The 72,089-nt window shown below is 44.7% G+C and overlaps 3 protein-coding genes across 4 annotated transcripts in view; 2 read left to right on the top strand and 1 right to left on the bottom strand.

Annotated features, from left to right (window-relative positions):
• Nucleotides 1–20,565: 20,565 nt before the first annotated feature.
• Nucleotides 20,566–21,812, top strand: LOC147217165 (somatostatin receptor type 2-like). The gene has a single exon (XM_086175391.1). The coding sequence runs from the start codon at nucleotides 20,566–20,568 to the stop codon at nucleotides 21,691–21,693; it is 1,128 nt and encodes a 375-aa protein (XP_086031517.1). The 3' UTR covers nucleotides 21,694–21,812.
• Nucleotides 21,813–24,040: 2,228 nt separating this feature from the next.
• Nucleotides 24,041–56,169, bottom strand: LOC147217164 (ubiquitin carboxyl-terminal hydrolase 22-like). Of its 2 annotated transcripts, XM_086175389.1 has the most exons (14): nucleotides 55,745–56,169; nucleotides 54,856–54,888; nucleotides 40,737–40,869; nucleotides 38,430–38,543; nucleotides 38,240–38,341; nucleotides 37,125–37,291; nucleotides 35,711–35,870; nucleotides 35,055–35,160; nucleotides 33,195–33,353; nucleotides 29,425–29,551; nucleotides 28,739–28,830; nucleotides 28,263–28,325; nucleotides 26,320–26,469; nucleotides 24,041–26,221 (listed from the first exon to the last, which is right to left on the bottom strand). In XM_086175389.1, exons 1-14 carry the CDS (start codon nucleotides 55,862–55,864, stop codon nucleotides 26,179–26,181), a joined length of 1,569 nt encoding a protein of 522 aa, XP_086031515.1. In that variant the 5' UTR covers nucleotides 55,865–56,169; the 3' UTR covers nucleotides 24,041–26,178. The 2 variants fall into 2 exon arrangements, with proteins under 2 accessions (XP_086031515.1, XP_086031516.1); XM_086175390.1 differs by lacking the exon at nucleotides 54,856–54,888.
• Nucleotides 56,170–71,522: 15,353 nt separating this feature from the next.
• The window catches only part of med9 (mediator complex subunit 9), a 3,670-nt gene continuing 3,103 nt past the window's right edge, over nucleotides 71,523–72,089 (top strand). The window contains exons 1-2 of the mRNA XM_086175755.1: nucleotides 71,523–71,637; nucleotides 71,819–72,089. The exon at nucleotides 71,819–72,089 is cut by the window's right edge and continues 3,103 nt beyond it. Of these exons, the coding sequence (XP_086031881.1) occupies nucleotides 71,546–71,637; nucleotides 71,819–72,038 (312 nt within the window). The 5' untranslated portion in view covers nucleotides 71,523–71,545 and the 3' untranslated portion in view covers nucleotides 72,039–72,089. The remainder of the gene's footprint in view (nucleotides 71,638–71,818) is intronic.

Below are 72,089 nucleotides of genomic sequence, written 5' to 3'. Positions count from 1 at the left end.
AGAAATGGAAACATCAAGGGTGTCAAACTCGAGGGCCACGTCAGCTTAATGGTTGCCCTCAAAGGGATGCGTGTAGTGCTAACAGGATAAATGTAACCGAACATATTGTAAAATAAATAAATGTAACTACTCCTTTATGTTCCTTTATCAACTTTTCTCTTCCCGGACATGTAGGGCAATAAACATGGCATTGACGTGGATTCACCGCGATCTGACGGCGGCACCTTGCGGGTAACGTGATCAGCTTGAATTGTGGGAAATGTAGTTTATGGTCAACGCACATGTTCGACTTACAGTTACGACTTTGACCGATATTCATTTCACGAAAACGCCTCAAAGTTGCGACGTCAATGTTCATGCGGGGAGTACGGTGGCAGCGCGGGTGAGAGTGTAAGTGTACCTATCTTTCATTTTGTATATGTACAAGACAATATAAAAGATAACATGAACATTGAAAAAAAAAGTTATGATACAAGAAAAGACAAAAAGATACCTGGACTAGGTATAAGGTGTAAGAAATATAAGGTATAAGGTATAAGAAAGGAAAAGGTATGCTGGATTGAATTGGAAGGTCATTAAAGATCTATAGCAATAACACCAACTCTATTGTCAATATTAGGCTGGGCTAACTTGTACATTTTCACCAACAGTAGGCCAACTTTTAGGCTACGGTAGGCCTGGCGAATTTGCTGATAGACGAGCTCGTTTGAATGGATCATCGGCGTATATATTTTAAGAAAATCAGACCTTTTAACCCTCATATTATATTAAGGGTCAAATTGACCCTTAACATAATAAGAGGGTTAAGACGTTCTCGCGGGCCGCATAAAATGACGTGGCGGGCCACATTCGGCCCGCGGGCCTTGAGTTTGACACGCGATCTAGTTGGTGTCCGATTACAGAATCGTAGGCGGACATCAATTCGGCGAACAAAAACAGCGGGTATGGCTCGGCTGCGCAAACCGCTCCGAACCCTCGCGTAATACACTTTAGGAACGCCCGGTCTCTTCACCGTTCTCATTCAAATACGTCTTTTTGAGATACGATAAGGGGAGATTGGGACGTGTGCGCGTATTCGGTACACCGAGTTCTGGACGACTTGTGCAACGCAGCGGGTCCAACCTGACACTCAGTCCTCCAATTATTTATAATGAGACATTGACGTTGAAATGGATACACCGCGGCAGCCTTTTAATGAAAAGGGCCGATCCAAACGCTTGCGAGGCAAACAGAGCCGGGCTTAAATTAAATAACGTTGGACTCAATTGTGCGGCTCGGTCGGATGGGATTCGACGATGGATCATCCGGAGCAGCTGGAGATCACGCGGGTCGAAGTGACTGCGACCCCAGACGAGCATTTTCCGACTACCGTCTCTGGTTTGCCATGTTTTCCGGCATTCGGGACGCATCCATAGAAGGAAAAAAAAAAAAATCCAAGTCAGACCGGCAGAGCTCAGACCAAACGCCTCCCTATTGAGCGGCATTTTGTGGGAGGGACAACCGGGCAGTTTGTCTCCTAATGAATTCGCTTCAAGATGGCGTCCGATACCAGGTCGTCCTACCCGTGGCGTCTGCTTTGCATAATCCGATCCCGGATCATTTGTATTTCATTACTGTTTACAAACTGACATTGGATTTACGTCGCCGGCCCGTGTCGGTTAAATATTAAAGATGCATCAAGAGGCGGCTCGTGTTTTTATCGGCATGATCGCTGCGTCCGCGAGCGACGGCGCTCGACATCTACCGGCGCCACGTCCCTCCTGGGTGTCGCGCTTTCTCGCCATATATCTGCATCTCCCCGAGCTCCCCGTTCACATTATGCAGTACTAATAAGCATTAGTTTTTAAAGACTTTACATCAAACTTGTGCAGGCCTTGTACGTCGATGCGTAACGCCGGAGGTGGAAATCACCGTGACGCCCAACAAGCTCCCCAGAGATCCCTCAGGGGGAACGAACATCGACGCCGAAAGAAAATTAGAATAGCTTTGCAACACCGAAGGCGTCTTATATCACGACGACGATCCAATTTCTTTTTTTTTGCTCACTCCAAAAAAAATCAATGTTTTCCCACAACTACAAAAATACATCACTCACAACCTGGCAGGACTTTCCAGCAACGTGTGTGTGTGTGTGTGTTCCAAATCAGCGGTTGCAGTGTCTGAGACAGGAAGTGATCCGTCCTTGCACGCAGCTGCGACGCTCGCCATCCCGCCTCCTCTTTCCGAGCCTCCGATCCTCAGCTTCGCTTTCAAAGCTGCCAATCAGGCGGTTATTCAGTTCCGGAGCTCAGCGTGGGTATTTTCCAAGAAAGGGGTTGCTTGGACACCGACCCTCGGCCACCTGTGTCCCGCAGGGTCCCGTTCCAGGTCACATGCTGTTTTCTCAGTGTTTGCCTTCTATTTTTAGCCATTTAATCTTATTTTCCTTTTTTCCTAATCATTTTGTCGAAACGAGATTTTGGATCAAATCATGACGGGCGCTGATACGTGCTTCATATCCCATTCCACTTGGGAAGTTGAAATTGTAAATGAACCCGATCAGTTAAATTTGCAGATGGATGGACGGATGGACTTTATTCATTCCAGAGGGAAATAAATTTGTATTAGAAGCCAGGTACGCTCACATATGATAAGAGGTAGCATAACCTAAAATACATAGAATAATAATATATATGTAAATATGGAGAATGAAATTAATATAAAATACAGAGAGAGCAATATGGGGGGATGAAGTGCTCGTGCTCAGATTCCAGAAATCCCAGCTTGAGTTAGCCAGCTTCCAAGCCATAAAGGACTCATGGTTATTATATGACATTTTGTCCCTGAAAAACCACTATAACTCTAATTTTGCGGACTCAAAATAATCTTCTTTGTTCCATTCAGCCACCAACCAGACACGGCGTCGCATTGTGTACTGACGTATTTATTTGTTGGCTGACGTTTTCCAAGAGAGAATTCACAGACCTTATCGTAGGATTTCCAGCCGGGGCGGAACTCGAGATCTGAACTGACAGGTGAAAGGAAAGCGAAAAGAGGGGGCTCTGTTCATCTGCGACGGCCGTTAAATCCCCGGTTATAACTCCCGGGGGCTGATTCCAGCCCAGACTCCGCCACGGTGAGTCACAAAACAATGGCGCGAGCCGCTCGGCGGCCGCTGACAGCTCATTCAGCCCGAGAACCACCAGAGAAATGTGAGCAGACGTCTGCCTGCCTTCATGAGCTATGTTATACTTCATCTCCAGGCACTGAAAGGTCCGGGGAAAAGCAATTCGGAATCGGCGAGATTGGAAGGAACGGCACACGGAAGAGCTTAAGTCTGCAGTTTTCTCCCCGGGCACTCCAAATCGATGTATATTACTGTGATAAAAATCACAAATATGATGGTAATAAGACTATCAAACACCCACCACCTCCTACACACCCAGACTGGCACGGAGTTCACCCCAACCTTTTTTTTTTATTTTGCAGCAATCATCTATTTTTATTTTACTTTTTCTATTCAAAAACTTTCTGCCTCTATTTTTGCACCATTTTTCTACTTTTTCTATTCACATTTTTTCTGCCTCTATTTTTGAACCATTTTTCTACTTGTTCTATTCACATTTTTTCTGCCTCTATTTTAGCACCATTATTTTACTTTTTCATTCAAAATTTTTCTGCCTCTATTTTTGCCCCATTATTCTACTTTTTCTATTCACATTTTTTCTGCCTCTATTTTTGCACCATTTTTCTACTTTGTCTATTCAAAAATTTTCTGCCTCTATTTTTGCATCATTTTTCTACTTTTTCTATTCAAATTTTTCTGCCTCTATTTTTGAACCATTTTTCTACTTTTTCTATTCACATTTTTTCTGCCTCTATTTTGCACCATTTTTTCTACTTTTTCTATTCAAAAATTTTCTGCCTCTATTTTTGCATCATTTTTCTACTTTTTCTATTCAAATTTTTCTGCCTCTATTCTTGAACCATTTTTCTACTTTTTCTATTCACATTTTTTCTGCCTCTATTTTTGCACCATTTTTCTACTTTTTCTATTCAAAAATTTTCTGCCTCGATTTTTGCATCATTTTTCTACTTTTTCTATTCAAATTTTTCTGCCTCTATTTTTGCACCATTATTCTACTTTTTCTATTCACATTTTTTCTGCCTCTATTTTTGCACAATTTTTCTACTTTTTCTATTCACATTTTTTCTGCCTCTATTTTTGCACCATTATTTTACTTTTTCATTCAAAATTTTTCTGCCTCTATTTTTGCACAATTTTTCTACTTTTTCTATTCAAAATTTTCTGCCTCTATTTTTGCACCATTATTCTACTTTTTCTATTCACATTTTTTCTGCCTCTATTTTTGCACCATTATTTTACTTTTTCATTCAAAACTTTTCTGCCTCTATTTTTGCACCATTTTTCTACTTTTTCTATTCAAAATTTTTCTGCCTCTGTTTTTTGCCCCATTATTCTACTTTTTCTATTCACATTTTTTCTGCCTCTATTTTTGCACCATTTTTCTACTTTTTCAATTCAAAAATTTTCTGCCTCTATTTTTGCACCACCATTTTACTTTGTCATTCAAAATTTTTCTGCCTCTATTTTTGCACCATTTTTCTACAATTTCTATTCAAAATTTTTCTGCCTCTATTTTTTTCCCCATTATTCTACTTTTTCTATTCACATTTTTTTCTGCCTCTATTTTTGCACCAGGATTCCCTACAATTTTTTTCTCAGCTTTCACAATCACAGTAAGACTCCTGAAATATAATACTCTTGTTTGCAGATGACATTGTGATGTGTAGGGAGAGCGAGGAACAAGTTGAGGAGCATCTAGAGGTGTGGAGGTATGCTCTGGAAAGGAGAGCAGAAGATTATAAGACAGATTATATTTGTGTGAGGAGCTCGGGTGGAACGGTGAGGCTACGGGGAGTGGAGATCAAGAAGTTGGAGGATTTCAAGTACGTAGGGTCAACAGTCCAGTGGAGAAGAGGTGAAGAAACGGGTTCAAGCAGGTTGGAATGGGTGGAGAAACGTGTCAGTGGTACGAAGAGATAGAAGACCATCAGCCAGAATGAAAGGAAAGGTGGACCAGCCTTGCTGTAAGGACTAGAAACAGTAACAATGACCAAAAGACAGGAAGCAGAACTAGAGGTTGCAGAGATGAAGATGTTGAGGTTCTCTTTGGGAGTGACCAGGATGGAGAGGATCAGGAATGAGTCCATCAGAGGGACAACACATGTTAGATGTTTTGGAGAGAAGGTCAGAGAAGCCAGACTGAGATGGTTGGGTCATGGACAGAATATATTGGTAGATGGATGCTGGAATTGGAGGTCTAGAGGAAGACCAGAGAGAAGATTGATCTACGTTGTGAGAGAGGATATGAAGTTAGTTGGTGTGACAGAGGAGGATCCAGGGAATAGGGTTGATCGCTGTGGTGACCCCAAAGGGAAAAGCCCAAAGGAGAAGAAGAAAACTCTTCTTTGAGAAGAACAGTTCCTATGTATTCTGGAAGACTCAAGGACAACCCTTTGAATATGGTACGTGTCAAAGGTCGACCTCGCAGGAAAACAAACCGCAACCATTCATACCTTATTGATATAGGTTGTTTTTTTGACCGATGTGAGCTCACGCCTCTCACGGGAGAATTGTATGCCAATAAAATGCTCATGTTCATAGAGCTACAGCACTTTTGGCAGGATGCTAATGTTGATAATGCGGACAACTTATGTGTTATTTTTGTGCAGAATCTAATTTCAGGCACAGACTCTTTGCTATTAACCTGAAAAATTGGGTGAATTCCACAAAACCAGCAAAAGAAGTGGAGGATTTGGTTTGTACCTTGAGATGTTCTGCGTTGTTCATCACTGCAAAGCCTCCCATGATGGGAGGTTGTCACACCGTGCAGCGAGCGCTTGTACTGGCACATCTCTTGGGCTGCTTTATGTGTCTAGCAGCTAGAATCTAATAAAAGGAGTCACCGCCGGTATTATTGTTGAATAAATCTTTACCTTTTCACATTGAATCAGGCGTCACCTGTGGAAGCTTTACGCGGTGAAAATGGGAAGCCGGGCGATTCGATTTAGAGATTGGTGAGGCGAAGCTTGAGGAGCACGTGGCTCTCGACCCCTACTGGACCCAAACCCGACCAAATATCAATTCAATAATGACCCAAGCGTGAGCAAAATTTGACCAAAACATGACCTAATTGTGGAGCGAACATGATCGAAGCATCACCCAATCATGAGCTTATGGTGAACCAAACCTTTTCTAAATGTGACCCAATCATGAACCAGTCGCAACCCAATATTGACCCAATTGTAACCCAAAAGAGCGAAAATTGACCTAAAAACCATCTTATTGAGACTCAACGATGATGGAAACATGACCGAATCATGACCCAATCACGACTAAATGCGATCTAAATGTGACCCAACCGTCACCCAATCATGACCAAATGTGACCTATCATGAACCAATCGCAACCCAATATTGAACCAATTGTAATCCAAACGTGATGGAAACGTGACCCAATCATGATCAAACATGATCTAAATGTGACCCAATCATGCCCCTGTCGTGACCCAATAATGATCCAATTGTAACCCAAATATGAGCAAAAACTGACCAAAAAAAGATCTTATTGAGACCCAAAGGTGACGAATGGGAAATCTGACCTTATAATGAACCAATCACGACTAAACGTGATCTAAATGTAACCCAATCATGAACCAATCGCGACTCAATATTGAACCAATTGTAACCCAAACATGATGGAAACGTGACCCAATCATGACCAAACACGGTCTAAATGTAACCCAATCATGGCGCAGTCGTGACCCAACCATGAACCAATAGCAACCCAATATTGATCCAATTGTAACCCAAATACAAGCAAAATTGACCTAAAAAAGGTCTTATTGAGGCCCGAAGGTGATGGAAACATGACCCAATCATGATCAAACATGATCTATATGTGACCCAATCATTAACTAGTCGCGACCCAGAAGTGATCCAATTGTAACCCAAATACAAGCAAAAATTGACCAAAAAAAGATCTTATTGAGACCCAAAGGTGATAGAAACCTGACCCAATCACGACCAAACGTGATCTAAATGTGACCCAATCATGAAACAATCGCGACCCAATATTGAACCAAATGTAACCCAAACATGATGGAAACGTGACCCAATCATGACCAAACACGGTCTAAACGTGACCCAATCATGACGCAGTCGTAACCCAATCATAAACCAGTCGCGAACCCAATATTGATCCAATTGTAACCCAAATGTGATGAAAACATGACCCAATCATGATCAAACATGATCTAAATGTGACCAAATCATTAACCAGTTGCGACCCAATATTGATCCAATTGTAACCCAAATAAGAGCAAAAATTGACCAAAAAAAGATCTTATTGAGACCCAAAGGTGATAGAAACCTGACCTAATGATGAACCAATCACGACCAAACGTGATCTAAATGTAACCCAATCATAAACCAATCGCAACTCAATATTGAACCAATTGTAACCCAAACATGATGGAAACATGACTTAAAAATAATCTTATTGAGACCCGAAGGTGATGGAAATGTGACCCATTCGTGACCAAACACGGTCTAAATGTGACCCAATCACGGCGCAGTCGTGACCCGATCATGAACCAATCGCAACCCGAACGTGGCATTTCCAAGGGAGGGAGGGACAACTCGAAAAAGTGAACTTTTAATTTTTTAGAAGATTTGGGATTTAGGGTTCTGTTTGGTGGAGGGACACTAACAAAGATGGACGACAGAAGCCTCGATAAAGACTGACATTTAAAATGGATGCGACCAACCTTATCGGAGCTTTTAGTCTGCAATAACAAATAATGAATGAGGACGTCCACAGAATCAGAGGGTGAAGATGGTCTTTACAAAGAACGTTCTGAGAATACCGAACAGAGCGGTGAAGGAACTTGAGTGTGTTATCGAGGTCGAGAGCTGTGGAGCTCAGTGGTTGCTTGGAGCTCTGAAAATAGTTCTGAATAATCCAAAAATGAATTTACATTTTAATGAAGGCATCCAAATCTGTAATTGAGCGGCTGTGAGAAGAAAAAAAAACAAACATGTAAATTCATTTTTTTCTGCAACAGCACCTTCGCCTCACAGCAAGAAGGTCTCCGATTGGATTCCGACAGAAGGTCTTTCTATGTTGGGTCTCCATGTTCTGCGTGGGGTTCTTCAGGGTTCTCCAGGTTCCTCCCGTGGTCTAAAAACATCCAGGAGGTTCATTGGAGACCCTCCATCGCCCAGACGTGTGAATGAGACAATGAATAATTGCTGGTCTCTGTGCAGCTTGTGATCGACTGGATAAGGGGTTTAAATAACGAATGAATATTCCCTGTTTGGGACGACCTATCATATATAAATACGACTATTTGATCAAGAAAATACAAAATATTGATAAACATACTGTATAGATCAGGGGTCGGCGGCTCTTTCATCTTTACGCTGCGGCTCTGAGTAGCTTGGGAAAATAAATTATAAATATTCAATTGAAGTGTATTTCATTTGTGTTAATTCCTTTTTTTACTTTTAGTTCTAAGTTGGAAGATTATTGTGATCTTGAAATATTAAATAAAATTATGTTTATTATTTTTCGCCGCTCAAAATAACGTCACACTGGCGGAAGCCGGTAAACCCGCCAGACGGTAAAGTCCCGATTTGCAGATGCTGTGCGCAGAAGTTCAGGAGCAGAAGTCCCATAAACCAGGAAAAATAAATATTTATGAAGAAATTTTGCAAATATTTTTATTTTTTTTTGTTTACTGACTCAGTGATTTTTTTCCCGATTTATTTTTAAAATTCAGGTCGAGGCTCCGCTACACGCTCTGAAAGCCCAAAACTCAAAATGAGTTCATTACATAAATAAAATTTAATTTTCCCTGTAATACTTTGTGAATTTTAGAAGCAACGCACTTGTTCAAACAAAGTGTAAAGGAAATAAAAAGCAATATATACAGTGTGTTAGTGCCATTTTCCATTTTTTGTAATTTAAAGCTCAGATTTGGATATAATATTATTGCATTATATTTTGGTGATTGTTGATTATAGCATAATTATTTATAATTATTTTATTGTATTTAATTTTGCTTTTTTGTTGAGTACATGCTTATACATGGCATATGTATTTATGTTTATGTTAACCAAATAAGGTTCGGAGCGGGCGCTGAGCTATGACGTGATCAGTTCAAATGTGTATAAAGGTAAAACTGTTGGATACCGGCTGATTCAGTAAAGGACGGAGCGAACACACTGTTTTCTACCGTCGTCAACAGTAAACACGCTATACAGTGATACCTTTATTTTAGACGTCAAAAAGTAATTGCGGTACCCGGTGTTTTCTTTTCCGAGGAAACCGGGTCCAAATGGTTCTTTGGGTGTTACGGTTTGCCGACCCCTGGTTTAGATACACGGCCCGATGCTAGTAAATTAGACAAAGCAATGCTCCAGTCTGAGCAGAAAGACAACTTTGGAAATTGAGATATGTAGTTCGGGGGCGTCAAACTCATTTTCACCACATCAGCAAAATGGTTGCCTTCAAAGGGCCACATGTAACGCGAACAGTATGCGAACGGAACCGGGAAATACGGTAGCAGAAACGATACCGGTACAAGGTCTCCACTGATAAAGCCCTTTCACACTGTGGGCTTTTAAAGAGCTTCACACCGGATAGGATTCACCCATTCACACACACACTGACACACTGATGGCAGAAGAGCTAACCAGACCAACAGGAACCACTGGGGGTCCATGGCCTTGCTTGAGGACATTTTGACATGCAAAGAAGATGAACTTCCAACCGATGAATCCTCAAATGAATGGACGTGTAATCCGTTTGAGACTTCATGGGAGCCTCAGTTCATGTGATCCGACAGGTTTCACTCCTTTTGTTTAGCTTTACCTTTTCATCCAATGCAAATAATCGCACTATGTTGCTTTTTCGTTCCGATGAATGACACCCCTGTTAGCACAACAACCCCACCTTACTCCTAGTTTCTGCAGATCAACCGAGACCCGCCCCAAAAACCTGGCAGTTATATTCGGAAACTCCCCGCGAGGATCATTGGAACTGAACAAGCCTCTCGAATGAGGGGTGAAACATCTTCCGGTGAAGAATTCAAGTCCAGTTGCCAAGACAAAAAAATTTCGCCAAGAACGGGACACATTGCATTTACTGAGTGCAGTTACCGTATTTTCCGCACCATAAGGTGCACGGGATTATCAGGCGCACATTCAATGAATGGCCCATTTTACAAAAAATTCATATATAAGGCGCACTGCATTATAAGGCGCATAGAATAGAAGCTACAGTAGTGGCAGGGGTTGTGTTATGTATCCACTAAATGGAGCTGCGCTAAAGGGAATGTCAACAAAACAGTCAGATAAGTCAGTCAAACTTTATAAATAGAATACAAACCAACGTTCTGACAACTCCGTTCATTCCCAAAACAAGTTAGTGCATTCACAATACGGTACCATACGTACCGGAATTAGCTCTTACTGGCGCCGCCTTCATTGAAAACAATACATCACCAACTCCATTTGTCACAGTTCAAAGCATTTCATAAAACAAAAGCACAAAGAAGGGCCGCTTCTAGATTAATTGATCTTCATGTCGCTAGCTAGCGCTGTTAGCTTCATTCGAATAGCGACGCTTCTACGTGCCGCTCCCTGTTCAACAACCCACTGTTCAAGTTTGTCCTTTAACTGTAGCCATCTCACTCAGTTTCCTCAGGAACTCTGTTTGGTCTTCTTTACTTAGCGCAGGTCATCTTCTTGCCTCCTCCACTTCGGCAATCGTTGATTTGTTAATATTAAATTCTCTGGCTGCTGCTCTATTCCCGTGTTCTCCTGCGTGACCGATTGCTTTGAGTTTAAACTCTGCGTCGTAAGCGAGTCTCTTGAAAGGTGCCATTATGGGGTCTTTATCCACACACAAGTGGTGTGGGACCGGAATCCCCCTTTACCGTTTTTACCGCTGCTACTTTGGCAACGCACACACACACACACACACACAAATGGAAATGAAAGTGCACGCTTCGCACAGTCATATATCCCAGCATGCACCGCGCTGCTTCTTTTACGGGAGAAAATCGAGTCGGCGGCTGCTTCCCGTAGTTGCGGGACCTCTTGCGGCTCAATATGAATCCATATATAAGGCGCACCAGATTATAAGGCGCACTGTCGATTTTTGAGACGATTAGAGGCTTTTAGATGCGCCTTATAATGCAGAAAATACCGTAATGCTAAAAGAATAGGACATGAGAGATACGGACAAATAAAGGAGTTTCGGATTTGCAGTCTGCAGCCGTTAGCCGCAGCCAAGAGGTCCACGGACGGCAGTGAAAAGTGAGCATTTGGACGCGATGCAAGCCAGATGACGGGTCGTGACAAGCCCCCGGTGCACGGCGAGCGCCATGCCGATAACTGAGCAGATGTCAGCTTTCATAGTCAGCCAGAAGATGTGAGGTGGAGCAGAGCCTTTGCCACAATACACTCGCACAATACAATACAAATATCTTCTACGACTACGACCCGGACGCTCGGGGGACAGGATCAACTCTCCGATGCATCGGCCCGCCGATCGCCTAAACCACGTCGACTCAACTGCGATATTTTTCCATTGTTGTCCCGTATATCCAGGAAGTCACCAGTGTCTGACGGCGCTGCATGATTTCATTTTCCAAACATCTGGTCAGAATCTTGGAGCGCAATTCCACGGCAATGCGGACGTTTATTAGTCTAAACCATAGTGGAAAGGTGGATATATGTTTGTACTCCCAAGAACATTATTATTGACGTATTATCCCATCACACCCCGATTAAATTGCAAATCCGTTCCTTAATCCGGTTTTGAATTACACGGCACAGCCGCAAAGATTAGCGTGTAATTAATGATACCCTGGATATGACATTCTAATAGGTCGGATGTCATCGGTACAGCAAAACCCATTTCGTGTCGTCTTTGAAAAACTGTAATTAAATCTAAATATATTGTACAAATGTAGAAATCGGCGTGGAATTGGTTCATATTTTCGACTCCTGGAAACTTTACGGCAAAACAGAGTTATAATCGAGCGCCTCCAGGAGACCCCAGGTTATTTAGTTCTGCTCTGAAGGTGCAGAATAACCCCCATCCACTTTTAGAGATGAGATGAGAACAACTTTATTAATCCCGAAGGAAATTGTTGTGCCAGAATTTCAAGTAAAAAACATGACAGTAACAGATAATAGTAGAAAGGAGGAAGAATAAGAAATATAATGAAATATGAATTGTCTTAACTGTTAGCTGTAACTACAAAGATTGAAGATTCCCTGCGGCAGAGGGAAGAGGAATTAAAAAGTCTGATAGCCTCAGGTAGGAAAGACCTCCTGTGGCGTTCAGTGGAGCTCCTTGGTGGTATCAGTCTACGACTGAAAGAGCTCCGACAGGGCATCAACGTGGCATGCAGGGGGTGATGGATGTTGTCCATGATGCTGTGGAGCTTCCTCATCATCCTCCTCTCTGAAACCTGCACAACAGACTCCAGCTCCACTCCCAGGACAGATCCAGCTCTCCTGATGAGCTTGTTGAGTCTGTTGGTGTCAGCCGTCTTGATCCTGCTGCGCAGCACACAACAGCGTAGAAGATGACGCTGGACACCTCCTGAGGAAGAACAGGCGGCTCTGACCCTTCTTGATGATGGCATTGGTGTTAAAGGTCCAGTCCAGTTTATTGTCCAAGTGGACACCCAGGTATTTATAGGTGTCCACAATGTCCACATCAGTACCCCTGATGGTGACCGGCTTCAGGTGGGTCCTTTGTTTCCTGAAATCCACCATCAGCTCCTTTGTCTTGGACACATTGAGCTGCAGGTGGTTCAGTCCACACCACTCCACAAACCTGTCCACCACGCTGCTGTACTCCTCCTCCTGGCTTCCGTTGATGCAGCCCACGATGGCAGAGTCATCTGAGAATTTCTGCAGGTTTCTGCAGAATTTTTAACAGTAAATTGTTCCAATTCTAAGTTGCATCCACAAATCTTTCCATCGATTTTGAGTCGCTTTCATACAGAAAAGCTCTGAGGGACTTCCCTCCTCCAGGAGGAGCACCGGGATGCCACAGCGCTCTTCTTTTAGCATCAACGTAGCTTTGGTTGGTCCGTTGGCTGATGTCACCTGCCCCTATTGTGACTGGTCTACCTCTTCCTTGCCGAGCCTCAATCGTCCATCGATCGAGTTTTTCTGATCTCTTTCTTGATTCGGGTGATCTTAAAGAGGCGTTGTGGTCGATTCTTCTGGGGACTCCCTGGCTGGTACTTCTTATAATTCTTCTAAAACTCCAGAACGTCGACCAGACGTAACATTCTCCTTCTTGTTTGCAGAGCTATTTGGCACCTGGCGGCAATGGCAATTATTCCCCGTCAAATCTGTCGTCTTGGGTGTTTTCACGACCCGAGCGATCGAATCCGTGAGCTTTCGATTTCCGTTCCGTCTATTTTGATCTTGATTTGCCAAGATACGGAAACAAATTACGATTCTAAAGAAACACAGGGGCGCAGGAAGGAGCGCGCTCGCTTCACCACAAACAGGAAGATTTATGGAAAACGGATGTCCTCGGAGAGCCGTGTCGTAAAAACGAGGGACGGTCGAGAATCGCGCCGGCGTCGGACGGATCAACACCCTCCGCCATCGCAAGGTCAGCAGACTGCGTCTCCTAGGAAGCGGGGCTTTTATCGCAGCGGCCAGACTGTGTTTCTGTAAATAAACGACAATGTGTGCAAAGAGTCGACGCGTGGCGGACGCCGCTGCCCGGCGGAGGCAGCTTGTTGCCACTTCCTCTTCTCCCCGATAAGAACCGCTATCGAAAAGTTGCAGAAATGCGGATTATTCTGAGGCGGGGCGACAACACCTTTGATTTTAGCTGGCGGACCAGCTAGTGTGCTTCAAGCTTCAACCAGTTCCATGATACATCCCATAATGCTACAAATGCAATAACTGATGATGACTATATCTGCCTCGCGAGAGCAATCAAACAGCCTCCTGGAAAGATAGTAATATAAAAATGGTGTCAGCAGGAGGTCCGTTAGCCGACGCCGCGATGATATTATTGAATTCATTTTAGCTTCCGAGTGCGTCGACCTGACGGGAGAAGTGAAAGGAAGACGTGAGGCCGTCGTGTTTGGGATTTGATTAACATTCGCGCGGCGGGAGTTTCCCCTCCGAGGCCACGTCGAATGACGCGAGAGGGAAGACCGGCGGACTCTGAAGGATTTAAAGCGACGCTTTGAACGGACGATGAAACGCGACAAATGGTTCATTGTGTCGCACATTAGCGGCGATTACCGTCACAATTCAAAACATCTTCCTTTTTATCTACAAATGGGGAAGTGGTCTCCCGAGGCCGGACAGGAAATCATTTCAAAAATAAGAAAAACCATCAGCGGGGGTCCGACGGGGATTTTGCAGCTCCTCGCTGTTCGACCGCCTTCCGATCCAGGGCTGGAATCGGCGGGGTGCTTGAGCGCGGCTCATTAGGGATCCGATAAAAACATCAGCTTTAAGTTTTCTGCGGCGTTCTTTACCCCGCCGGACGACGGCTCTTCGCCCGTGGTGACCATCGAGAGTCTGGTTTCACACAGGATGTAGTCTGGTAAACAAACGTGTTCTGCACTCCGAGCAGCGCCGGCATTACAGTAAACCCTTGTTTTTTACGGGGGTTACGTTCCAAAAAGAACCTGTGAAAGGCAAAATCCGTGAAGTAGAAACCTTTATTTTTTTTTACAATTATTATACAATTAAATACTCTATTATACATTGCTGCTGTCATCCTTATGTTTTTTTCTTCCTTCTTTATGGAACGAAAGGAAAATTTATTAATTCCGTAATGCCGACCTACAGCCGCTTAGCTTTTACCCTCCCTTAGCATGTCCAGAAGTTTAACTTTATCTGCGAAAGATAGCATCTTCCGCTGCCTTTTGGGCCCTTTCGTCGGAGAAACTCCAAATTGCAAGAGAATTTGCAGGTACGTAATGTAAATTTGGCAAGCTGTTTTATGTACGCGTACATTACATTACATTGCATTTGGCAGACGCTTTTATCCAAAGCGACTTACAATAGAGGACAAAGGGACTGCAAATACACTTGCAAATACATATTAAACTGTACATATTAAACTGCAACGTTATTGACGCACAGGTAGAGAAGAAGCTGAGTGAGTTTTAAGCCAATCAGAATGCAGAGCACAACGCACGATGCAAATCCGTGAAGTAGCGAAACCGTGAAAAGTAAACTGCGTTATAGCGAGGGATCACTGTACGTCACATAAACTGCTTTTGGACGGAGGACTCAGTTTCAAGATCTTTCTAGCTCGACTTTGGTTCCAAGAACTCCAGGCCTTCCTTCTCCTCCCGGGGAACCTTTTTGGTCTATTTTCCCACAAGCAAGCCTCTTTGACGTGCACCTAAAGCACCAACGCTCAAACAGAAGCCACCAAAGAGGAAGAGGAAGGGGAACACGACACGGTCACATGGAGGTGGAAGCTGCCACGGCGTTCATGGAATAATAACAATGGACTATTTTTATGTTCTCCCTGCTTCACCGTGAGAAGAACCCTGTTAGCTTGTAGCTAACTCCGGACCTCCATCCATCGTCTATCATTTATCCGGCACTCAAGGTTGAACTCAGGGGACGCTGGAGCCCAGAAAGAGGCGGGGTACACCCTGGACTCAGTCACAGGGTCATGTTTACGGACAATTTACTCGCTTATTTTGGACAATTTTACCAATCAACCTGTGGGAGGAAACCAACGCAGACACGGGGAGAACGTGCAGAAAGACCGTCTCGTCGGAATCAAACCAGGGCCCTTCGTGCTGCGAAGCGCTAGCCAGTGCCCAACCGTGCCGCCCCCCGACTCCTGGCTTATCTTGGGCAAATGTCAATGTTCTTGTACGAGCCCTGGAAACCAGACGTGGAAGCAGTCCAGAAGAGCTCAGATCTCTTCCTCGCTCCTTCTGCCCAAGAAAAAACGTTGACCGGTGACCGCAATATTTATTAAAAATGGTGAACCACAAGAAGTGACTGGTAGCAGCCGTTGCTTTTGACTTCCACCAATCTCCTACATCATACGAGTTCCTACGGAACCAGAAAAAGACCCTGCGTCGGAGTAGGAGCTGAAAAGGTTCACGGAACCGATGCTCCCTGGTTCCTGTGCTGTCCAAATGAATAGAGAAATGGCCCAGTTCCTGAAAAAGGTTTAGGAACTATAAACACTTCCTACATTGCAGAGTGGAGTGGACACACTAGTATGAAAATACATCTTTGAATTGACTCCCCGGAGCCACCGGCTTGTACGGAGAAAACTTCGGACTGCGAGCAGATCGGCGTGATGGCAACGGGCGCTGAAGCAGCTCCACCCGTGGCCTTAATACTCGCGAAGCCACCGGGAGAGTCAAAGAAATTAGCGAGAACCTCAACTCCGAAAAACTTTTTCCATCCTGTTTTCCCCTGGAGAGTAGAAAGTTGTACTCTCCACCTGCATGATGCCACAAAGCATTAACAACATTATACATCACGGAAAAAACAAGGTAGCTTCAGTACATTACTGAAAACACAATGGTGATATTGGAGCTGACAAGCATGGCATTTGTTTTTTTGTTTTTTTTTTTGTTGAAAAAATATCAACTGAAAAAAAAACAGAACATCCTCTAGGCACCAGATGGACGCAGATACCAGTTAGCGCTGAAAAACAAGCAAGCAAACACTGACGCTAAATACGCGAGACACAATTTTTTTTTCTTGCAACTGCACCTCAGCATTCCTGTCACTTTAAAAATCATACCGAACCGTATCGACCTCAGCATAATTCGTCGCTATGACAAATTATTTATAATTTGTTGTATTTTTTCACCGTGGGATTTAGAGTAACGCTACTTCAATGCTCTGTTGGTGTGAACGTATGGTAGCGCTGACAAATAAAGTTGACTTTGACTACATTCACCCGTAGAAATGCATCTCTGCAGGAACTCCGTCCAGATCCCAAGCCGTGACCAGGTAATGCTAAATGGATACTCATCAGCTGAGGATCATTTTTACATGATTAAACCAGTGGTGGGCTACCAGGGCCTCCAAGGCCTTCTCTGCTGGCCTAAAAAATATCATAATCACAAACTAATTTTAATTGTAATTTGTCCATGATTAGCTTTTTCCCTGGCTGTGGTGCTTCTAGACATGTATTTTCATATGAAAGCATTTAACCAATCACATTTCAGCCATTACTTGTTGCCAGGCAGGGTCAAAGTCAAAGAAATCTGCCTGGAGGCCTGCAGAATCAGATTTGCAGGCGCTTAAGCTAAAAAACAAGTGTCTATGAAACTGTTGCTTCAACCAATCTGATTTTGAGTTGTGACACCAAGGCCTTCTAGAAGGCTACGCTAACGTCAGCGAGCCACACACCTTTTGATTGGACAGTCAGAGGGCTAGCAGGCTGCAGGCTCTGTAGAGCACAAATACAGTTGTGTTGATGTAATAGCTAATTTGTCAACCCATGACGGCTGAAGGAGCCATTTTCAAGATGGACTTTTCAACAAAAAAAATCTTAAGAAAGGTCATTTTTATAGCCATAAAAGAGTTATTGAGGAGTGGATAGACAAATGGAGCCCTACTGAAGGCCTCGGTGTGATATGCACAGCCCGCCCTTGGATTAAACAAACGGCGAAATCACCTGAAGAAGGGGAGTGAAGGTCTTTCCCCGCCTCCGTCGAGGCCGCAAGCTGCTTCCGGTGGCCGGAGGACAAGTAGCAGGGTGGTCGTGGAGGGATATTTGATGCTTGAAAATGTGGTGTTGGTACCCGTGAAGCAGAGGTGCCGCTCCCCCACAGCTTTGGACTTCACATTCGTGAGCATACATCCGTTTAAAAATGTCATAAAAGCGTGCGCTCCACCTCGCCGGGTTGTCTTGTATAAATTGTGAACATTATTTGCGGTGCAAGGTCCACTACCAGATAACGGGAAGAGACCCAAACAGAGACAGCCATTTAACATATGGCAACAAGTCTTTGCCGTCTTCTTCTTCTTCTTCTTCTTCTTCTTCTTCTTCTTCTTCTTCTTCTTCTTCTTCTTCTTCTTCTTCTGCGCTCCTTTTGCTGGTTGCAATCGAGTATTCTGGGCAACACTGCCCCTCCGGGACTCCCAGCCGCACTGCACTGATGCCTTTCCCTGCGCAGGAAATGAACAAAAGGGGACGGACGGGAGGCTCCGGCCATATTTGACGTTGAACACAAACGAGCCCCGAGGCGTCAGGATATTAATACTGTAGCTTTTGTAACGCTGGTGAGACGGAAAGACGTCTGTTGCGTGAGCATTAGCTGTCGTTGACCACATCAACGCTACACGAACCTGCAATACAGTATACCCTTGTTTTTTGCTGGGGGTTACGTTCCAAAAAGAACCCGTGATAGGCAAAATCTGTGAAGTAGAAACTTTTTTTTTTTTACAATTATTTTACAATTAAATACCCTATTATACATTGAAAAGAAAGAACAAACCATTTACCACAAATAAAAGTACTGTACTTTGGAAATGTTTTTTTCAACAAATAACTTCTGTACTGTACTGTCAAATAATAATTCTAATCATCAATGTGAACGGAAGGCTTCAAATTGCGGAGATTAGCACCGCCCACCGCGACCAGAGCGTTTTGTCAACATTATGGGTTGTAGAGAAATTCGAAATTGCAAGAGAATTTGCACGTACGTCATGTAAATCTGGCAAGCTGTTTTACGTACGTGTACATATTAAACTGCAATGTTATTGACGCACAGGTAGAGAGGAAGCGGAGTGACTTTTCAGCCAATCAGAATGCAGAACACGATGCACGATGCAAATCCGTGAAGTAGCGAAACCGTGAAAAGTAAACCGCGTTATAGCGAGGGATCACTGTATACTATTTGTTCAAGCTCCAGACCTCCAGAATTACTTGCACCCCGAACCACACACATAATTATTCCCAACAAACATTTAAACATTATTCCCAATAAAATTTGTGACTCTTTGCATGTGGATATTTTTAAATTATTTTTGATGTAACATTAATGAACCCTCTTTAGCATGGGGGGGCCCCTCCCTGTCATTTTTGCCCAGCGGCCCCAGAAAACCTTAGGAACGCCCCTGCTTGTAAAAAAAAAAAGGTTAGTGGGAGGGAAATAACACGGCTAAGACAAATAAGTTAAGCTGTTCGTGGATTTGTAACGTCGTGGGCGGCTTTTAAAAGAAACCTCATGGCCATTTTACAAATTAAATATCAAACAAAAGCCAATGATAATTCATTTGTAGGAAAATGGAAAAAAATCCACGCAGAAACTTTAAACCCCCGTTGGTGCGGGTTGATGGAGAAGAGATAGACGATCCTGATAGGATCTGAGAAGACCACCCTCCTCCTTCTCCTCCTCCTTCTCATCCTCCCCCTCCAGAGGTGAGTCTCTTCTGCACCTCCTCCAACATCCGACCACCGAGCTCCAGCCCGCTGCGGCGACAGGAGCCCCGGAGGACGAGCTCCGGGAAAGTTAGAAATTCAAAATTAAAAAAAAAAAAATTGAAAAAAAAGCTGCAAAGACAAGAATTTTTTTGGAAGTGAGAAAAAAAAAAACTTGAAGATGATGCACACGTCGTGAAGAAGAAACGTGGATCCTGCAGTGCATCATCCCAGTCACAGGTAAGAGGCTTCTTCTGTGTGCAGGCACTCATTCACCTTCCTTAGTGTGTGTGTGTGTGTGTGTGTGTGTTTGTTTGTGTGTGTGTGTGTGTGTGTGTGTGCGTGTGGTGTCATGACTCTTCATTTGAAATCCCAAACCCCCATCCACCCGCTCCCAGACAAGTCTTTGCCTAAGTTGTTTTCCAGCTGAATTTCCCTTTTTAATTTAATTTCATTATTTTTCACTTGCCAGATGAGCTGAGTAGGATTGGGCAAAAAAAAAAAAAAAAAAAAAAAAAAAATATCGAGCCAAAGAGGTGAATTACTGAGCAGGGAATTGAAAAATAACTCCAAGGGAGCACTTAGGAGGAAGGGAAAGGACAGGCGTACCTGTTGCACGCTATATTTCGTAGCGCCGTTTGTAACCCAGCATCTGCAAACATGAAGCATCTTCAACGTTTTTTACGGATCTCCCTGACGTTTCAGCCCGGCGGGGATGGAACTTCTTGCGTTTATTTGCAGCGGCCGTCCAATAATAACACCCTCCGCTCGATGACTCGGGCCGGGATTCATTTAGACGGACGCCCGCCCCCTTAATAAACCTGTCACAGCTGATCATTTAGCAGGATATGAAGGGTGAACCCACCCCCGTTCTCCGCGCGCGTGCTTTGGAAAACTGATTTCCCCTGGTAGCCGCGGCTCCAGAGCGAAAAAACACGCGTCCGGGGGTTCCGGACTTGCAGATCCGCATGAGATCATCGTAGGCAGGTGGGAAGCGGCGCCGGAATCAGCCTGTGTCTCGTCGTCAACAGGTGGGACCTTCTCATCTGGATGAGACGGAGCCGGACGGAGGCGCCATGGACGCTTGGATCTTCCCGTCGTCGCCGCCGAATCTGTCCGAGCCCTTCCCGTACGACGGTTTCCCGCCGGGTAATGACTCGGCGGCGGCGGCGGCGGTCGCGGGCCGGAACCGCACGGACCGCGGCTTCAGCGGAACCAGCACGGTGGTCATCACCTGCATGTACTTCCTGGTGTGCTTGGTGGGGCTCTGCGGGAACGCGCTGGTCATCTACGTCATCCTGCGCTACGCCAAGATGAAGACGGTCACCAACATCTACATCCTCAACCTGGCGGTGGCCGACGTGCTCTTCATGCTGGGCCTGCCGTTCATCGCCATCCAGCTGGCGTTGGTCCACTGGCCGTTCGGCCCGGCGCTGTGCCGGGTGGTGATGACCGTCGACTCGCTCAACCAGTTCACCTCCATCTTCTGCCTGATGGTGATGAGCATCGACCGCTACCTGGCCGTGGTGCATCCCATCAAGTCCACCAAGTGGCGCAAGCCGCGCGTGGCCAAGACCGTCAACCTGGCGGTTTGGGGCGTGTCGCTGATCGTCAACCTGCCGATCGTGATCTACAGCGGCGTGATCACCAAGCACGACGACTGCTTCTGCACCATCGTGTGGCCGGAACCCCAAGAGGCCTACTACACCGCCTTCATGTTCTACACCTTCGTCCTGGGCTTCTTCCTGCCCCTCATGGTCATCTGCCTGTGCTACTTGTTCATCATCGTCAAGGTGAAGTCGTCGGGCATCCGCGTGAGCGCCTCCAAGAAGAGGCGCTCCGAGAGGAAGGTGACCCGGATGGTGTCCATCGTGGTGGTGGTGTTCGTCTTCTGCTGGCTGCCTTTCTACGTCTTCAACGTCACCTCGGTGACGGGCACCATCAGCACCACGCCCGTCCTCAGGAGCACCTTCGCCTTCGTGGTGGTCCTGGGCTACGCCAACAGCTGCGCCAACCCCATCCTCTACGCCTTCCTGTCGGAGAACTTCAGGAAGAGCTTCCAGAACGTCCTGTGTCTCAAGCGGGAGGGCGGTTTGGACGAGGCGGAGCGCAGCGACAGCCGCCAGGACAAATCCCGCATGATGACAGATCCCATGGAGACCCAAAGCTCTCTGCTCAACGGGGACCTGCAGACCAGCATCTGACGCCGGCGAGGAAGACGGTCCGGTGACACGAGAAGATACGCGATGGATGCAACATTAGCCTCTTTCCCGCTGCTGGATGTGATTACAATTTCAATATCCAGAGAAATTCCCGGAGCGGCGCGAGAAGCTCCACCGGCGGAGCTTTCGGCGTGGAGTCTGGATGTTCTCCACCCGGTTCCTCCTCCTCCTCCGAGGTTCTTCGGTGACCGTAAATGACCGAGACCGGTGAACGAATGAACGTCTCAACATGACGCGCGAATAAACGACCGAACGCTTCGTCTTTATGTGACGCAGAAATGAGAGGCGTTGAAGGCGTTTCGTTACATTTTTATCCAAAGCGACTTACAAAATGCATGTCCTTGGTGTTCTGGAGTTTTGGGGTGACGTAGTTTACAGCGAACAAACAACGTAAATGGAACGAAATGTTTATAAAACTTACCTTAAATATCTTAGATCTTGTCCCTCTTTCGATGAGAGACGAGGAAATGGATAAGGAGCGAAAATATCGAGCCGTTTCACGTCATTTGTAAATACGTTAATGGACTTTATCGTTGCCGTCACTCCTCTATGTATATACGCTACGCCAAAAAATAAAGGGAACGCTTAAACAACACAACGTAACTCCGAGTCAATCACACGTCTGTGAAATCAAAACGTTTTAAGGACATTAAATCACCTGTCGCGTGATTTTAACTTTCATTTTGAGTGCGACTCCAAATCCAGACCTCCATGTGTTCATACATTTGATTTCCATTCCTCATTTTTGTGTGATTTTTGCTGTCAACACGTTCCACTATGTAAAGAACAATGTATTTCATTAGAAGATTACTTTCGTGTTCCCTTTATTTTTGTTTAATCGGTATTTTGAAAAGGAATACAAATGGGATCCACGTTTCTTCTGGACTCTTTTTGCGCTCTGCTGATTCCTCGGCGTCCTTGCGTCTGGACGACAGACGTGGATTTGAAAAGGGCTATGTGACTTTTCCTCGCCTCCGATTTTGAATTTTTCCACTGTGTTCAGTTCCGCAAGTGTAAATGAACGTATTAAGATGAACTATTGAGTTGGTTTTTCTGTCATATTGGAATTCATACATAACCATACATCATTCTGTCGAGGCCGACCGGGGACACCGTGAGGCTCGGCAGTAATCGGATTACAAATACGAGCCTCGTCTCCGCCGGCGAGCCCAGACCGACGACGTCCTGTCGCCGCCGAAAGACACAAGAGTGCCGTCGAGTGTCCCGTATTTCCATGGCAACAGTGAACCCAGAGGGCCGGGTACCTTCGCGCATTTCATTAGCATTAACGACAGCGAGACGACCCCCGGGCTCTGGGCGGACGACGGCCGGCTGGAAGTATCGTATTCGACCGAACCAAATGTCACTCTATTACGGCTTATTTGTTGAGATTTCGCCCGGCGTGTCAGGAGTCGCAGTTTCACGGCAGCGAAAACGAAAGCAGGACGTTGCACGTGATACTTATTCTCGCGAGGATCGTGTGTGTTCGTGGGATTTAATTCACTTTTCGGTGGCTGTACGTGCTGTTTTTAGTTGTTTGCTTCTTTTTTTTTTTTTTTTTCAATGGACTGAATATGCTGGATGTTTTTTTTTTTTTTTTTTTTTTTTTTTCTTTTCCCCAAGAAGCTTCAGTCGTCGTGTTAAACGTTAAAACAGAAGCGATGTAAAATAAATAAGTGGCTTTTACTTTTGGTGCAGCATTACAGCGTCCGTGTTTTGAGAAGAACCGCCTTTTAAACAGTTAATTCGTTCATTTGAGAGATGCACAAGCGTTCACCCCTCATTTGAACATCATTTAGAGATACAACTATTCACACACACGTCCGGGACATTTAGCGTCACCACCGACTGTGGGAGGAAACCCAGAATCCCCCCACGGACAGAACCGCTAACCACCTTTGACATCAAATAATTGATGCTGAAATGTGCTACGACGCAAACCTGCAGCTGTTTTCAGCACACGTTTGAAGAAAGGTGCAGCAAACAGGTACATAAATGTGTATTTAGAGAATATTTCACATTTCAATTCCTGTATAATAATGCACAATGTCAAGCGGGGGCGTTCTGCAATCTTTTTTTTTTTAAAAAAGGTCTCTGTGCTTCTAGTTTTGACCAGAGAGTGGCACCAGAGCCCAAAGAATAACCAGCTGCACGGCAGAGAAAACCCCCCCAAAAAAAAAAAAAAAAAATCAATAAAATAATAAATAAAAGACAGGGTAAAAGTTTGCAGATTATCAACTGAATCTTCAACACGGCCGATAGCTGGATTTAATCGCAGCTAGTTAAATGTCGATGGGTGTGGAAATGAAGACGGCACATACACATTCCAGTTTTGTTCTGAGTTTAATCGCTGAAACAGACAATGAAGCTCTTCCCCCCCCCTTCCTTTTTGTTTCAGCAGCATCCCTGAATGTCCCCGGGCGACATTTTACTCGCTTCCGCGACACAAGCGGAGAGCGCAGTGCGTCTCTGCAAAATTCATATACCGTTGGCCCTCTGAACCGAGGCTCGGCGGCGGGCCGGAGGACGTGCGCGGTTGTTTCCAACGACAGAGCAGCTAAAGAACCTGGGGTCGTGGTTTGTACGTGACATGAGATCGTGACGGGTTTGGGCCTCGTTTTATACACAAGTGGATATTTTTTCTTTATTTTCTCTTTTTTTTTTTTGCCTCTCGGTTTTGTACATACACAATCAGTGATATTCAAAAAAAAAAAAAAAAAAAAACAAACAAAAAAAAAAAAAAAAAACAGACCACAACGCCCCGGTGTGTGTGTGTGTGTGTGTGAATTATCTGACTCGATTGAATAGAGCGCTGGGTTTACTGCACTGCAGAGGCGAGACACACTCCGAGCCACATCAGTCTACAGCGGCCGGTTGCCATGGAGAGGATAACACTGATGGGAGTCGGGCCGTTGGTCGCGGTGCACATATATGTGCGTTTGCCTCCTCTAGATATGATGGATTTGCTTTTCCCTGCCCGAACCAGGGGGATAAAACACCACCACGGGCTGCAGGCCTTGTGTGTTTACACTTTCTTCACCATAATTAAACTGTGAGAGCCCGGCTGTGTGCAGTGTCTCTGTTTTTTATACATTTTTTTTTTTTTTGCAGAGGGTTCCAGAGCAACGCCTCCCACCCCCCTGCAAACACACACACGCACACACACACACAGACCGGACCCTCCACTAGAGTTGACGCACGTCGCCGTACGAAACCCAAAGCTCGCATTTGACATATAATTAAAAAAAAAAAAAAAAGGGGTGAGCCCATTTAATCAGCACCATCATTATACCAACGATTCCACAAGAATGAAAGTATAATACGCCAAAAAAAAAAAAAAAAATTCCAGTACCAGGACAGCGAGGGACAAACGACTGGACTGAAAATGTGTTTTTCTTTTTTTTTTTTAAAAAAAAAAAAAAGGACACTGACAACAGTAAACAAAAAAAAAAAAAAAAAAACAACTCAAGACTCAACGTGTTGCTAAAAAAATAGATATTCCCTGCCCTCAACCAGACTTAGACACAAAAATAAAAAAACACAGTAAATAATGGAACATGAGCACACTCAGGTCCAATTTAGTTTCCATGGCAGCGCTTCCCCATCAGCTGGCAAAGGCGGCGTCTCTAAGCCACCCCCCCCCCCCTTTTTGCTCTTTTAAAAAATAGACGTGTACGAGATCCATACCATACTCTATAACAAAATTCACAAATGATAAGAATCATAACCATACCTTAGAGATGTCGCCGCAAATGTTTCAAATACATTGATTTAATTCATGTTTTTTTTTTTTTTTTTTTTTTTGCTTTCCCCGTATGCGTGACGACAAAAAAAAACGCTCTTCCATCATGACTTGAGTTAAATGCTTGGTCAGTTTAAACGAGAGCACCATGGGAGAGAAGAGGTGTGTGTGTGTGTGTGTGTGTGTGTGTGTGTGTGTGCGCGGCGGCGGCGGTGGCGGTGGGGATTTCGGAAACAATGTAATGAGAATCCAGATGTGCCCGATCGAACTGACAGTCGGTCACGCTGAGACTCGGCCCCTGCAGCAGGAAGGGGGGAAGAGAGCCAGAGTGACGGGGAGGGAGGAGGTCGGGCCTCCTTCCTCTGCCAAGCCTTTAACCGACGACGCCTGACTCTTCCTCCTTCTCTCCTCTTCATTCAGTAATGTCAAGTAGATGCCAAGAAGTAGCTCAGTGCTTGTTTTGATTTTTTTTTTTTTTTTCTAAAGGTTGCATGATTTCACACGTCTTTCTTTCTTTCTTTTTTTTTTTTTTTTTTTTCTTCTTCTTCTTCTTCTCTCTTACTTTTTTGTCCTCCGCACGTGGAGGAGCAGACTGGTAGTCAAAAAAAAAAAAAAAAAAAAAAAGAGTTTCAGGTAGGTTTGTGTGTTTGTGTTTTGCGACCGTCTCCGGTCCCTCGATCCTCGCGTCAGAAGAAGTGGTTCTTCGTGGCCGGTGGTGGCCGAGACTACTCGTACTCGAGGAACTGTTTATGGTAGAATAAGAGATACCTGGAGAGGCGGGGAGGGAGGACGGGGGGGGAAACACCGAATTCAGGTTCCTTGCAGCGCACACGTTTATGATTTTTGCCACATCTTTCGCTTCTTACCCTTCACTGTCAAGTACATCTTTAATGCTGGCCTTAGTGATTATGGCATCATCACATTTGAACCACTGGTCCTTGTGCTGGCGGATGAAGCTGGTGTAGTGGCCGCTCTCTAACGTCCCTTGATGGTTGACTACTGCAAACAAGGAATACCTGAAAAATAAGACATCGCCGCGTGGGACGAGTTAAGAGACGTCCCGGAAGTCGCTTGCGAGCGCGCTGGTAAATAGCGGACGCTGGAGGAACAGTGGCGGTTAAAAAGCGTGTCTTTGACAGAATCTGAATGAAACTGTTTTTTGATGAATATCAGTTATTCACACAACATCGCTGTTTTGTCGCTGTTGTCTATTTTATCCTTGTTATTCTCAACAGCCCATTTGCATACTGCTTATTTCTGTCATGTTTGTTCATGTTGATTAGAGTTGGTTGTCAATTTTTCTTTCTTTTTCCTCCATTCTTTTTCCTCCTTGTCGTTGTTGTTTTGCTTGTCTTTTGCTATTTTCTGTCTTCTAATTGTGTTTATATTTATATTCATATTCATTGACACAAGACTGTTATGCCGTTGTGAGAAAAAAAAAACCCCTATGGGGATCAATAAAGTTTATCTTATCTTGGTTTGATCCACGTGCAACCAGCGCCTGCACGTGTCCAGCGGCAGAATATTGCACAACGGAGACACAAACCAAAGGACAAATGCTAACATTATGCTAACATGACCCCTTTTTTAAACAGCCGTTCTGTTTCCAGCGTGCTCACCAGAATTCCAGTGAACAAACCTGAATATGAAAAATATGAAATATGAAAAACCGCACATCAACCACTAGGGTTGAAGAAATCCAGATTATTTTCTAATAAGTGAGAAGACTAGTAGACATACATATGCTTTACTGTTTGTCTCATACTGAAATGTGTTGTTAAAAATGGCAATTTATAACAGATTTTAACCCGGAGGCGCCGCCATTGTTTAACTAGCGCAAAACATGCTGTGTTGATGACGTCCGGAGGTTGCTCGTGTTAACTTTTGTTAACTTTGGCTTTCCGCTAGTGCGGTATATACGCTAACAATGCCACATTGTGCTCCTTTCGGGTGCAATTCCCAGTCCAAGGGAAACAGAGGGACTGGTGCTAGCTTAGCATCAGTCCTAGCACAGCTTTGCAAAGGACAAAGAGGAGAAAGGAGAGGGAAACTGCTTGTGGACGCACGCAACTTCTCTCCAAATCCTTCTCTCCAGATGCTTTGGCGCATTTAGCCGAGCTAAGCTAAGCTGCTGACGGAGCTCACGGGTGCTGCTGGTTTTAAATGAACGTTAAAGCCAAACGCGCGCCTGCAGTTTTATTGAAGGTCCTCGGGAAACGAGTCAAGCTCGCTCGAAGAAACGCCACAGGCAGGAGATGCTGGACGTACGAGCCGCTCCCGCAGAAGTAGCATCTGATGACGCAGGACCAGCACAAATCACCCGGCTTTAAATTTACAGCAAACAGCCGATGACAAAAAGTGCAGCTCCTAACAACAGACGCTCTCTCTGTTAGCATAGCAACGCAGTTGCTGCAGATACACCGACAACTTTGACCGACTCTCGCCTCTTCACGTCTTCATTTCGAATCTCATTTGGACTTCGGTCTTCAGCCTCCTCCTCCTCGCTCACGTCTCTCTCGGGTTCAAACGGGAAGGGTTGCACAGACGACGGTAAAAATGAACGGGGCCGAGCTCACGGCAACCTCGTGACGTCACTACCCGCAACAATGGCGGCCTGCGAGCATACAAGTTTTTTTTTTTTTGACCATTTTACACAAACTAAGCCGAGAGATTTTATCATTGTTTTTATGTCGCCGGTGCAAATATCGATCAAACAGGACAATAACAAAACCCGGGATCCTTTTAAGCGATAGGTTTTTTTTTTTTTTTTTGGGGGGGGGGGGGGGGGGGTGTGTGTGGATGTACTCACTTATTGTCGTTGTTTAACACGTCAACCGTCTGTTGATACTGCCCGTTCATTCTGCTCTCTTTACTGTGGGACACACAAACGAAACACACCCCTCTTTAATACTGCATACCAATGAAAACGGCCCACAGTGACACACACGTCCTCTGGGTGGCAGCGTTACGCTATTTATGAAAGCGGACATCTTTGTGCCGTGTAGCTTTATTTCTCACGTCCTCTCTCTCTCAATTGGAGCTGAATGGATGCTACATCCAGGGGTGGGGCACAACCGCCGCTACATGCTCCGCTGACGCCAGCCTGTATTTATGTGGGACACCTAATAAACCCGCCGGGCGCCGTTTCAAGGCATACAAACACTGTCAGTAGGAATAAACATAACGCGGAGATGCCCCGCTTGGATTTTCCTGCTCATCGGGATGAATGGAGGAGCTGTTTTTTTTTTTTGTTTTTTTTTTTTGTGAGAGCCAGACGTGTTTCACCTGGATGCCATGAAGGGTGTCATGTCCAACTCTAGAGGAAAGGAAACATATGTAGTGATCTTCCTCCGCAGCTTAGCAGAGTGCTCAAACCGCTGGAGATGGCCGTAGAGGGAGGATGGGAGAAGAGGGGGGGGGGGGGGAAGGGGGCAGAAAAATGGCAAGCCGGAGAGGGAGAGCGAGGGGGAGGGGAGGGGAGAGAGGAAAAAACATATTTAGAAAAAAAACAAGCGTCATCATTACTGTGTAAAAATACAACAAGGCTAGCGGGGGGCGGGGGGGGACGACTGGAAATGCTCCTTTTGTGAAACGGCAACATACATTTTTACACGTTCGCTGCTACGGAAAGTAATATGAAAAACACAAAAAACAAAAACGAATTGATCCGAGAGCACCGGAGTGCAGCTTCTTCCCCGGAATACCATAAATAAATGATAAGCGTCCAATACTGTAAATAAAACATGGACGAAGGAGGACTGTTTGAGACGGTGAAATCGCGGCTGTCCTGGGAGACCGGCAGAGAGGGTCACACCGGGGGAGGCGATGCGCCAACGCCGAAACACGATTTTGGCACCGAACATTCATATATTGCATTATGGGGTGGATAAACGCCCACGACGGCAGAATCCTTCCATCCGTGTCAAGACGGGAGGAAGTGACGAGTGGCGGCGCGCCGTCGACCGACTCACTTTGAGATGGAAACACGCTACGATGGGGAGCTTCTTCATTGTCAGCTGTTTAGTGGACTCCTGGTAACTATGGCAACCGCCGCACTTGATTTTGGCACTGCTTCCTAGATGCTCGGGCCGCGTAAACCTGCAGGGGGGAGGAGGGAAAAAATAAAAAATAAAGAAAGAAAGTTGGACGATGCGCTTGAGCTGCGATCATGTGGGCAAAATAAAAAAAAATAAAGGAGGAAAGAAAAACCTGTTTGATATGCCTGCTTTGGTTATGTCACACACATTTCTAATATTATGGGATCGTCGGCGCTCTGACAGACGCGTCGGGTCGACAACTCGGGAATAAAGCAGATCTGATGAAATCTGACAGGCTTGTGCGTCAATTCCCTTCTCCGGATAGAGCGGCGTGCGCGCGTTCTATCGCAATCCGCCCGACTCGGGAGCCCTGCTGGTGTTGCCAACGCCTCGATCGCCACGGCAACAGTACCGACCGCCTCTGTACCTTTAAGAGACTTGCTGCAGCAACTAGGGGTGTGTGAGGAGCTGCAGTAGGAAAAAAAAAAAAAAAGAAAAAAAAAAAAGTCAGAGGGAGAAGAGGCGAGAGAAGGGGGGGGGGGATGACATGAATATGAGGTAGAGGGTGAGGGCACGGGGGAACGGGAATTAGGTGGACGGGGGAGGGAACGAAATAAGATAAGGAGAGGAGGAATAGAAATTGAAAGAATGAAGAGGCGGGAGAGGAGATATGAGAGGTCGCGCCTACTCCGCCAATCTGGTGGCGATGGAAGATGAGATCCTGGTCTAACAGGGTCGCCGTGCCTGAGCACACATCCACGCGTGACCTCGCTTACAAGGGGAGGTGGGGGGATGAATCACGTCCATCCCGGCGCCAATGGAGGTGTTTGGTATACAAGAAACCGAGTGGAAGGAAGGACACGGGAATGTTGGCCCGCTGAAAATGGCAGGAAATCGGCGGCGATGCTTCGGTTCCTCTCGAGACCGAGTCCACAAAACCCCCCCCCGGCGCGGTTCACGGTCAACAATAAACAGCTTGAGGAAGCGGATGACGATGAGCAGAGACCGGCAACGCCACAATGGCTTTTCAAAGCTATTTTGAAAATCTGGGGTGTTGCAAAGAGAGGCAACCCGGCGGAGGAGGATCTGTCGGATCACCGCTGAAAACCAAACGCCACTGCGTCGCCCCAGAGGTCAGGAGAGGTCGCACATTCAAGTGATGGCGGATGACGGGACGGGGGGGTTGGAGCACCGTCGCAGCCTCGTGTCCGACCCGAGTCCACACAGCCCATAATACTTTAGATCAGGGTCATTTTCACCATCAGCAGAATGGTTACCCTCAAAGGCCCACATGTAACGGTAACAGTATAGATGGAACGAAATGGAATGTAAAATAAAAATAACTACTCCTTAATGTGAAACAACTCTGAATGAATTACTCAAAATGTTGCATATGCATTCCCGTCTTTCTTGAAACGGCCTTCCATCTGCATCAAGTTTTCTATCCCTGGACATTTAGGGATCATTTGTATTTGTCAATTCCACTTGTTGAAAACGGCATAGGCGTGGATTCACAGCGATCTAATGGCGGGACGCCGTCGCTTCGCGGGTCACATGATCGGCATGAATTGTGGGTAATGACCTTCAAACACTTGATAGCCTTAACCTTGACAATTTATATTTCATTGTATTTCTTATTCTCCCTCTTTCCTACTATTATCTATTACTGTTATGTTTTTGCTTGAAACTTTGGCACAACAATTTCCTTCGGGATAAATAAAGTTGTTCTCATCTCATTCTCATCTCATCTAATGTAGTTTATGGTCAATGCACGCGTTTGGCTTCATTATCTTCAGACAACCAGACCTTTTTAGATATTGTCGCGGGCCACATTAAATGACGTGGCGGCCCACATTTGGCCCGCGGGCCTTGAGTTTGACACGTGCGCTTTGGATGATTCCACCGGTGATGTTGCGGAAGCGCCGAGAGGCGTAGCTGTGTGCCAAACCGACTCGAGGCAAGGAGATGCGACTCGCTGTGACTTTAGCGATGAACTCCTGGTGATAATATCAATATCAATATCAATATCTCATTTCTATGCAATATTCAGAAACTGTGCAATATTTCATCTCATAACAGCTACACTACAACGTTCCCTTCTATCATACTATTGTGCACTCCTTACCTCACTTGTTACTAAGACACTTATAGTTTTATCACTGCTTACTAAGACACTTTATAGTTTCACTGTGACACTTTATAGTTTATAGTTTATTTTATTTCTAATTCTGCCTTTCTTTCATTATTTATTAATGTTATATTTTTCTGTAACTCTGGCACAGCAATTTCCTTCGGGATTAATAAAGTTGTTCTTATTCTTATTCTTATTCTTATAAACATCTCCAAGGCTTACAAGGGTGATTCAACTTCAGTCTTCAAAGATCTGCTGAATCTTTTAAAAAGAGCACCGGAGCCATTTCAAACCCAATCGGATATTAGAGAAAGGTTCTGCCACCGGCACGATCTGCTAAAATACCTCAGCGGCCGTTACCGTACGGCGTGGACTTCCTTTGGTTACACAATGCAGGAGCCTCCGATTGACTAGAACGAGGTGTCATTCTGAAGGTTCGAGAGCGACTGACGTTTTTTGGTTCGCGAGCAAATCAATTATAACGAGCAGAGACTAAAAAACACCTGGCAGAACACGGAAGGAGGCGAAAGAGGGGCGACCCGGGCTCGGCTGACCAGGTCTGCCGACTCCATCGATCTTCTCGACCAGAACGACAGACCTCGAGGAGCAAACGCGGAGGTCTCCGGGGTCGAGACCTCCGGGACCGTCCCCGCTTTCCTCCCTCTGCCAGTAAAAAAACATCGGTTTCTGTTGTGCTCTGGGTTGATTTTATTGGGTCAATTTACAAAAGAAGCCCCGAACCGCCTCATCAGCCGGCGGCAGCGTCGCGAATCACTCGTGTGAAGGACTCGTCGTTTATTCTGGATTCTCAAAATTCAGGAGAGAATCCGGTGCAAGCGCGAGGACTGAATTGTGGTAAATGAGCTCAAATCGTGCATCGCGGCCACGGCGCTGCAGACAGAGGGAACTAAGAGACCGACCGTCGGGTGACATCCACAAAAGCAAATACAGGAATAGAGCCTCCCGCGTCACGAGGGGACCCCGTCTCACACCGGAGGTGGGCGCCTTGAACCCCCGCCCCTCGCGCTGGATGCTAATCCAAAGGCGAGGAGGAGGTGCCTCTGCCTCCATGCTGCAAGACTGACAAACCCCAGGACCTTGAAGAATAACTGTTGACATTAGCACATCGCCTCACGCCGCAGTGATGCAGGCTAAACTGAAATACTACCTGACACACAACAAATAATTATTTCTGGCAATCGTAAAAAATCATCACCTTAAAATCATATTTATAAAATCATTGTTTTCCAGAAAACACTAAAAAAAAAAAAAAAAAAAAAAACGAGCCACACGTTGCATTAAGATTTTTCAATTTTTTTTTTTTCTCCCAAAAAAATAAGGTAACATTTTTTAAGAAGGTGTATTCTACATTTGTCTGTGTGTGTGTGTGACGTGTGTGTAAGGCCTGCCATATTTTTGCCTTTACATGAAAAATATTTTCCAGTGATGATACACCCCTGAGTTGTATTCCACCTTTGAACGCTTGAATTGTTCCGCATCAGAAAAATAAAAAAAAAAATCAAGAAAGACGCAGGAAAAAGGCCGACCGTTTAGGTTCGGCGTGGAACGGTACCTGCGAAGGCAGTCTGTGAGCGTGGTGGAGCCTGACAGGTGACTCTCGCCGTTGACGGTGCCGCCGTCCCCTCCAGGACTGAGGGGCCAGAAGGGGGTCGACGAGCCGGGAAGGTCCAGACTGATATCCCAAAACGGATCTATCGTCGTGGAAACCCCACTGCAGAGACGGAGATGGGAGGAGGCCATCTTTATATGTGAACATTACATGCGATAAATAATGCATATGTGTGTGTGTGTGTGTTTGCGCGCAGGGCTGTGTCACACATTACGAGTCATGATGAAAGGATGATGACATGGTTGGTAACGCCTGAGGTTGAACTCACGCCGGCTCTGTACGTTCTGATCATGTTTTGGTTAAAGCCTGCCAGGAAGCTGAGCACCGTGTGTGCGGCCGTAATATGCACGGCCTTTTTTCAAGCAACATTTGCAATTCAATGAAGTGTTCACACCGGCTTCATGTAAGGGACGCGTGTTATTACAGACCGGCCGCTGTGACGGGCCGCAGCCGGGGAGGAGAACCACGCTCCGGCGTAAATGTAAGGGAAGCTGCTCCTGCGAGTTATCACTCAAAGAGATGAGTCATGTGGCTGCAGTGTGCGGAGGTGCCAGCAGGTGGCTGAGAAATAACCTTCACACCTGCAAGTGTCCGCTGGACGCTGTGCTCTGGGCGCCCGCGTCCGTGCGTTGAACTTTGAAAAGCAAATTTTCATTGAGGGCTGAGGGCGGGGGGGGGGGGGGGAGGAGTGGAGAAAATAAACCACTGAAAATATCCAGTGGGGGTCGGGTTTCCGGGAGGTGGACGCCGGGCAGGTAAGGTTTGCCTGCCCCGCGAGTCCGAGGCGAGGCGGTTCAGGGTTCGGCGCAGCGTGCCGGCGTTAATGTGACGGCTCAAGAGAGGCGGGCGGACAACGCTTGCGTTGGGCTGCCGTCTAGACCAGCGGTTCTTAACCTGGGTTCGATCGAACCCCAGGGGTTCGGTGGGTCAGTCTCAGGGGTTCGGCGGAGGTCAAGACACACATTGGTGACGACATCACTGGCCGCAGGTGATCACGCTACATAGCTCGGCCTATCCGTGCTGCGGGGATTTTGGCGCGCTCAGTCGTAGTAACTTGTGACTGTCGTGGTGGTACGTCATGTGATTTCTTTCTTAATATTTTAATCCCTTCATACTGATTATGTCGGGCAAAAAAAAGAAAGCGGTCGGAAGAATACGTACAATACGGATTCACATGTATGACGGAACGCGATTGGAATCGATGTCCTAACTGCATGATTTGGAATGACAATTGAGCAATTCTAGTCCAGCACCGGCAAAACTAAGGGAAGGCTTCCTTCAGCTGCATGGAGATGGGAACTACAAGAACATAGCGCTTGCTGAATTCAAGGTGAAGGGAACCAGATTCCATGAAAAGGCTACTCCGCCTGTTCTTTGTACCCATCGACGAAACGATCCTCGATCCAATAAAGAAGGGTTCGGTGAATGCGCATGTAAAACAGGTGGGGTTCAGTACCTCCGACAAGGTTAAGAATCACTGGTCTGGACAAACCTCTTACAGTAGCTCTGCGGGGACAAGGCCTTTAGATAAGTGCAACGGAAAGGACACGGGCGGCCCTTCATCCGGTCCGTGGGAACGTTGTTGTGATTGATCGGCCCCGGTGATAAGAAGCGACTCTGACATTTGACGGACGACGGGGACAAAGCGACCGTGACGAATGAATTCACGTGGCGGCCATGAGACGGACGCCGTGTCGCGGCGAACGAGCACAAACGGCATCGGGGCGAGGCTCTCTTCAGGCGAATTCCTCCGCCGCCGGGTCATTTACGAATCGTCCCCGACATGTGAGCGCACGCACTTACTGGCAAACCTGACAGGTGACGTCCGACTGCAAGCCCCCGGTGAAGATTTGGTCGATGATGCAGTTACAGTGGTTTGGATTGTTGGCCTTCTTTCCGTTGTCGTCTCCTGCAGACACACACACACACACACACGTACACACACTGTGAAATACAACCGGCTCTCGGGCAACCGAGACGGACCATACTTCCATTTGTCACTCCTCTGCATCCTAACCTTTCTGGCGCTTCAAAACTGGATTGTCTACAGCAAATCGCGGCGGCTTCACTGTGTCATCCGAGGGTAAAGTCAGCCCGCCGTTGCACTGCAGCGGGGCCTATTGACATTCCTCACACTGCTCGCCTCGCTGTCCTCTTGGTACACACATCATTGTCAGTCTCCGCCGGTATATTTCTGGAGAAGTAAGCGACCGCACACTGCGGGTAGATCTAAGGTGGAACTCAAAATGCCGGATCAGAGCAAGAACCGACGCGGATCCAGACGCCCTTTTCTAAAGCTTTCCGCTACGTCTGCTGGTTTTACGCGTTTTCCTCGAGCCGGGCGAACGGCGGTCCGAACCCGGCCAAAGAAATTCAATACCGGGCGAGCGCGGATAAACACTCAAACCGACAAAGTGTTTAAGGGCGACATAGAAGACAAGGAGTCGAGTCGGGCTTACTGATGGTGTCCCCTTTGCAGTGCCTATGTAGCACATCCAAGGCTGCGATTAGGAACTCGTGGGCATCCTGCTGCTCGTAGCCTGCGAGGTGACGTGCATGAGTCCACACCAAGTGCAGTAGCCGGAAGGGAATGTGAGGCGAGCGGTGGCCCGAGTAGAACTGGCATCAGGGGGGAAGAAACATGGGGGTAAAGTTATTGTTTTTGTTTCCTTTTAAATCACCGTCCTTCAATCGAGAAGACATCTCCCACGGTTACGTGCACCGAGGCGACCGTCGGACCCCGAACGCGTCCCTTCGATGGGGAGCATTTTCACCGGAGGCCGGCGGACAGGGTATCTGGAGATGAAAGGTGTCGAGCGCGAGGCAGGGGAAGATTAAGTGGCTAAAGCAAAAACATCCACTCGCGCGGCGCAGGGCCAAGTCTCTCCGTTGCCATGGGAATTACAGTGAGTCACAATCCAGGTCAGGGACGGAGGACGTGCACGGCAGAGCTGAGCGAAGCACGAGGGTTCAGACTTGGCCAAAGTTCCGACCGGAGCTCATTAATGCCAGAGATGACTCGTTTTTTCGCGGCGCATAGATTTTGCGCGCGCCCACTCTATTATCCGCCGCCTTTCTCGGAGGCCCGTTTGAGCTGCGGACGGGGAGGGAAAAAAAAATCTTGTCCAGAAGTATAGAAAGGATGTGGAGCGGCAAAAAGATGTGACAAGAGGGGGACGGGAGCGCTGAGTACTGGAAGGCTGAGTAAACCTGCCAGCACCTCTCACCTTGATAGCCGGACGGCTCTGCACTGTCTATGTGCTTATCTGCGCAGTCTTTTTTTTTTTTTTTTTGTCGGGAGGAAATCGATGTCGGGGAAAGAATGTGCGAGCGGGAACTTGGGAGAGATGTGCGGGGCGTTCAAAGACCTCCATTTCTATGGGCGGCAGTGACCCGCTCCGTCACAGACGACGTATATTAGCGCACACAGCATCCTCAGTCAATGTCTGCCTCCCCGGGTGATGATGGAGGTGAGTGATTACCTCCCTCCGGGTTATATGTTCAGCCAATTGAGGCGGCGGGGAAGGGAGGAGGATGGGGGGGGCCGTGTGTGGTTGGATTTTGCAGGATGTGACTCAAATCGTAGCAACGCTTGCCATCTGTGAGCCCGTATATACTAGGAAGTGAGAGGGTGTAAGAGAGAGAAGAAAAAAAAAAAGAGAGAAAGTGAGATGTGTAGGAGAGAACCGAGCGGTATTACATAACATCCGGGGCCGGTGGGTTCGTCAGATGTAAAGCGGTAAACTTTTGCGTTCGGCAAACTGGGATCGGGGGTTTTATCAACAACTGCGCGACTGAATTCTGTACGTCGATCTCGAGCACCTGCAGATGTACAGATACGCAAACAAGACAATCGCTTAAAATACACGGTACCTCCTGAAAGAGCTGCGACATCTCACACACCAGACAGGAGTTTGATTGCATCTCGCACTTGTGTCGGTCAGAGAGGAAGAAGTCTCGCAGCAGAGGTGTGTGTGTTAGGGCCTGGACAATGCAGTTCATGAAACACGTGTTGCCCAGATTGATTAACCCTCGTAAACCTGCGGACAGAGAGGAGGGAGGGGAAAAGGAGAAGGGTGAGGACGACGTCACGCCCTCCGCGGGGTTTGACATCCAGTACATTCGGACTTGTTTCTGTTGCCTGGAACAACGTCGGGGTGTTTATTCGCCTCAAAAATTGCGAGGGTAAAAGCCACTGACCGAAGCTGAAGCCGAGAACGGGTTTATTTAAGGGGGAGAAAGCCGGGCTACAGCCTTCCAGGGACGGCCGGGACAACAGGTGAGAAAACAGCATGGTCTCGGGTCTAATCCAATTGAGCGAGGTTCGGTTCCGGGAGGGAGCGCGCCATGGGGTATTTAACACCCTAGATTGGCCGTGGTGTGCGCACACTGCACTGCCAGATAAACGCTAGCAAGTCAACCTCTTTAGATTTGCAAGATACCACAGGCTGTTGGAGGAAGATATTAAAAAAAAAAAAAAAAAAAAAATCTACAAAAAATAAATGCATTTAAAGAAAAAAAAAAAACACGAAAACAAATAAGAGACAAATCAAAGCAACAGATCACATCGGCGGCAGAACACAGAGAAAAGCGAGGCTAGCAAGTCAACCTCTTTAGATTTGCAAGATACCGTGTGCTGTTGGAGGATTAAAAAAAAAAAAAAAAATCTACAAAAAATAAATGCATTATAAAAATTAAAAATAAAAAAAAAAAAAACACGAAAACAAATAAGAGACAAATCAAAGCAACAGAACACAGAGAAAAGCGAGGTCTGGAGAAACGCCGGCCTTGGAGAAGGAACACGGTGTCCTGCCTCTCCCGGTCCCGCTGACCTTGGGGATCACACTTAAATGCATGAATGACCCAAAGTACACTCCACACCGAGGGCGCGTACAGATGCGCGCGCTCACACACACACACACACACACACACAACAAAACTGCGCTGATTTAGACGTCGGACCGGTGCGTGCGCATTCCCCTCCCCACCTATAGTACAGTTCGTAGTGATTTTCCTCCGCTTTGGATTGTGTCGTAATAACTCCAGCTCCCTCTTGGTAGGCTCCCATGTTGTGTATTTCTCCCCGATGCCTGTGGATGCGGAGACGCACAAAGTGTTTTATTGCGGCGGTGGCAGACGGTCTTGGAAAGACTTCACAGAAAACACACAACGCCGTACCTTGCAATTTCCAAGCTTTTCTCTGTTCCTCTTTGGCAATCTGTTCCATGTCTTTGTCGTATATGTAGTCTTGACACACGAAACAATATATTCCACCGTATAATAAGTCTATTGCTGGAAGCAGAGAGGGAGGCAGATATCAAAATTAGATTTCTCCAGCGCAGAATCGGGCGCTGCGAGATTTTATACCGTTCAAAGAAGACATAAGCACTTCCTCTGACCTGGATTTCCCACCCCGCCTAATAAGTGTTTCCATTTCACTGCACACACTGAGGAGATGTGAGGGGAGCGCTGATGGCATAGGTGTTTCAGACTTCAACCCCACCTGTGTGCGAGACTAACGCGCCATTCTCAAACTCCACGGCAACGGTACCTCGGCTCTGTTGCCGTGACAACCTATTTTTAGCTCGATAGGACTTTTTTTTTTTTTTTTTTTATGTTTTCGGTGTTACCTACGCCGAGACAGTGAGCTAACGCAATATGTGGAAAAAAAAGCCTGAATGGGCTTATGTTGCCGTGCTCCTGTCTGGACGACTTCGAGATGGAAGGGAAAAAGGGAAAAAAAAAAAAAAAAAAAAAACGCTGCAGGCGGTAGAAGAAAGAAGGTATAGACCGCGAGCTCTGCACTGAGAGCAGCCGGTAATTAATACATCGCTCACTTGAGTGAAGGACAACAAACGGAGGATGTGAAAGGGGCGGAGCTAACAATGTTGTCAGGAAACAAGGGAACTGGAATATGAATGGAGAGCGCCTTGTTTAACCGCCTCGCAGACTGGGGACTTCAGATTAATTTTGTCGAGGTGGAGACGAACAGACTAAAGTGCCAATGTCAGAGAGGCTCCGGTGGGGAAGCACCAAATTAATTAACACTGTATCCCTGCACCTCGGGTGTGTGTGTGCAAGCGATCTGCTCAAACGCATTAAATCAATTGAAGCTATTCAGACATGTACAGAATCCCCCCCCTCGCGTTTTCCAAATTTAGCATTTCCTTGTCAAGCTAAGAAATCATCAAAATCTGGCTTATAAGTTGAATTGCATTCATAGTATGCAAGGTCAAAAGCCCGGTTGTGACGGCTGCGTGTAGGACTTAAAGAGTACTGCGCTTTTCAAAGTTTGGACCAACTTGCCGCAGAATAAATGGTACTGGAGCGAGGACTGGTGTGCGGTTGCTCGCATCCTTCCATTTACCATAAAGCATCAGTAAGAATTAGATCTACGCAAAACAACGTTTGTGGTTTTAGTAAAACTTGAAATTCAGTTTCAGTGAATCAAATGCAAAGAAAAGCATAAAACAGAGGCAACCCTTCCCGTCGTATGACGGTACAGTGATCCCTCGCTATAACGCGGTTTACTTTTCACGGTTTCGCTACTTCACGGATTTGCATCGCGCATTGTGTTCTGCATTCTGATTGGCTAAAAAAGTCACTCCGCTTCTTCTCTACCTGTGCGTCAATAACGTTGCAGTTTAATATGTACACGTACGTAAAACGGCTTGCCAAATTTACATGACGTACGTGCAAATCCTCTCGCAATTTCGAGTTTCTCTAAAACCCATAATGTTGACCGCTCTGGACCCACAAAAGGGCCAAAAGGCAGCGGAAGATGCTATCTATCGCAGATAAAGTTAAACTTCTGAACATGCTAAGGGAAGGTAAAAGCTATGCGGCTGTAGGTCGGCATTACGGAATTAATTAATCTTCCGTTCGTTCCATAACTCGCAGGAAAAAAACATAAGGACGACAGCAGCAATGTATAATAGAGTATTTAATTGTATAATAATTGTAAAAAAAATTAAAATAAAGGTTTCTACTTCACGGATTTTACCTATCACGGGTTCTTTTTGGAACGTAACCCCCGCGAAAAACAAGGGTATACTGTATTTGGATAAGTGCTAAGTGATTGGCTTGTTTTGTCCATGTGAGATTTTAAGAAAGCACCGCAGTGAACCCAGAGGCTAACTCCCAGTGGGGCTTTTACACTCCAAATACCAAACTGAGAACTAGCTAATACCACTAATTTCAAATATTTGAATGAATATCAACAGTTAAACCCTTGGCGGCCGTAGCGCGCGGGGGTTCGGCGGCGTCTCAGCTCCTGGGTTTCCTCAGAGGAGAACATCGCCCCTGGTAACGCTGTAATCCCTCACCGACAGCGGCTGAGGCTGCAGTGCACCACGAGGACGCATCCGAAATGCGAAAAGAAACGGAGCTCACTCCACCTGAGCCGTGTAGAACTACATTCAACTAGCGTTCCATCGCTTTTGAGAAGCGGTAGAGCGACCGGCGGGGGGTCGGGAGCGAGCTTACCTAGATTGTGTCGTTTGTTCTTCGCGTGCTCGTGAATGTGTTTCTTCGTAAAGCAGCCGAAAAAGACGCAGTACAGACAAGAGTGGAGTCGGTTCAGGTGGGCGCCACACATGTGACAGATACACGACTTGGCCTGGAGGGGAGAGACACAGGGGACACACACACAGAAAAAGCCGTTGAGCGGCGGGATGATGAGAGCGGGCGGGGAAAAAAAAAAAACAAATCCACAGCAAATGTACTTTGAGGCTGAAACGCAAGGCGGTGTTGGCAGAGTGGAACATCCTGCCCGGTTGAATTTTTTTTCTCCCCCCCCCCATATTCCATTCAGTCGCGTAAAACACTGAGGAGCACAATGTGTATGAATGAGCCTGCTATGAACACAAACTTAATAATCACTTGTGGGGTTGAATGCAGTTGAATTACATCATAGGATGTGGACGATCCCAAACGTGACTGCATTGAGAACGGCAATGGGAGGGGCTGACATGGTAGATCTTCAAAAGGGAGCGTAATCCAATCACGCGTGATGTTCAGTGTTGCACTGCGTATCACCGGCGAGTACGCTTCCGTAGCCGCGATGCAGATCTCCAGACCAACAAATCCAGTGCTTTGAGAACAGCGAGCAGGTCGACAAACGCGCCGGCGGTCAGTTTTCCGTCGGGGTCGAACTGCTCCGACTCGGTAACGTAAAGGCGGGGCAAAGATTCATCTGCAGCCCCTGTTTCGGGAGGGGCAAACGGAATAAAACCCCTGCTGCGGGGAGGAGAGAGTGATCTAATCTGAGCTGCTTTACACTGCGGATCTGCTGCGATGAGTTGCCCACTAGAGAGAACACAGAGAATAGAAAGCAGACAGATGAAAAAAAAGAAAAGAAAAAAAAAAAAGGGGGGGTGGGGTTCCAGCAAAGGTGACACATTGGCAGGGGACTTTCACAGGCTTTCAGTTTCTGATACTCTGCCTGAGAGCAGGCCACACAACCGCTTGGAATTCTCCTTCCAATAAGACGGCGACGTTCACCGGCCAATTTTTAAGCTCGGTCTGAAGAGGCCGTTTGAAAAGAAAAACAAAGTTTCGCTCCCTGATGACCTGTTGCGACGAATTGGCCGCGCGGTGCAATTAAAACGCGGCCGATATGTCGATGGATGTATTGGACGGCGACGTTGACAAACCCCAGCTGGCCGGTCCATATCACCGGCAGACCGACGGTAGGATGTAGCAAACCGAAGTGCGGTAAATGTAAGCGAAGGTGGGACAATTTGGTCGGATTGCTGCAGCAGCTTTAGCCCATAATTTCCCAACTGAAGAGAAAGACCAAGATTTGAGACACAGCAGAAGCAAAGTCTCCATATCTCCAGATAGGTTTTTATGGTAGCCGCCAGCAACCATAAAAACCTATCTTTAACCTAAAAAACAAAAAAAAAACAAAAACTGTGCAATATTTCATTTCACTGTGCAATATTTCATTTCATAACAGCTACACTACAATTTTTCCTTTTATCATACTATTGTGCGCTCCTTACCTCACTTGTTACTAAGACACTTGTAGTTTTATCACTTGTTTACTAAGACACTTTATAGTTTCACTGAGACACATTATAGTTCATAGTTTATTTTTATTTCTAATTCTGCCTTTTTCTTTTTATTATTTATTACTGTTATATTTTCTGTAACTGGCACAACAATTTCCTTCGGGATTAATAAAGTTGTTCTTATCTTATCTTATCTTATGCAACTATTGCATAGACAGGCTTAGGAACTGAATTTTGGGCTGAAGCACGAGAACTTAACCTAATAAACATGGAGGTGTTGTGTTTAGTAATGAGTAAAATAAATACCAAACAAGATGTCAGTTACGGGAGTATCTCCACCATTGAAATGGTTTATCCGCGGGAGTGAACTTCTGCACGTGTATGATTGAAAAAACAACGGCATGTAAGATTACGGCTTCAGCTTCCTGACGGCTGCTCGGGGTGAAAACACCAGAAACATGGCCACCAGCTAACCAGCTGAGATGTTCAGAGAAGACACTCTGGTCAGTCAAAGGGGTCTGTTGGGATAAACTGAAATACAGCGGACGAAACTGGAGCAGGCAAATATGACGAGATGTTCGCCACGCCACTGGTAGATAAGATCAGAACAACTTTATCAATCCCGAAGGAAATGTTGTGCCAGAGTTACAGAAAATATAACAGTAATAAATAATAAAAAGAAAAAGGCAGAATTAGAAATAAAAATAAACTATAAACTATAAAGTGTCTCAGTGAAACTATAAAGTGTCTTAGTAAACAAGTGATAAAACTATAAGTGTCTTAGTAACAAGTGAGGTAAGGAGTGCACAATAGTATGATAAAAGGAAAAATTGTAGTGTAGCTGTTATGAAATGAAATATTGCACAGTTCTGGATATTGCACAGTGAAATGAAATATTGCACAGTTTTTATTTTTTTTAGATTAAAGATAGTCGTCATCCTGTGTCAGCCGGGAGCCAAAGGAGTTCAGACTTCCTCACGCATGGTGAAGGTTGGAAGGTATAGCTATCTTGCCTGACAAAGAATCTTGAATTTCAATCACTCCTATATGTCTTACCGTCCAAAACTAATCACATATTTGTAATGGGACTTTCAACGATTAAATATTTTAGTCCGATTAATTACATAGATTAATTTAGATTAATTTCAGATTATTTGCATTAATTAACCACCCATGCATTTTATGCTGTGCGTCACTTTGTGCAGGCAAAAAGCCCCCTGATTAATTTAAACAGTAGAACAAATGTGGCGGCGTCTGCAAAATGAAAATAAAAAAATAAAAAAAGATAAATAAATAAATGTAACAATCAGTTTTTTTTTTTTTTTTTTTTTTTTACTTTCTTTTTAAATCAAACAAATGATTAATGCTCAGGTGGCCCTCTTTTAGCCAGCTGCTGAGACAGACCCGTCTGCGGTATCTGATGTTTGGCCCGAAACGGGCGTGGCGGCAGCCAAAGTCCTTGCAGAGGAATCCCCTGCTAATCTCTGCTCGGCGTGGATGTGGTGGGTAAAACCCCTCCTGCGGGGAGCGACGGCTACTTTACGTCGCTCGACTGTTCCGTCTTGAGCATGTTTGGACTCAAACGTCCCGAAGAGAGTCCAATTTGTACCGAGTGCTGAGTGGAATTGTGGGATTTTCTAGTCCTTGTGTTAAATGCACGATCAAACCCAATACCCAAATTAATAATCTGGATTAACGCATTTATTTTGACAGCCCTAATTTTGAGTTAATAGGATGTTAGGACTTTCACGTCTCATGTGGACCACATGCTTTACTCTGATTTTACATTTTTTAAGAGACGGGGGATTGAGCCAAAAAAAAAAAAAAAAAGGAATATTTATTGCAAAAGACAAATAAGTGAATAAGTACTCCCAGGTAAGGATTTGCATCTTACAGATCCTTTAAACCTGAATGACTTGCAAAGGCAAATGAAGGGCAGAGTACATAAAGGGATATGTAGTATTAAAAGAGGACTTGAGTTTTAAAGTATGTCCGGAAGAGCCAAATATGTTCGGGAGGAAATTCGCGCATACGCTCATCCCAGCAACGCTGTCAATCTGCACGTCTCCTGCGTTGCACCAAAAAGCCAAGTCAAAAAAACAAGAAACCATGCCAACGCCACGCCTTGCCCTCCTCCTCCCCCCCCCAGCCTCCACTCTCCTCAGAACATCTATCCGTGCCCCGGCTCACCACGGTTCACGGGCTGCGTATTCCTCACTGTCAGCAGTCCTCTATCTCTCTGCACCGAGGGCTTTTAATGTTCTATTAGAGCAGCTATTGATCAGCCACCGGCTCAGATGACTGGAACAACTGTTGGGCGGATAGCGTAGCGAGCTCATGTTTGCGCCGCTGCTGCACGACGTCTCCCATATGGGACGCATTCTCCGGGGCGAGCCGGGCCGGTGCCGAGGTCAAAGACCCGCTCCTCTACTGAGCTGATGAATGACAGGAGAAAAGAGCAAAGATATTCGCTGGATAAACAGACGCCTGATACATCTTTGGTTACCCGCTGGTATTTCTTGTTGCTCACATTTGATCGGTGCAAATCTTCTTAATGATCGTTATTTTAATAGGCAGACCTACAAGCGGTAATATGCAGTATCTGAACTTATTTTGCGATTAAAAACTGAAATTGATGAATTGTATAATTACTCATAAGAATTATTGTCATTTATTATTTATGACATTTATTTTATTTTATTTACAGTGATTCCTTGCTATAACGCAGTTTACTTTTCACGGTTTCGCGACTTGTTGGATTTGCATCGTGCATTGTGTTCTGCATTCTGATTGGCTAAAAAGTCACTCCGCTTCTTCTCTACCTGTGCGTCAATAACGTTGCAGTTTAATATGTGCACGTACGTGAAACAGCTTGCCAAATTTACATGACATACGTGCAAATTCTCTTGCAATTTGGAGTTTCTCTAAAACCCATAATGTTGAGAAAACGCTCTGGACCGACAAAAGGGCCCAAAAGGCAGCGGAAGATGCTATCTATCGCAGATAAAGTTAAACTTCTGGACATGCTAAGGGAAGGTAAAAGCTATGCGGCTGTAGGCCGGCATTACGGAATTAATGAATCTTCCATTCGTTCCATAAAGAAGGAAGAAAAAAACATAAAGACGACGGCAGCAATAAGTTTCGCAGCAGCAATAAGGTCGCGGTGGGCGGTGCTAATCTCCGCAATTTGAAGCCTTCTGTTCACACTGATTATTAAAATTATTATTTGACAGTACAGAAGTTATTTGTTGAAAAAAACGTTTCTAAAGTACAGTACTTTTATTTGTGACACAAATGATTGAGCCTGTAAAATGGTTTGTTCTTTCTTTTCAATGTATAATAGAGTATTTTATTGTATAATAATTGTAAAAAAAAAAAATAAAGGTTTCTACTTTACGGATTTTGCCTGTCATGGGTTCTTTTTGGAACGTAACCCCCGCAAAAAACAAGGGTATACTGTATTATTTATTTATTAGTTTATTGATTTAATTACATCATTTATTTATTTATTAAAATAAAGAATTGATTTGAAATCGCTGCCTGTGTTACCTACAGTTTGGTTTACAGTTTCAGTTTTGGCAAATTTTGGCCCCAGATGTTTGGGGAAGGTCCCATCGATGTGGTCACATCTGCACGTGCGCGCTGTGCGTCAGCGGCTTGACGAGAAGCCACCTTCCAGACACACCTGGTTCTTCTGCTGATCCGTATATTTTGTGTAAACGACAGGCAAACGTCTGACGTTCAAAAAAAAAAAAAAAAAAAGATCTTTTTTTTTGAGATGGAATATCCGAATGCCATTTCGTCCCGGCAGATTTCGTATCGAATCCGATAACCTTGCCTGCCTAACGCGTTCCCTCTCCTTCAACGTGCACTCCAGCTGACTGCATTACTCCTCCCTCAGCATTTAGGTTAATGCATTCATTTTGCCAAGCAGAGGCAGTAACATGATGAGCCAAAACTGAGGAGGAGAGAGGATGACGGGGACAATTATGATGTGGACAAAAGGTCTGGCTCTACAAAGCCTGCTCCGACTGCTGCAAGGAACAGACTGGGAAGGAGGGGGAGAGTCAATACTGAGTGGAGCGCTGCTATATGAGCGCAGTGACTCACCATGCTGCTTCACACTCTATTAGCCAGGACATACTTCTTAACACACACACACACACACATATCTGTGTGACTCACAATAAATATTCACATTATCTTTACAGTTAATATATTTATGCAAACTGGGAACGGGACGTGATTTTCAAAGAACTGATAAGTCATCCAATTTTATGCGTGACTACCGTCTTGTCTTTGAAATACACTTCGCTCCGGTTGTAACTCGCCAGAGGGTCAAGATTAACTCCCCAAATCCACCAGTATTTATACTCCAAATGCACTCCCCTAATATTGACACGGGTATACATTTGCAGAGTGCTCAAAACACAAATACACGTTTTTAATACGAACAATCCCCAGTAAAAATGAAGAGGGCGGCACACACACACACACTCGTCATTATACAATCCAAAAGACACAAAGTATGACTTTTACACTGTTCTCTTGACTTACAGTATATCCCTCGTAACGTACACTGACACCCCGCGTGGTCTTGTGCGCAAATTTATTTCCAATTCAGCCCCGTGAATCCGAGTGGTGGAGGACGGGAAGCACTGCTGGGGAGTGCGATTTGGCCTCATACTGTCACACGTTGCTATAAGGACGTTAAAGCTAAACCCTGAGCTGCAGACTATGAAGTTTAGTGTCACACCAGCTCCAGAAACGAGCCGGTATGAAATGTAGAAATGTGGGGAAACAAGCGGACGTGCCCCAGGCGGGACGGCTCGGATGTCCTTCAGGGTTCGGGCCGGTTCGGTGTGTTTGCACGAATAAAGTCGTGTCCACGGCAACCGTGTGAATCGCTGCGTTTTGGTGTGAATCAGACTGAGATCATGCAATAAAGTTCCGCTTTTGGAAATCTCAGCTTCTTTAAAAGGGAGTACACGAGTTTCCATTTTGAGCGACTTTGGACCCGAGGCACGGAAAAGGCTCTTTAAAAAGTACAAACGCCACACCGAGCACCTTCAGAGAGGTTTCGATAGTAAATAATCATGACAAAAAAAGCCCCAGAGCCACATATAGGGGGAAGAATCCCATTTACACAGAAGGCCTTGTTCACAATCATGTTATTGAGCATGACTAATGATGCACAAAAAAAAAAGAAACGCATCAACAAGAAGCCCCAGACTGACATGTATAATAAGAGCATTTCACGTCGAAGGGAGTGTGTTTACGTTCATCTGCACAGATGGTTTAGTCAAGTTCCAGCTCAACAAAAGGCTGTGCAATCATTTGTTAGCCCCTGCAGCTACCAGATGCCCACAGCTCAGGCTTCAGCGCTGGAAGAACACAACACCCACACTCATGGCCATTCAAGAGGGGCTGTTCATGTGACTGGTACCCTCAGGTCACAGCGTCTGAATAATCGTGTTGGACTCAAGTCTGCTCGCATCAAAAGCTGGCTTTGACTTTTTTTTTTTTTCTCCCCCCCCCCGCCACCAACAGCACCGAGCGCAGGCACGGTTGATCGACCGGTCCGTCGAGGAGCTTCCAAAAGTGAAAATACGGACAAAACGAAAAGATTGAATACATCTAGGGAGGATGGGGAATCAAATGCAGAATTTATTTAACCCCCCAACCTGCGTGTCAGTGACGGGAGATTGATTACCTCTTGGCTTCTGGTTTGGTCAGTCTCCAGAGGAAGACTGACAGCTCATTAGCCAGATGGTAGTACTAGGAAAGGTCTGCAACAGCAGCCTCGACGGCTGGCTGGGGCCACGAGCGGCGGGCTCGGCTGCGGCGATGCCTTTCAGAGCTTGTTGGGCGGCCAAATGAGAGCCGCCGGCTTCAGATGGAGGAACAATGAAATGTGGGAGGGGAGAGTGAGCGGGAAGCGGTCATGGGGAACTGGCGAGAGGAGGCTTAGGGTGGACCTCCATCAAAATTCTAAAACAACGCTCTTGTTGAGCCACGTGAACATCCATATTTACACGGTCAACGCAACATATTAGACCTCGTTATCCCGAAAACAAACAGTATGTTTATTGTAAAACAGACGCCTCTTTTTGCTGCTATAAATATTTAATGCGGGGCCAATTAAAGCAGAATTAGTTAGTTTCTCCAAGCGGTGGCAGCAGATAGAACATACAGAGTGGTGGTACATTCAAATGAATCAATTTGAAACCAGGCCGGAGAGGAACAGAAACATGGTTAAACATCAGCTTTGAAAAAACAATCCAAATAGAAAAATCTTCCTCTCGGCCACAGAAAGAAAAAACGACACGTTCTGCGCGGGAAAATATCACAGAATCATTTTACTAAGCGACATTTGAATGAGGTGACCAGGTAGATACGGGTAGAATTCGGTTTCTCGGTGCAGAAACGACACAGTATCGGCATACGGTTCGAAAGAAGAAACAACCGCCACGGCACAAACAACAATGTCCGATTGGTGAAAAGGCACGGGAGGTAATCAGTCCGTAAACCAAAACTGTAATTGGTCTAATTCTAGAAAAACAATGGAGCGCGCTACAACGGGCGACCACTGTTAGTCCAGGATTGCCTGAAGCGGCAATAAATTGTGTGGAAGTTGTTTTCTTTATGGCGTGCGTATCGGAAACAAACGCACGGCACACATCTACGTATTCTTTGTCCGGTTCCGCAGAAAACACCGGCAACCCAATCCATCACCGCGGCCCGGGCGTGTACCCAGCAAGAAATGTGTTTTGGGCTCTACAACCAGAGGAGAAAGAAAAAACAAAACAAAACTGCATTCCCAGATTTTTAAACTTGACCAAACTGATTTTTTCCAAATGCTTCTTTTTGATCATCGGTGCAGACCTAATCCAAGTGAGGCTGACAGCTTAATATTTCTCTACACCTGCAAATGTATTGGACGGGCATCTTGTGACTGCTGTATAAAATGCTCAGAATCGAGCGGCCTATCTCTGACTCGCGAAAAGCGCGTGGAAAACACATCACGGTGACACATCGGGCCCCGGATTTCTCCGGGTCGGGTCGGGTGTGGCCGTTTGCTAGTTTCGTTAATCGGTCCGAGTCTCCGCCGTTCCACCCGGTTCACACATCGTGTTCGGAGTGATCCGCTCAAAAGATACAGGCGTAAACACTCCCCCGCCCTGAGACCGCAACGTCTGCGTTTCCTTTATTCACACGACTGGGAAATATTAAACACGTTAATGACCGGATCCGGTCTCTTTTATCCCGACCTCGTCTCCTTTGAATTACTCAAGGAGGGAAAGAGCGACCGGGCATTTGTCTGGGGTGATGTGTGTTATTTAGAAATTAACAGGAGGGATGCTATAACCCTCCTTAAAATTAATTCTACCTCAACCGCCAACTAATCTCTCTCTCTCTCATTAGTGCAGGCCATCATCTTTTGCTTCCTCTGTTCCTCGCTGGTCCGCTGCTTAGCAGTTATTCTTTAGCGCTATCTATCTCCGTCTCTCTTAGCGCCCCCACGTCCCTCCCCTCTCTTCACGACAGCATCCATAACAAGGTGGTCAAAATTAAAACATTGAGAAAAATCAATCATAGGGCAGAAAATAAAGAATGATGCTACTTTTATACCCGATATGAACAACATATGCGCAGGGGTTGCTTGTTAAAACAGATACACGGCGTGGTACAAAAAAGTAGAATCGGATCCCACGTGATGACGGAGGAGTGCGTGGAGACGCCGTGGCAGAAGTGAAAGTCACACATTTAAAGGTCGGCCACTTTTTGGTTGGATCACGGAGCGGCCTTTTAACGCCCCGTGTAAAACGGGGGCCGGGGCCTGACCGACTGAACGCCGCGCCGGATGCGGAACGGGAGTGACATCGAGGGGGGCAAAGACAAGATAAGGGATAAAAAGTCAGGGTGAAGGCCGGAAAATGAAGTGTGACATCACGTCTCATGTGTGAAGAGGCATGAACAATGAATGCAAAGCGGAATTTTAGTATAACAATTACGATGAATGCAATTTGAAAATGAGACCAAGTGGAGCAAGTCTGAAAACACAACTTTTGCTCGGCTGTGACGGCGTAGTCTGGAGGTAGTGAGGTTTCGGGTCTGAAATAATATTTCATTTGATAGATGAAGGCGAGGACAGACAAAGACAGGCACAGGGCGGGAGTAGGCAAAACAGAAACTAAATTAACCTGCGAAAAGAAAGACATTCCATGTGGTTGCTGAGTGTCTGAGCGACGTGTGCAATGCCGTGAAAATCCTGCAAGCAAAGTCGGGTCGTCCGAACAAAGCCCGCGCGTCCCTGCTCTCCCGTCACACACAGGACGACCGTATTCCTTCGTACGCTCCTAGGTGACCGTCAAACAGCCCGTCTTTTCACAGACGTACGTTTCGGTTGCACCATCAGCAGCTGAGATGACAACACACACACACACACACACATCGCGCAGTGAGCGCATTAGTGCCGACTGCCGGGAATCTGTTGAGCGCGTTTTTAAAGTTTTGCCGGCTAAACCTATTTGGTATCGACGACCCAGCGTTTCACCACAAGGAATTATTTAGCGATATCGCCCTGGCTTATGTGGGAGGAAGAAGAGAAGGGGAGAGGAAGAAAAAAAAAAAAAAAAAAAATCTTGTGAGGAAGTCGGTGGAATGGATCCCGATGCTAAAAACGTATGCTGATGAGTCAAGGAGCCGGCGATGACAAAGACCCGCTCAAAGCGCAGGAGCCGAGCCGGCCCCTCTCTGAGACAGGCAGCGCCTCGCTGAATGTTTATTTTTTGTGGGGAGGGAAAGAACAAAAAGGAGAAAGGAGTGATGTGGGGGGTGGGGGGGGGGGAAGCAAATGAGTCATCTGTGGATTTTTCTCCCTTTCCCTACATTTCAGATTCCCCTCAACATCTAGAAAATGATTTCTCTCTCTCATCCTCCCTCATCTCATGCGGAATGGAGTGGGAGTGAGTGTGTGGGGTGGGGGGGTGGGGGGAGGGGGGGTCACACGTGGGCGAGGCGGAGCCGGGATTCTTCTGATCATTTATGATTAATCCGAAAAAAAAAAAAAAAAAAAAAAAAGAGAGAAAAGTCGAGTTCAGTTGGCCCTCTGATCACAACCCGTGCCTCTTTAATCAGACACGCAGCTGGGTCTTCAAAGCACTTAAGAATTTAACATTCTGCGAACCCCGCCCAGCTCGCCGACATCCACCCGGGCTGCAGGTTAACGCCACGCGACGGCTGCCGATCAAACGCCGGGCGGGTTCCTTCGCGTATTGTTCTTCCCGTGGTATCAAGTCCATTTTTACAGCCACCAAACTGCTGGATGGCGGAGCGCGAGCAAGCTAAATGATCCCGCCCCGCATGAATATTCAAAGTATCTCTCCTCCAGCACCACCTAAGTCATTCACAAACTATAAATTATAAATATCACCGGGGTTTGGGGGGAAGTTTATTCAGCTGTTAAAAGCGGAGGCGGGTTTGTGTTCATAAGCTGCGCCGACATCTTTCTGTGCAAGCTACGCATCCGTGGCCCACAACCCGGAGGACCGTGGACCGCAAGGAACGGAGCAAACACGAACCGAATCCAAAGCGAGGAAGGCCTTTGCGTGAGGTTAACGCCTAAAGATCATGCTTAAGACATAGAAATAAAGAGCAGAACGTTGGAAAAAAAATGATGCTAGCATGTTATGCTAGTAGCGTGTGACGCACATTAACACTGCGGACACGACACGTGTGATAACTTGTGTATCTTAATTTGCTTTCGACCATGTTTTTTCCATACTTCTGTGATATCGTGTGCTGATCCGAGTGCAACTGTAGGACATCGTCATCGGTTTTGGCTCAAATACAACAATTGTGTCACGTTTATGTGAAATCCAAAACACCTGAGGGAATGATAGAACACCCGCGATAATATCACATTTACCATTGAGTACAGTTGACACATTTGCGCGATCGCTCCGAGAGGTAAAATGACGCAAAGTGTAGACGAACATTCTCAGTAATGAATACACCCCCACCCCCCACCCCCCTGACTCCCGATACAGCCAAAACTAATTATTGAACAAGGTCACCTGATCAAAAACGAATCCAAAGTCACATTTGGCTCGGGTGTCATTACTGAAAACTCCGCACTGATATTCACTGTGACATTTGTTACCCTTCAGGCTTCGAGACTGTGGCTGCATTGCAGGTGAGGGATTTTCTACCGGCGCTCCTGCACATCGTCTCGGAATCAATTGTAGCTTTAGGTAACCGCGCGTAGGTTACTGATGACTGACTACAGAGGGGGGAAAAAAAAAACATTCACGGAACAGAGAAATGAAATACAGCATTTCAGTGCAAAGGCTCTGCCGAGGGAGACTCGGTCTCGACACAACATCAACATTCAAAAGGCTTCGGCCCCTAAAGGAGGAGGAAGTATATCTTATCCGACACCGCTTAGAGTGTATCTGCTGTTACGTAGCTCCATAAAGGACAGTACGGAGGAAGGCCACATCACGGGTGTTTGATGGACTATGCTAACATCTTTTCATTCTGAGATAGCAAGGACAGATAGAGGACTTGTGTGTGTTATTACACAAACGTCACACACTAGGATATATCAGAGTTCCTCGGTCAGCCTGCTCACAGTCCATTGTTGACCTAGAAGGGCTATCAACGCTTTAACCCTTTGTTTCAATGTGAGAAAAAGGACACTTTCTCTTCATTAAACAGACCCGCCCCAAATGTAAACAATCTGGTCCGCTGTTTAATCTTGTCATTGCAACAGGATCTGTTAGAGTTTTTTTTTTTTTTTTTAAAAGACATCTCACCCCTCCACTAACAGGCTTCCGACTGCGGGGAGTTTTTTTTTTGTATGCGAGCCCGGGAGGAGCGGCCCCGATCTGTCCTGAGCGCTCAGTGAAAACGGGGGCTATCAGGAACAAAAGGAACTGGTTGAGTCACCTGGGCCGGTGTTTGAATTCAACTCCTCACCCAAGTTTCGATTCAAACCCCCAGCTCGCCTTCTTTTGTTCCCGGCGACTCACACTTGATGCTAACAAAACCCAACTCGGGTTACCCGACAAGTGTCTTTTGTCCCTCCAGACCCCCTGTTCACACTGAGCACAAGGCAAAACAGATCAGCGCCCACCCCCAGTCCCACGCAGAGATCCCTACAACTCCCAGCAGCCAGTTAGAACTCAAGGGGCTCCTCGCACGACGGGCGGAACGTCTTAAAAATAAAATAAAATGAGCAAGACCAGTTGCTAAGACAAGATTAAATAACAAGTATCATGATCTGGAAGACAGGGGAACCTCTGCGAACGACCTTCCTTCGCCTTAGTCCTCCAGGGAGATTCGCGGCAATCGGATTTTTAGTAAAATCCTGCTGACAGGTGGCCATTAAAAGCACCGACGGATTTTTTTTTTTTTTTTTTGCAAGCTGTGTTGAAGGATCTGGTTGAAATACCGCAGTAAGTGACAGATCCAGACATTGGCTTTGTATAAAGGGGAGCCACAAGGATGTTAAATCACAAAATTACCCCCAAAGTAAAAGCGTGTCAGCCATTTGCGACTAATGTGTCCTTTACTCAAACTCCAAGTGTATTAGAATTTTGAACCGAGGCCAGTGGTGGATTTTGTTGGGGTGGCACGTGGAGAGAATTACGTGGTGTTCATTTAAAAGCAAAACGGACGGCAGCGATCAGTGACCTAGGACGCTGGTGCTTTGCACACGCCAAGAATATAGAAACATATTCATCGCAGCACAATATAAAGGGATACGATACAGTCCGTATGAATGCAATCTAGCGATGAGATCTACAAAAGCTAGCATGCTTAGCGTGTCATTATTACCATGTGCAAAGACATCTGGAAAAACAGTACGGAAGACAAACCTCACCGTGCGCTGACATCGATAGGGTTTCTCTCAGTGAAATGTCGGTCGTTAAGAAGAAAAATGGAGGTAAAGCATGAAATAACGGGTGGGAAAGACACTGGAAGCAGGAGATTATTGTGGAAGGCAGGTTTAGTGCTGAGACAGAGCGGCCGTCAGACCTGGCTTGGGAAAATGCTGCTTCTCAAAATAATGTGCAATGTTGACAAAAGTATGATCCCGTAAGGAGGGTAATTAAGTATACATGTCAAGACAGCAAGATGGAAAACAGACAGATACAAGTGGTGGCCATCGGATCAAACTGTTGCAGGATCAGCTGCTACACTGCCCGATAACCCTCTCTCTGCGATACGCTTACAACCTTAACAAAGACGAGGTGTGTGTCGCTCTAAAAGAAAAAGCATGTCGGATGTCGTCGATGCACTAAGGGCATGCACTGACTGCTCGTGCCCCCCCTCCCGCCCAGCCCTCACCGAAATATTACTGACGGCGGCAAAGCATCTTCTGAGATGCACGACAGATTGATTCTTTCGGGGGGACAGGGGGGCACAGAGAGATGCTTTGCTCTTGAGCGATCACTGGGTGAAAGGGCTCTGAGGCACACAGGTATAGGAGGAGTGTGAGAGAGAAAGCAAGCCAACTCTTATTCATTTCAACTAGCTACAGGATGTCAATGCAAGATGAGGAGGGATAATTATCAACTCACCAGATCTGGCCATCCTGCATCACTCTGAAGCACCTATTTTATCACAACAAAATAAAAAATGTATGACAAGAGATGCATATGGATATCTGACGACAGCAGTCAAGCAAACTGTAAAACGTTTTGTAACGAAGTAGCTGTTTCTTGTTAAATAGGATGAACATTGCAGCACATAACACAAGTAAGTTAACATAGACATGGAGGGGGACGTAAGTGAATACGGCATAGTCCAGTGGTGACATCATGTTTCTGAGAACTACCCGGAGCTACAAGGAACGTGTGGATATTGAACGGGCTGCAAAAATAACAGAAAAAAAAATAAATATAATGTGCACATCTCGCTAAGGTCCCGGCATCCGGAGGGAGACCGAGCACTGCGATCTGAGGGGAGCCGCTCAGTATTAGCTACCGTGCGGGACGACACAATGGCTTGATTGGGTGTTGGAAACGATCGCCCCGCAGCCCCGCTCTACTCGAACCCCCAAGTTTTAGCCATCACCCGGTGCTAACCGCATCTGCATCTACCGTTACAACACAAGACCCCTCAGCCAACGGACACGCCGGGGATGCACATAAAAAATAATAATAATAACTAATCGTTGCTTAAGTTTTGCGTGCTTGCAGGGAAGCCGCTCTCCGCGGATCCGGTTAGCTAACTTACCGGTGAAAAGCGTTACTTGCTAACCTCGATTAAGTTACTAGCGGTAATACTGCTGCAAGAGAGCAGTTGGTTCAAAAAAAAAAGAGAGAAAAAGTCCCGATTTTCTCTGTAGTCGATTAGGCGAGTGTGCTTCGAGTGAGACAGAATTTGCACTCGGGATAAAGACAAGGAAGAGGCACATTAACAGTAACTTTAGTTTAAGAGGCTGCCGTGCAGTTCCTGTGTTTTTACCTTGCGTCTTCTGGTCTCAGCAGTACCACTCCAAACAAAGCATTGGTATATGACTCGAAGATTTTGTTTCCAATTATCCACTTTATAACCGTTCACATGGGAGCACCCGGCCGGACTCATGACAAACAAAACATTCGGTTCTGTTTTGTTTTGTTTTTTTCTTTAAGTGTCAATGAAAAGTGTCCCGAATGATTCACTCGGCTAGCTAGCTAGCGAGCTAGCTAGCACGAACTATCTGTTCCAGAAATGGTTTCCGTTTAGAAATGGGACAATCGGTGTAGTCTCCAGAATGCTCCCCGGGCATCTGACAACCGCGAACTATAATCAACCCTATAAAAAATGTGTTGATGTAGACATTCGAGAAAGTTATCACTTCGCTAAAATTTCTCTTCCTGCTATTTTGACAGTTGCCGCTTCCATTAACGTTAGCCCCCACTTCCACTCTCACGATTAGTTAGCTTTCTTTCTCTAGTTAGCCAGCTAACACTCAACTACTGCTTCACAATGCCCGCACAGCGTACACCATGATTTGCCAATACAAAAACGTTACGTCATTACGTCGCTGCCGAGGCACGTCGGATGCGCTCGTTTTATAGCCCACGCCGCGCCGGGAGGGGTTTAACCGCCGATGTGCCTCGCTGAGCGCCGGGTCCCCACAAGCACCGCCCACTCGGGACGTCACGGAGTATACAATGCAGCAAACACCGTTAAAAACTTTACAACGGTGTTTTAGTGAATGGTGTCGAGCTGTCCCCGATGAGGAATATAACTATTTAATCACAAAGAGACACTTAATTGTAATTAATAAAACCCTGGAGCCGTTAATAGCCGATGAGTGCAGTCATAAGCGCAATTATCCAATGATCAATCATCTTGCCATTTCTATCAATATCATCTTGTCATATACCTGCAGTGACAGATAAACTGTGCAAAGGAAGTATTTCAATAAAACAACACAGAGATCTAAGAGGATTTAGTTCAGGCATGCCTTCTGTAACATTAGTTAAAGCCTGCCACCTAGTGGTCTAATGGTGTTCAGTGACAATGTGGGGAAAGAGGAGGCTGACATGAAACGGTGCAAATCTCAATTTGATAGAATTTGCTTGCAGGTTGACGTGTTGGTACGGATGGGGATGAAGAAGGGAATCTGATTTCAGGTCTTACATGAGGTTCTTTGACCACCGAGGACTCAATATAACGGCTGGAGGTCTCTATGCATCGGAGGGTGCGTAAAACACACAGGCGTAACACATGCAAACTGAGTTCCCTGTCTGAGAAGAATAAACATATTTCAAACGGCAATGGGATGATAATTCAGCGAGATACTGATTTCCACTTTAATTTTAACTGCCAGCACAAACGGATTTTGTATTTAATAAAGGTAAGTGATACTTGAGAGCATACAGTTTTGCACTGGTGAACAGTGCTTACATCTCAAACATAATCCAATTGTATTTGTTCAGACCATTTTCGCCAGTAGCTGTGTTTTGTTTTGGATGCTTTGAGCTTTAGATGCATATCACGTGAAAGGAGGATTATCGTGATCATTCGGTTACAGGACTAAGACTTCGGGGTGAAAAGTAAAAAGCAGCTTTCCTATTTTCCCCTCAAGCTTAGTTCCCCTGGTGTATGACAAAACCGTTAAATGAAAGCATCGTAACACTCGCAATATGGGCAATGCTTTTTCTAGAGGGGATGAGAAAGACCAAGAGACACAGAGAGAGAAGATAGACAGCATGGAGGATATCGTGTGTGTGATAGCACGGTTTATTGCATGGTCTTCGGTTTGGCCCTTTAGTGGAGTTAATCAATAACGGCCTGTTCCTGGAGTTCCCACATAGTGGCAGCACAGGCCTTTATATAAATAGTTCAAGCTCCAATTTTGAGTCCAAAGTCATGCAGCCCGAGCACAATCTGAGATCTTTGTCCAGAAGAGCGCCATCTAGGGAACAGCTCGGATCCTAGCGCAGAACCCTCAAGGGTTCGAGGAGCAACAAGACAATAAGATAACTATACAATATATAAACAGGTAATAAAATAAGTATTTTGCAAGTTGAAAGTGCAATGTATAATGTGATGTAATGTAATGTAATGTTGTGACATTATTAGTTTAGTCTTCTTGAGGCCATCAGATGATACTCAGAAGGGAAACATCTAATGGCAAAACACCCGTCTGGTATTGTTAGTGTGAGCATGTTTGGCGCTCCAGAATCCAATTTTTGACGGCCCGTGTAAAGGTGTAAAAATCAGTAATGTTATTTAGATTGTCTGGAAGCCCATTCCATTCTTTGATGGCTTTATAGGAAAAGGCATTGTAAACACTGCAAACACTGTCATTAGTATGATTATACCTATGAATGTGAATATTGCAATAGAACCGGCAGCGCGATAGTCCAAACAAAGCATTGGTATATGACTCGATGATTTTGTTTCCAATTATCCACTTTATAACCGTTCACATGGGAGCACCCGGCCGGACTCATGACAAACAAAACATTCGGTTCTGTTTTGTTTTGTTTTTTTCTTTAAGTGTCAATGAAAAGTGTCCCGAATGATTCACTCGGCAACGCTTGAGTGCAGCTCGGTGTGCAACTCACAAAGCGCGGGTGCGAGGATAAATGCAATTTAAGTGGCAGTGGACTTTACATGTGAAGCTGTTTAAGTGTCTGGGTTGTTCTTTAATCGTGTCGTTCTACATTTCACACTCCTGTCCATCCGGCCAGTTGATGTTGGTGGTCCCTGGCGATGGAGGCGGCTCTCCTGTGGTCTCTGTGGTGGTAGATGCTCTGCAGAGAAGGCAGCGGGGTTCTAGGGATTCTCTCTGCAATTAACAATAAGTTATATACAAATTATATACACTCTGTGACATGTTGTTTGTTTGAATTATAAAGGCAGTAAGTAAAGTATCCAGTGCAACTTTGCATCCTGACACCTTAAACCAAACACAAGTGCACTTTTTGGACAAAATGGGCCAGAAAACAACAAGAGATTATCAAAACTACACATAAAAAGACAGAAAAGTTGGAGTCCAAGGAAATCTAAGCTACCAAAACGACAGAAGTGAATAATGAAGATAAAGGAAAGCAATTCTTGGTTAATAAAAAAACAACAACATCTCTGTTTTACATGCATTTTGGAAAAAGATAAGATAAGATAAGATAAGATAAGATAAGATAAGATAAGATAAGATAAGATAAGATAAGATAAATTCTCTTGTCTTGAACAAGAGTTCAAGTGTCAATAAATATGAGTATAAATATAATAGCATATGACATCCACTAATAAATATACAACAGAGAACAACAACAACATCAAGGATAAAAAAGAAAAAAAAAAGTAAAGGTGAAAATAGACAACAAAAATTGGTAAACAACAATAAGCAGGATGCGAATCGGGCTGAGACCAACGCGGATAAAATAGACAACAGAGTTACAGCATGACGTTGGTTTGAAAACTGGGGAACTTGGAGAGCCGGGAGGTCACCTTGATCCGGTTGTTCAGCAACACACACCGAAGTCATGTAATCCAAGATGCCGTTTAGCACCCCAGACCGCCTTCCTCCAATGCTCCACGGTCCAGATAGGATCCCTGATCGAGGTGCGTTTAGCACAATCTGGAACCCGTCTGCAGCTGTGCAGCCCCATAAGCGACAAATCGGAATAATCTGTGTATTTTGACACTCCTGAGGCCTCTTTCATTGCCTTCTTCAGGAATGAACCGGCCCCACAAGGAGCTGCATTCTGAAAATATAAATATAAATAACTCTTCCTACTTGCTGCCTGGTATTTGCTTTCCGACGACAGATTCTCCGCAGTGATTCCCGATGCCTTATCCCAGTGTTTCCCACATATGAGTGTGCCGTGGAAAAATGCCCACTTTCACCGGATTGGTCCGAAAATTATTGATTCAACGCAAATAATGTGTCTAGGTATCTTGAACCAAGTAGGCAGCAAGCAGTGACAGGCAGAGCAATGAAATGCTCCTCCACTAGATGGCAACAGGTAGTGAATGAACCTGTGGATCTACCTGCTGCTTCTCAAACAGCAGAGAAGTTAGTGATTTTTTTTAATTATGTTTTGGGTAACACACTTTTTTTCATTCATATTTTTGTGTGTTATTAATTATTATTTATGTATGTTTATATTAATATTTATATTTATGTAATATATATGTATATATATATAGATATAGATATATAGATATATCTATATATATATATATAGAGAGAGAGAGAGAGAGTGAGAGAGAGAGATATATTATATATTATATCTATTATTCTTTATATATGTATATTATATCTATTATATATATCTATTATTTTTATTTATTTATTTTTCTTTTACTATATTTTATTTACATTTTGGCTGAATTATTTTCATTGCCAGTTGCCATATACATACATACATATATATATATATATATATGTATATGTATATCAGTGACATCATCACCACATGTCTCTTCCTCATTTGAACGGTAATTGTAAATTCCTTTTAGTGATTTTGAAAAAAAAACAACTAAAAATGGTGCAGCTACATGGAAAATAACTCTATAGTATAAATCACTGAATAGATATAACCATTGATTTATTTTTTCATTTTGCATTTCTTTCTTTTGGTGATGACAGGTGAGGCCTAGCCTCCCCTGCCTCTAAGAATAATGTGAATAAGAATAAGAACAACTTTATTTATCCTGAAGGAAATTGTTGTGCCAGAGTTTCAAGTAAAACATAACAATAATAAATAATAGTAGGAAATTGTATAAACAGTATAAAAAAGGTTCTACTGACAGCACGTCACTGATATATACATATATATATATATATACACTGCTCAAAAAAATAAAGGGAACACTTAAAAAACACATCCTAGATCTAAATGAATGAAATATTCTTATGAAATACTTTGCTCTTTACACCGTTGAATGTGCTGACAACAAAATCACACAAAAATGATCAATGGAAATCAATTGTATCTGGATTAGGAGGTCTGGATTAGGAATCACACTCAAAATTAAAGTGTAAAAACAAACTCCAGGCTGCTCCAACTTTGATGTAATGTCCTTAAAACAAGTCAAAATGAATCTGTGCTGCTTCCTGAGTGGACACTATGATTTCACAGAAGTGTGATTGACTTGGAGTTACATTGTGTTGTTCAAGTGTTCCCTTTATTTTTTTGAGCAGTATATATATATGTGTGTGTGTGTGTATATGTGTATATAAATATATGTGTGCATGCATATATATATATATATATAACTAACACTGTGCGTAAACAGACTTTGAAACAGGCAGCGTTGTTGAAGAAAAAAAACCCAAGGCGAGTGAGATAGCTGTGAAAGCTCGCTACAAAATTACTGAACCCATGGCTAAAGCCAAACAGCAGAAACATGAATACTGCCTGCCTGCAAAATCAGCTTGGAAGAAATGCTCAGCCCTTGCGCTGTTAAAGAAATAGCTCAAGTCCCGCTCTCAAATAATACCATTTCCAGACTTATTGATGACACGCCTGCAGACACTGAAAACAGTGGGAGATTTGCATTGCAACTCGACGAATCTACGGATATCAGATATATTAGATTTCACACTGAGCAAGTAAATTGAGATTACGGTTTCATTCTATTTCGTTGAAACCATTTTTGATATATTTATTTGTCGGAATGCCATGTGATTTTTCTAACGTAAATTGTGTGCCGTGGCTTAAAAAAAAGTTGTGCGACACTGCCTTATGCTTTCAAATAAACCCAAATACGAACGCATTCTTGTCGAAATATTTTCGTCTTGGCAACCGGATTTGAATTTCTTCACTCTTTTGTACCAACAAACAACACCGCCATTCGCATAACAACCCTCTTACACCTAGTTTCTGCAGATTAACTCTTCCATTAACGCGCAACGAGCCACCTTGACCCACCCAAAAACCTGGCAGTTACTCCCCACAGGTCATTAGAACTGGAGACGCCTCTGAATGAGGTTCATAAGAAGGGACTGACCGTCACATGAAGTTTCTGCAAGGCGACGCTTTACAATGCAAAGCGTGTGCCCAACATGCCCAATAGGTTCGCCCAATACGTCGATCGGGATCTGCCGGTCGATCGCAAAGGTAGTGTGGGTGGATGGCATGGCATTAAAACCTAGACGTCAGCCTATCATCCTCACTTGACTGACAGTCTGTCTGTCCGATCTGACCTTTTCTGACACCGGCGGCGCTGCGCTTGTGCACATAACGGCGCGTTCTTGCAAGCTAGCGCGTTAGCCTCCGATTTATGTCGTCTAAACTTTTGGGTATAAAAATGAGTGGGAGCCGGACCAAGTAAAAAGACTAAAACGTATCACTTCCATACGGAATGGGAGTTGGACTTTCTTTTTACTACGTCATTTTCAAAGTGGCTCATCTGCCGGTCTGCCATTGCTATACCGAAAAAGGGAAATATGGAGCGGCATTTTCAGGCCGTTCGTAAAAACTAAGTGAGCCGAGAAGGAGAAAGGTGAAGGAACTAAAATTTGTCTCACGACTAACTTCAACTATGCTGCGACTCCTGAATAAGATATTTACCAAAAAAGTACTCTGTTGGAATGTGCCATAAGGGTTCATGCAGTTATGCAAGATCAAGAAACATTTATTGTGTTAAGTATACTCAGTAGATATACAAATAAATATATATCCAGCATTTTTAGTGGAGGTAGATCATTTTCACATGGTCATTTGTAAAGTAGCTCACAAGGGGAAAAAGTGGGGGCGCCATCGCTTTACATATTTGACACAAATATAGAAAACTGTCAGACGACGTTTAATTTGCAAGGATGGGAAAGCGGTCCATCGCGATTTCTCGAAGCCACGTTTGCATCGAAAGATTTTGCAAGCTTGTGGGATAAATTCAAACACAATGAATCAGATGGATGAATAAATGCATTTGAAGCGTTTCTGTTGATGAATGAACGAATGGATGAAAATGCAGAATAACCTTTTATGCACAGACAGAATGGAGGTAAAGAGAACCTTTTTTTAAGTTTGTAATATCTAATATATATATATATATATATATATATATATATAACTTGGCCCAGCTCCCCCACTCAATTTTATATATTACATATATATGATATATATAATATATAATGATGATATATTACATATATCATTTATATATATATATATATTATATATATGCATATATACATATATATATATATATAGAGAGAGAGAGAGAGATGTATATATGTATGAATGTATGTATGTATGTATGTATGTATAGATAGATAGATAGATAGATAGATAGATAGATAGATAGATAGATAGATAGATAGATAGATGGATATGTAATATATCATCATTTCCGGACTATTTAGCACACCTGAAAATAAGCCACACCAGCTAAGATGAACAAAATAAAGATATTGTACATATATAGGCTGCACATGTCTGAAAGGCGCAGGTGTCCACATTGTAACCTGAGATATTTACACAGACCCTTTTTTTTTTTTACTTTTGATTAAATACTTACTTTTAATTAGCCCACAAAAATCCATAAATTAGCATGTGAAAAAAGTAGCAGCTCATAGTCCAGAAATTACGGTATTTTTTAAAACGTAAACATAGGTTGGCCTTTTTTTTTTTTCAAAGAAAATAATAAATATTCTTTGACAAGGCCTTACTGAAATCATGCAAATGTAAACAGAGATGTAATAAAATGTTCATATTCATGATACCAACCCTGCAATGGTGCGGAGATTGCAATTATAGTTACTCGCTAGACGTCAGCGGATGCGTTGATGCTTGAATGCGACGGCCTTTGGAGTTCACGCCGTGCAGCAGAAACAGGTGGTTGCATGGTGTGATTGGTCCGACCCGGAGCACGCAGGCAGACGTAAAAGAAAAAAAAACAATTTACCGCAGAGACGAGCTAAATGTAGAAGCGCGGAGCCAGGAAGTGTGCGTGGGAGTGCGTATTACCTGAATAATATGTATTAATAGAAGACTGATAGAGCTCTGTGATGGAAACTACGTAGATGTAAGCCTAATGTACGGGGTTACAGACTATAACTGTCTGGGCTTGTTGAGGAAATTTAACATCCTAATACACTGACTGATTAACAGCGCCTTGATGCAATATTCAGATTGTCTTTCTTGAAAGCTCAGTTCTTGTAATTTCCTTCGCCGTACCGCTTTTATCAGCACCATTAGCATTTAATAATCAGTTATTTCTAACGCGGCGTGAGCAGTTGTCAAGGTCTTCTGAGGAAATGGACGGTCGCCGATGCCATCCAGCAGGCGATTCTTCGTGTGGATGGTGTCCTCGACGCAGAAAGAAGACGAGTACGTTGTTTTCTCGTTTCCGAGAAGCGGCTGCAAAATGAATCGGTGAAAGAAAGAGGAGATCTGTTGTGCGTGAATGCGAATGTCTTCGATCGGTTGACGGTGTTTACCTGCTTCCACGGCGTCCATTACTGGTTGTAGGACCAATAATGTGCGCCTGCCCGTCGTTTCACATATAAAGCAATGCTCGGATTACTTTTTCACCTACATTTGTAACTTCATCGTAAAGAGAAGGCGTGTTCTTTGCCGTCTCCCTTCGTTACATCGTGTCATGTTTTCTGCGCAACGTGCCCTGATTGAGCTGAGAGAAAGGGCTTTTGTACATTCTGCATCTTCTGAGCTGAATATGCAGCACGAAGATGAGAAAGTGACCGAGTTTGAATCTAAACCGAGAGCTCTTCAGGTCAATTTTGCAACGTGCAGTCTTTCCTCTTAACCCAATTATAAAATCATACTTTTCTTTAGCTGCCATTGCTTGAGCAGCGTCATTGTGAATGTGTTTTTTCTCCTTGAAAAACAGCCTGGCAAAAATGTTTAAGCAGCCCAACATGGAGGGAGTTCAGCTGGAAGTTAAGAATAAGGTATTTTAAAACTCCCTTGATAATAGCTTCTTATGATAATAACTGTTCTCCCCTGTGTTGGAGGGGCTGTGGCATAACGGGGGACTTTTCCCACATTTTTTGGGACTGCCCTAAACTGATGAAATTCTGGGAAGAGTTAAAAAAAACAAAAAAGTGAGATTTTAAAATTAAACAGACCAATTGATCCACGGCAATTTATTATGGGTACAGCATCAACAAGGGATTTAAGGAAAAACCAGGTGTTTTTGCTGAGAGTTCTTCTATTAATTGCACATAAAATGATCACAGTAAACTGGCTCAAACCCCACCCACCTACCCTGGACCAGCGGCGTCAGAGGCTTAAGGATGTAAACTGCATGGAACGCATAACACCAAACTTACGACTTCAGACAGAACTATATCTTGACAAATGGGCACCCATTAAAAAATATTTGGAGAGTTGAAGATATTATCTCTATTTGACTGAGTTAGATGTTTTTTTTGTGTTTTTTTTATTTTTTTTTAGTTTTATTTTATTTTTCTATTGAGGAAATAAGTGACCTATAAAGAATATTGTATAATGTGTATCTTGTTATGAGGTTTTGTAAGAATGTGTATGACTCTGTTAAGGAACCTGTTCTAATAAATGTTCAAAAAAAAAGAAAAACAGCCTCAAAATTTGAGTACGATTTTTTTTTTTCCTGATGAATTATAGCTTTTATTAGAAAACTGCCCCTTGTGGACACCTGAAGGACAAGCGCCATTCTTTTGAAGACTTCAATGTCCATATTCTTGGAGAAAGGAGTCAAAGAAGCCATCTTTGTCCAAACAGAAAAACCATCTCTGAGCAGAGGAGGAGGCTCAGACACGACCTTTCGCAAACGTTTAACGCCGTATTTGGATCAATACCACGACAGATTTGCAAACACAGACCAGAACCTTCTGCACCTTCCAAACAACCAGGGAAGATTCACCTTCAGAAACACCTCAGCCCATGTGATCCAAAAATTGCACATGTAAAGCCTACTACTTTGTGAGCTGCATTCAAACATCTTATTGCATTCCCACGGTCATATTCACATCTATAATCATATTTATAATAATGTTTACACTCTTCCTATCAGCACATATCCAGATGCACTGCAGACAGCAAAGTAGGGTTTTCACTGTACAGGAAAACAGGTTTCTACACTGTAGATGTGACACGAAACGCTTTGAATCTACATTTGAATCAACAGGTTTCACTCCTTTTGTTTCCCTTCACCCACATTAGCATTACAACCTCCCCTTTCACCCAGTTTCTGCACGTCAATTCTTCCACTTACACAACAAGCCACCATTACCTGAACCACCCAAAAACCTAGCCGTTATATATATTATATATTCGGAAACACCCAACAGGTAGTGATGCAATTCAAGTCCAGTGGTCAAAACAAGTAGATTTCAACAAAGTATGAGCTGGATGGCTGAGAACCTCCACAGAAAAATAAAAAGACATATATTTTCATTCTAGTGCACATATCAGATGTTTTGGAGAGAAGGTCAGAGGAGCCAGACTGAGATGGTTGGGTCATGGACAGAGGAGGGATAGTGATTATATTGGTAGACGGATGCTGGAATTGGAGGTCTAGACAAAGACCAAGAAGATTTATGGACGTCGGGAGAAAGGAAATGAAGATAGTTGGTGTGAGAGAGGAGCAAACAGAAAATGGGGTTAGATGGAGAAGGTAGCAAAAGCCCAAAGGAGAAGAAGACAATTTTGCATTCCAGTAAACATCAAAATTTCTCTCATTGTTATATCATGATAAATAAATAAATGTGAGAATATTCAAAGATCAACAGCGTCACATATCTTCTTCTTTTACTGTGATAATATACAACAAACCCACAGCAAAAAGGACGTCAGACCCATCAGACTGAAGGCCATTCACTCTCCCCTTCCCGCTGCTTGCCCAATTTTCCTCCCACAAGTAGGTCACAGTAACTCAGTAACTATCAAGATGAGGTCAGGCCACAAAGGAAGTTGTTTCATTACGCAAACTTTGATTTGCAGATAACACTTTGGTAATTGCACCAACACAGGTCATGTAATCCACAGCATTTGTTACCCCCAGTTACCTCCGTGTTGACTCACCCAGTGACACACATGTTATATAATTGTTTTGTCACGAGCGACACACAATCGCCTGTGTGTGTGGGATGGTATTTTGCAGCCGTGAGGTGACCCAAATCTTAAAAATGACAGCTTGGAAAAGCATATGTCAGGTTTCCGAGGGAGCACGTCTGGAGTGGCAGGGACGCGTTAAAGGGTGGTGCAGGACATGTATGCCAGCTGTGAGATAGTGGTGAGGTGCGCTGTTGGTGCAACGGAGGAGTTCGAGGTGGAGGTGGAAACACCAAGGATCAGTTCTTGGTCCATTCTTGCTTGCTTTAGTGATGGACAAGCTGACAGATGAGGTTAGACAGGAATCTCCATGATGTTTGCAGATCACTTTGTGACGTGAAATGACGGCAGGGAACAGAGGGAGGAAGACCTGGAGACCAGAGGAGAGGAATAAAAGCTAGCCACAGCAAGACAGAATACACACACACACACACACACACACACACACACACACACACACACACACCACACACACCCACACACACACACACACACACACACACTATACACTTTAAACAATCAAAGTACCATATTTTATCATCATAGGTGCAAATAATAACACAAACTACCTCCTTGTTTTCACATGTAAATTTAATACTGACAGGGCTAACTTCAGATATTTACATTTGTTTTTTTGTTTTGCGCTTTTATTTATTTTTTATGGCTTGAAACCGGACCTGGGTACTAATTTCAATATGTCGAGGCTGCAGGAGGTGGAGGATTTTATTTACTGAGGGTCAACAGTCGGCTGACACAAATATAGAAAACTGTCAGACGACGTTTAATTTGCAAGGATGGGAAAGCGGTCCATCACGATTTCTCGAAGCCGCGTTTGCATCGGGAAGACTTTACAAGCTTGTGGGATAAATTCAAACACAATGAATCAGCTGGATGAATAAATGCATTTGAAGCGTTTCTGTTGATGAATGAACGAATGGATGAAAATGCAGAATAACCTTTTATGCACAGACAGAATGGAGGTGAAGAGAACCTTTTTGTAAGTTTTCTAATATATATATATATAACTTGGCCCAGCTCCCCCACTCAATTTTATATATTACATATATATGTAGTCTCTAGTGAGTGTGGAGAAGAGGTGGAAAAATATATGCAAACGGGTGGAGAAAATTGTCAGGGGTGATATAAGAGTATCGTCCAGAAGTAAAGGAAAGGTGTAGGAGATGGCAGATGTGGAGGTTCCCTTTGGGAGTGAGGAGGACAGATAGGATCAGGAATGAGTCTACCTGAGGGACGGCAGGTGTCAGATGTTCTGAGAAGGTTCGGACATGAACGGAGGAGGGGGTAGTGAAGATCTGGCTGGAAGGATGCTGAAGTTGGAGTTGCCTGGCAGCAGGAAAGAGGAAAAACCAGAGAGGAGATTTATGGGTCGAGGAAAAGAGGTCATGAAGTGTGAGAGAAGAGGGTTAGATGGAGGGAGATGATTGGCTGCCGTGACCACCGAAGGGAAATGCCCGCAGGAGAAGAAGGAGATCCGATGTCCCGCAAAGTAAAATTGGGGTCAAACAACGCAAAAATGAAGGAAACCTCGGTGAAACACGCAGGGGTCCCTGAGGATCGTGAGCGTGCACGATTCAAAAGAAAACATTAAGAAAAAAAAAAACACCATGTCTAAACAGGTGAGAAGTTGCTAATCCAACACTTAATTAGGTCTTCAGTGACCGCGTCACGAGAGTGATCCCCCTGTTGCTGAGGCTAATGAGTATTTTTCCCTTTGGCGATTACCAGGTGTGGACTGAGTGTGCGTGCCGAGCAGAAAGGGTCGGCTGCCCAATCAATGCTTTGACGACTACATCCAGCTATAGGAATATGGGTCAGCGGGGCTTATGAGCCGGAAGGCTGAAATAGAATCCCGCTTTGACAGCTGCGATGAAATCACTTATGATTTATTTGGTCATCTAAAGAAAGATAACGCAATATCTATTGTTTTCACCCGTATTAGCATCAGTATCAGTCTTGCCGATAGCACCTACAAGGTCTCTGTACTTTCAGGGAGGCGATAAGCTACTGATAACACAATATAGGCTAGTTGTCCTTTAATAACACCAATTAAATTCAAAAAATGAATTAAGGGGGTCTTTTGTGCAGCCGCGCAGGCTACTAATAAAGGCTCTGGGAGGATGGATGGATGGATGGATGGAGGGATGGATGGAGGGATGGAGGGATCACTGGAGACTGATTGTACCAGAATATGGGTCAATCAGGTGGGAGTGAAGAATTTGGGTCAGACAGAGCTGGTGAAGAACCGTGATGACGCTATTACTATGCTTTTCTATTATTATATCAGTGTCGTCCCGGATCAGTTAACATTAGCGGGACCGATGCCTGATCGGAAATATTGATTCTAAATTCTGCACATTCTGATTCACCAAAGTCTAGTCTGTACCCATAATGACAACATTACTATTTTCAGCGGCTTCATTCCACATTTACACATTCTATGCAGGACATTGAAGGTCGGCACGGTGGTTAGCGCTTCCGCTTCGCAGCAAGAAGGTTCTTGGTTCGACTCCTTTCTGGGTGGAATTATCACATCAAAATAATTTTCTTGTGACAACTAGAAGAAAATTTTGACAAGAATTAACCATGACCTGGATGCCTTAGACGTGTTTCTGTGTGCAGTTTGCAGGTTCTCCCCGTGTCTGAACGGGCTCCTTCCAGTTTCCTCACGTAGTCCAAAAACATGCAGGAGGTTCATTGAATTCCTGGGATTTATAAATGAGAGGGTGAGTGGTTGTTTGACTCCGTATGTGTGCTGCAGATGCTTTTTGTCACAAAGAAGACGTGATTACAGCTTGGACATTTAGCAATCTATCTAACGCGAGGGGAGTTTCATATTTTACGGACTTTCTGTGGCATGAGGGTGTTATTCGATGATTGGTGTCAAAGAAAAAATATTTATCTGAATATACGGAAGTGAGAGTATTTCCATGAGTTCAGAAGATCTATCAGCCAGAATGAAAGGAAAGGTGATGGAGACAGTGGTGAGACCAGCGATGCTGTTTGGTTTAGAAGCAGTGACAATGACCAGAAGATAGAAGGCAGAGATGAAGATGCTGAGGTTCTCTTTGGGAGTGACCAGGAAGGATAGGATGTTAGATGTTAGATGTTTTGGAGAGAAGGTCAGAGATGGTTGGTTCATGGACAGAGGAGGGAGAGTGGATATATTGGTAGACGGATGCTGGAATTTGAGGTCTCGCTGAAGACCAGAGAGGAGATTTATGTATGTATGAAGATTTATGAAGAAGAAGAAGAGGGCGAGTATTCCCATGTGTCAAATCCCACTATTGGAGGAATTATTTAAACTATGTACCAGTCACCATCCAGAGTGAGGAAATGGCGATAGTGGACTCCTACATGTACCTTGGGGTCCACATTCACAAGAAACTAGACTGGACGCGCAACACAGATACACTTTACAGGAAGGCTACAGAGCAGGATGTTCTTCCTGAGGAGACTGAGGTTGTTTGGTGTTTGTAGCGAGCTCCTCAAGACCTTCTACAAGTCTATGGTAGCCAGCACACTCTTCTCCGGTATAGTATGTCAATAGGCTCAACTGCTCGGTGGAGGGACTGAACCTGGACCATCTCGAATCGGTGGCAGTGGAGAGGGCGAAGGACAAATCGGGAGCCATCCCGGACAATCTTTCCCGCCCCCTGCACCACGAGCTGTGGCTGATGGGCAGCTCATTCGGTCGACATCTCATCACCACAACTGGTGCAGAACCGAACGCTTCGGAAGCTCCTTTGTGCCCGCGGCCATCAGATTGTACAACAGCAGTTCGGACGGCACACAACTCTGCATCTGTGCTACCGTGACCTCAATACCTCACTCATTCACACTTGCAATGCGCTTTTGGAACTACTGCCATGTCGACAATAACTATTTATTGCCAATACAAATCCAAATCAAGATTCAAAGTGTTTATTGTCATATGTACAGTTTGTACAGTCTGTCCAATTAAATTCTTATTTTGCTGTCCACAGTGCATTTGGACTGGTGTTGGCAATACATAGGTCTTGTAAACATTATTATAAATATGAACGATGTTGGCAGTGCAAGTATAACATTGAGTTCAGCTTGGTGCAACGGTGCAGCGGTGAGTACAGTTTAAATTACAGTAGTTCCATGTGCAAAATGCACTGTGGACAGCAAAGTAAGAATTTCATTGTACAGGGAAACATGTTTCCACATTGTACATATGACTCTTTGAATCTTGAATCTAAATTTGTAGGCTATTTTTATCCTTGGTGGTGCCACTCCATTCACATCCTATTTATTTTTGTCAGCGTTATTGTCACTCAGTTTCTGTTCTTATCCTTGTTGTTGCCGTTTCTGTTGTTGATTCTCACAATTGCTGATGTTTTTTTCATTCTGTTGTCAAATTTTACCTGTGTGGTTGTTGGTCATTTTGCTGTCTATTTTTTGTGGATGTCTTTTGCTATCTTTTAATGATCTCTTTTATATATATATTTATTAATAAAGATACTGATACTCACATTTATAAATATTGTCATTGTGGGGCTGTTGTTACAAAAAAAAATCCCCTTTGGAAATCAATAAAGTATTATCTTATCCTATCTTATCTTATCTTATCTTATCTTATCTTATCTTATCTTATCTTATCTTATCTTATCTTATCTCATTGACTCTTCGCCGGCAGGGGGCAGCAGTGCGCATGCGCGCCAGATCAGGCTGCTGCTGCTTATGACGTAATCAAACCGCGCCGCGGAGAAGATCCAAAATGGCGACAACTATGGCGGTGCCCCAACCCAAACAGGAAAAGGAGGTCGAGGATTGCTCTTTGCTTCCTCTCGTTCACGATATTATCAAATGGTGAGATTCCGTCCCGTATTGCGTTTCCGACGCGACCCTATGTGACGATTTTGTTGAGATCCTACGCTTGTTGTCATGTTAGCTTAACGAACGTTAGCATTACAGCTAAACCCACCTCAAGAAAATAATTCGATGCCTGCTCTGTTTTCTTTTGTCCCCATATCATCTTTATACGTTCAAGCATGGACAAGGACAGTCAGGATGTCCACCAAGAACTGGCCAAGCTTAAGGCGAAGATCCAGGAGGCCCGGGAGCAGATCTCCACCATGCCCGGGATTGACAGCAGCCCTGTGGAGCAGCAGCAGCAGCTGTCTACGCTGAGGGAGCAGGTCCGCACTAAGAATCAGCTTCTGCAGAAATATAAAAGTCTGTGTATGTTCGATGTACCGAAAGCGTCGTGAAACCGTGGAGACATTATTTTTTACGAGACGCTGTAAATACACGAACGACTT

The sequence above is a fragment of the Fistularia commersonii genome, chromosome 28, assembly GCF_037954325.1.
Source record: "Fistularia commersonii isolate RoL2024-O1a breed Wild chromosome 28, RoL_Fcom_v1.0, whole genome shotgun sequence".
Classification (NCBI taxonomy): domain Eukaryota; kingdom Metazoa; phylum Chordata; class Actinopteri; order Syngnathiformes; family Fistulariidae; genus Fistularia; species Fistularia commersonii.
This window is presented reverse-complemented; position numbering and strand designations above follow the sequence as displayed.

What these genes read in the sequence shown, in the direction of transcription:
- LOC147217165 (XM_086175391.1), top strand. Translation starts at nt 20,566, where the DNA reads ATGGACGCTTGGATCTTCCCGTCGTCGCCGCCGAATCTGTCCGAGCCC.
- LOC147217164 (XM_086175389.1), bottom strand. Translation starts at nt 55,864, where the DNA reads ATGAGTCCGGCCGGGTGCTCCCATGTGAACGGTTATAAAGTGGATAAT. An exon ending in GTCACCTGTCAGGTTTGCCA is followed by an intron (nt 33,354 to 35,054) that starts GTAAGTGCGTGC and finishes CCGTCTCTGCAG; the next exon opens with TGGGGTTTCCACGACGATAG. An exon ending in GATGTACTTGACAGTGAAGG is followed by an intron (nt 26,222 to 26,319) that starts GTAAGAAGCGAA and finishes CCGCCTCTCCAG; the next exon opens with GTATCTCTTATTCTACCATA.